The sequence below is a fragment of the Hibiscus syriacus genome, unplaced genomic scaffold, assembly GCF_006381635.1.
Source record: "Hibiscus syriacus cultivar Baekdansim isolate YM2019G1 unplaced genomic scaffold, ASM638163v2 tig00111429_pilon, whole genome shotgun sequence".
Taxonomy (NCBI): Eukaryota; Viridiplantae; Streptophyta; class Magnoliopsida; order Malvales; family Malvaceae; genus Hibiscus; species Hibiscus syriacus.
Genome location: NW_024063089.1, coordinates 4,098 through 76,186, shown reverse-complemented (window position 1 = coordinate 76,186; position 72,089 = coordinate 4,098). Strand labels below are relative to the sequence as shown.

The 72,089-nt window shown below is 30.8% G+C and overlaps 1 protein-coding gene and 1 pseudogene across 2 annotated transcripts; both read right to left on the bottom strand.

Annotated features, from left to right (window-relative positions):
- Positions 1–12,790: 12,790 nt before the first annotated feature.
- Positions 12,791–14,664, bottom strand: LOC120163223 (annotated as a pseudogene).
- Positions 14,665–42,761: 28,097 nt separating this feature from the next.
- LOC120163222 (plant cysteine oxidase 2-like) lies at positions 42,762–66,984 on the bottom strand. Of its 2 annotated transcripts, XM_039173203.1 has the most exons (6): positions 66,717–66,984; positions 65,750–65,871; positions 65,147–65,306; positions 64,872–65,067; positions 44,699–44,704; positions 42,778–43,020 (listed from the first exon to the last, which is right to left on the bottom strand). In XM_039173203.1, the coding sequence occupies exons 1-6, from the start codon at positions 66,982–66,984 to the stop codon at positions 42,915–42,917; spliced, it is 858 nt and encodes a 285-aa protein (XP_039029134.1). In that variant the 3' UTR covers positions 42,778–42,914. The 2 variants fall into 2 exon arrangements, with proteins under 2 accessions (XP_039029133.1, XP_039029134.1); XM_039173202.1 differs by lacking the exons at positions 64,872–65,067; positions 65,147–65,306; positions 65,750–65,871; positions 66,717–66,984 and adding exons at positions 43,320–43,479; positions 43,922–44,043 and having other exon boundaries at positions 42,762–43,240; positions 44,690–45,136.
- Between the last annotated feature and the right edge of the window lie 5,105 nt (positions 66,985–72,089).

The window sequence follows — 72,089 nt, the reverse complement described above, 5'->3', positions numbered from 1 at the left end:
TCTCCGGTGAAAGATTTAGAGAGAGGCGAGAGAGAAGCAAATGAGAAAAATGAAGGATATGGGTCATTTAGGCCGGTTATGGTGTATAAATACCCTCCCCAAACAATGTCATTTTAGGGGGAGGGTTTCTACGTATTCAACTTATGGGTAAATCATTCTCGTCGTCCCTGTACTTTATAATATTTACGATTTAATCACTGTAATTGACTTCCATGTATTTTAATTTGGATTTCAAATTTTATTTTGTTTATATTTTAGTCACCAACCGTATTTATATATATATATATTGGGATAAATATATGATTTAGTCCTTAGATTTTAATAATTTCCATTTCGATCCTTAAGTTTATTTATGGTTAAATTACACTTCCAGTACCTAGTTTTTGTGATGTTTCTGTTTGTGACCATTACTTTTGCTTTCTTTATGATTTAATCCTCAAATTTAATATTTTTAATTCTAAATAATATTATTGGTTTATTTACAATTGTAGTATCTAACATATTAATTATTCACATTGGTTTCCTTAATCTTTTGTTAGTTTTATAATTTGATCTTTAAATTGATTATATTTATTATTTTAATATTTTATTTTTATATATTTATTGTATTTAAAATTTAAAGTAATACTACTTTGTACAAGGAATCTATAAAAATGTCCCCTTAATTGACTAGGGAGATATTTTCGAGGATTATTCGTATAAAATAATATTCCTTTTATTTTTCTAAAAAAATATCATAATTTAAATGTTATTCGAATTTGCTAATTATAATATTGAGATGACGTATAATCGTGTAAGTACCAATTTTGGGCAATGTGGGGGTGTTAATCCTTTCCCACGCGTAACCGACTCTCGAACATGTTTTCAAAAAGAATCTCTGATCAAACGCATATCAAATTTTTATCTTTTCAAATTATTTTTCTTAAAATTATTTTAAAATATATTTTTAGGGATTCGACTTACCTAACCCAAAAGGTCGATGGTGACTCCAAACCCATATATTTATTTTATTTTAAAACCCAACATGTCCTAATATTAAGTTGGATCGATCCTCAAAAAAGTCCTAAAAAGCTGGCGGGGATCGTTTCCATAGCTTGGAGACTCCACTGGGGTTGTTTTTAAGAGAGTCAAGCTGTAATCGACTATACATCATCTTTTTAGTTGAAAATGACAAATATGAATGATTCTTCTTTTTTTTTTTGCATAACATCGTGTTTTTAGTTATACTAATATGATTAGTTTTTGTGTTTCAGATTTTTAATCTTTTTGGGTTGATTATTCGTGGATCGAGGTAAAGAGAGTATAAAGTTAACGCTTACGTGAGAAAAATTATTTTTCTCTGCATGGGCTTTAGCAATTAACCTCTAGGATACATATGCCTCAAGTTTACGAGTGAAACATCGAGTTTCATTGCATGGACATGGGGAAATGAATCCTCTCGAATTGAACTCAATACGTTTAAGACTATAATAGGTAAGGATCGAGGGTCTGACAGACTCAAGGGGGCACCGGCAAAGGACAATTCAAGTACCCTATTAGTAGTACCGAATTTCTACCCATTTTATACTAAATTTTTGTCTGTAAGGGAAACTCATTCTAACATTTTCCTTGAATCTACTTATTTATTTCAACAAGAAGCATGAGAACTAGAAAATCATGCGGTTAGTTTTATATCTCTATATGAAGCCTGCAAACTTGAAAGCATGAGGTTAGGATTGTTTTCTTGTAAATAATAAAGCATGGGGGTAGAAAACATGTATGGAGTGGATTGCTTAGGGTAGATACCATGATGGGTAGGATATTTTCTTTCCATTAATTAGTATTAACCATTCCTTTTTATTTTTTTCTGTCTCTTATTATGTATTTACATTTTTGTTTTGCAGTATATTATTAATTTTGTATTCGTATTAATTTGTTTATATTACTTTCTTTTTTCTTGCATTGCATGATCATAACATAATCAGAACGTGTTGATTTGTGAGTGGTCATCATAGTAAAATGTTTTCATATTGAACAAAGGTTATCATAATGAACAAAGGGTTTCATGATCAAGTAAATTACAATACAGCTAGGGAATGACATCTTGAGGAAACTCCGAGAATAGTAGAGAGCTATACACCCAAAGGTCAATAGCAAAATATGAGAAATGAGAGGGCAAATGTCCCAGATAATGGGTAGAATATCTGCTTTGGCCAAAGGAAAAGAGAAAGAGCTAGATGAAGAGGATCATGTAATATCATATGCACAAGGGATTACTTTAGAACAAGTGGATCCTAGTCAATCTGAGAGATTATACACGATCACCATTCATATCAACGAATTATCTTGAAATACCAAAGAAATGGTAACAACTGTAGAAGTTCCCAGAGATGAAAAGAAGTTATGTGATCAGAAATCGTTAATATTTAAAAGTTTTCTCCCAAAGTTAGAGACTCAAGTTCAATCCAAGCCAAGAGGTGGCTCTCATTTTCATTCTATCCCTATATCATATAAGGAGTTGTATGATAAGCTACTAGAAGCCCGAAAGGTGGCTCCGCAGTATGTGAAACCTTGGCAACCTTCGTATCCAAATTGGTATGATATAAATGTTCGTTGTAAATATCATGCCAAAACTCAAGGACATTACATTGAGAATTGTATCACCTGCAAGTATCGAGTCCAACATATTTTGGATTTTTGAATCTTAGAGTTTGAGATAAAAGATCGACCTAGTTTGGTAACTGATTGTCCTGCTAGATTAATACCAAAAGTATTCAAAGGTAAGAGTATCAGTAGAGGCATCCAGGAAAAAGAATGTTTGCTAAAGTATGAAGCTCAAACACGTTGTTTAGATAGAAGCCATGCGTAATAGTTTTCAAATGATCAGTTTAGCTTTTAAAAATGTTGGTATTGGAAATGCCCTAGAATAATGGACAACAAGGGTCATTAAACTGAAAAACGATGCTGAACATTGGAAGAAGAATTGAAGACACGTGAAAGTTGAGCCAAGAAGTTCTCTGATGATTTACAGATTGCAGAAGAAATACGCAATACTGTCATAAATGATTTAGGAAAATGTCAAGCTAAAAACCAGATGTTGAATATAACTATAACCAATGTGGAAGCCTCATATCAACGCTACAAGCATGAGAATATGCTAAACTAAAAGCCACTAAGGCCAAGAACTATACATTGATAAAGATTGCAGCAGATTATGAAGATCTTGTACAAGGACTTCTTGACCATAAGGATTTTTTACCAGGAAAAATGAACAACATTGTCTACAACTCTGAGAATTAACATGTAAGATGTAGACAAAAGACAATGTCATAAAGGAAGTTGCTACCCAAGCAAACAATGTGGCTCATAAAATGGTTGACTTAGCTGGCTTTGCAAGAGAATTAAGCATATTAACAATTCAACGCCTAAGTATGAGTGGAAGTTAAATTGACTTTTGAGATAAATAAGGAGTGAAATTTATCCCTTATATGTAAAGTTTGTTTTATATACCAAAACATTTTGTGTTCAATGAAAGTTGTTTAAGATGGTCACTCTTGAATGACACCTTTTGCATATATGCATTTGTATTACACATTTTGCATTCTCATTTCTGCATTTTTGCATTTGCATTTTTTGCATCTTTACATTCACATTTATACGTTATACATTGCATAGCATATTAACATGCATCAATCATGAAAACGTGAGAGTAATTTTTAAAGGATATTATGACAGAAGTTCTGAAAGTAAATTAAAATCGCCCGGGAAGTATTTCTGGAAAGATAGAAAGCAATGAATGAGATATTAGCACGTGTTGGTAGGATTAAGAGAATTCAGGAGCAACTCGTAAAGACCCAACAAGAGATAATAGAACAAGAAAAATGTTCCAGAATGAATCAAGAAAACAAATGACATATTAACGGAGATGGTGAATGTTGTAATCCATGGAGAAAAGCCACTAGAGGATCATGTTGTAAAAGATTTGAATGGGATTATGAATGTCAGTGATGGAGCCGAAATAACTGTGACAGTGATCAATGACCTATAAAGGAGCAAGATATCTCAAGCGAGTTCAAAAAATCAGAAATGGTCGTAGAAAGACCCACTGGATCAACATTGAATGAAGAAGTAATGAGAGATAAAGGTTCCCCTATAAAAGATAAGCATTACTCAAAGAGGAGGGGCATAGAAGATGATTGAATGTTAATCAAGAAAACTAAGAATGATCAATCTCTCATGATTAGATGTTTTAATCCTTCACAATCATTCAATCAAGATAACCAAGTTCTAATTAGTCTTCATCAGGGGGATTAAATGAGAAGAAAAAAAGTGCAGGCTTTTCAATTTCCTCCCTTCCACTTTTCGTGTGAAAAATTGCATTCAAAAATACTCACAGCCAAATTAATTACATCGCGATATGTCCAACCATAGTGGCCTCCAATGAGAAGTGGACCTATAAGGAGTTTCCTTGGATAAACCAAAATGGAACTCCAGATTGTTCAGCTAAGGTTCCTAGCAACCTTGAGCGAAAGTTCTAGGATTCTTTAGAGCATGCAATTCAAAGGTGTAAGGTAGAAGAGAAAGGGGTTAAGGTTCAATGCTCGGAAATCATTGCCTCAAAAGAGATTAATATAGTTAAATCCTATGAAGAATATAAGGTACAAAAATGGAAAAGAAAATCCAAGCAAAAGGGCTCTCATTGATGTAATCCGAGACTAGCCCATAGGTTTAAAAATAAATTGGCCAGATGCCACCATGAAAATACCTCAAACACCTATATCAGATTTTCTAAGGGCAAGTGGGGCTTTGGGCAGTTTAGAGATCCTGACGAATACTACGCCAATCATAGCTACAATATGCATTCAGAACCAGGACAAACTATCATCACCAATGATAATTATTTTGGATTTAAATTTGGGCCCAACTTCCAACCATGGAAAAAATGATGATAGATCACAAGGAAGTGGGATTTTGCCAAAAAGCTGCTAAGGAAGAAATAGAGATTTGTGCGTCCGAGGAGCCCTGATAAGAGAAATGATCAGAAGTGGGGAGCAAGTGAGGATAAAAACCCTAACCCAATTGGACACCCATCATTCTAATAGGGCATTTTTGTTGAACAAGTGAAGGTCGTGCTCCACTACAGTCGCACTTTATATATGCAACATCTTGTTTGAATTTGTTTTGTGTCCTTTCTCATCCTTTTTGTAAGGATATTTAAATGAACTTATGTTACTTTTTAAGGTCATGAGCAATGAATCAAATTTTTAATATTTAAGTTTTTTAGTACCAAGTGAATTAAATATTCTTTTAACTTTTCAAAAGTTATAGATCTTTGGCAAGTGGTAAAATTAGACCTTTCATGTCCTCCAAAGCCAAAAATACAATTACTCGATTTATCTAAGATTCTAAAGTTATGCCTTTATCTTTTTTCAAGACATCAAATATTATCTTTTTTTCAAGGCATCAAATCCATACTTTTACCTTCTTGGGTAGAGTTGATCTGTTTATAACACTACCTTCCCCATATATATGACTTTAAAGTCACATTTATTTGTCTTTTCGGATATAAAACCATCATTTTCCTTTATACCAGTGAAATCAAAAGACCTCAAAATACAAAACTTTCATTTGTTTGTGAATCTTTCCCCAAGAAGAGATGAGATGGGGCATCATTATTGAGGAAAAGCTCAAGTAATTGAGACATATTCGAGACAAGAAGAAGAAAAAATAAAGATATTGATTTAAATAATTATATCATGCATTAATTACATTATTTTCATGAATATTCATCCCACTGAAGATACCTCTTTTTACAAAGACTTCTGTGTATGAAATTATGAATGACTTTCTTTCATTTATCCCTTTGCAAAAAGAGAAAAATATATCCCTTGTTGTCCCCATTTGAGCTTAAATTGTTTTCTTCGAATTCAACCCTAACCAAGGATCACCCTCCACATTGGGGGGCAAGGTGAAGGATATCTACTCATAGGAGTAAAGATCCTCAATCCAGTTTTGTTACAGGGGTAGGTCTTTGTGAAATAAAGAGGAATAACAAGGAATCGTAAGGTAGATCAAATGCAAAGTGCTCAGAGATCAAATCCAGTCGAGAACAACGAAAGAAGTTTCAAATACAATAAACCAAGAGGAAAAGAAGTTGCTCAAAGAAATTGGAGTCATATACTCATCCAAAAAGAAAAGAGAAAAAAATATAAGAAGAAAAAAAGAAAAAAGATAAAGAAAGAATAAAGAAAACGAATCAAGTATTTCAAGATGAGTGACTCATTGAGCTTCAAGCCACAAGGTTGATCAAGTGCAATCATGTTAAAGATTCATATTCAGAAAGAAGAGCTGGAAATGTTGGATATAAGAAAGTGAAAATGAACTCTAGGGTAAAAACCGAGAAATGAGCAGTCTAGAGGGATCCAAAAAAAAAAGATGAAAGATAAATAACAAGCAAATCCAAGCAAAGCAAGGCAAGATTGAAGGCATCAGAGCGAATTGAACCTTGGTTAAATTACCCTTAAATAATTGTTTGGGCTTATTTATCACTTTCTTTCGTAACTGTGAGCCCTGACCTATATTATGTCTCTGAAAGATCCATTATAATTATACATGGTTTTCTAAGTGAAAGAGACTATCTTCAGATTTCATTCCGCTTCCTATGATTAATTTCTATTTGCAAAAATTGGTTTTCTAAAATCTTTAGTGTATGATAGAAAAAATAATAAAAGAGGGTTTAAGATGTAAAATTTTGAATAACGTCTTGAAGCCAAAGGAGGATTCGAGTTGAAAACCTGAAAATACAGCTCGAGTATTGAATTGTGCAACAACGACATAAGAGACGATCTTAAGCTCTTGATAAAGTACCATACATCCCAAAGATGTTCTTGAGAATCTAGAACCAAGAAGTATCTCTATGAGATGAGCATAACAATCATTTCTTCTAGTTAGTGGATGCTTAAATAGACATATATGATGTAATAAAAGGCCAACCTGAGAGACCTTACCTTTTCAGAGTTAACCTAGACCTTAAATTTATCAGTAATTTTGACACTTGCCAATGGGTCATGATTTTTTTTGAAAGATTAAAAGAGTATTTGACTTGTTTGATATTCATTAAACTCATGTTTATGATTTGATTCAATTGTGAATCTGAATTAAGGAGTAATACTTTACAAAATTCTTTCATTCTTTGATTTTTTTAATAAGAGGAGAAAAGAATTTTTGAACAAGACAATCTTTTGGAGAAAATCTTGATAGATGATGCACATCTATTAGACATAGAGCTTATGTTTAGATTTAGTGTTGAAGCAAGAAATGATGAATGTTGGGGCATTTTGAAGGTCTGTATCAGCAAGAAATAATAAATGTCGGGGTATTTTTGAAGGTCCCTATCATCCAAAAGTATAAATGTTGGGTCATTTTTTTGAAAGCTCATATCATCCAAGAATATAAGATTATTGAATTGAGCAAATATTTATTAAGACACAAGGTTGTGAAGAATGAAAATGGTAAAACATGGATAGTGGAGCTTACTATATATGATTATGTGGTCTGTCATCACATCATACAGTTGCATTATTCTGGTGATTTGGCATGCATCTATATTGGTAAGACAAAGTGTCCCACTTGTATTCCCACTAAGTTTTGGTGTCCTTCTAAAGCCATATAAAAGCTCTGAACACCCTGCAAAGAGCTTCTCTGATTGAAAATCTAGGCATAAACCACAGGAAATTATGAATGTGTTGTCAAATGTTTACGAACCAGTAACTATGGTGTTGAACTAATGTTTGCGATCATGTGGTGTTTCCATTTTTTACCTAAGATGAAGGTTGTCTTCTACAACTCTAGGGTTAAAAGTAAGAAATTGTGAATATTTCTTTCCACGGAAGGGGAGCTGGAATTTTAACAGCAAGAAACTAGTAGAGCCAACTAAGAATGAATGATGGGCTATTGTTAAACCTCTCGGCATGATGTGATACAAATAGCCTTGTTTGAGATTCGATTAGATGTGGAGACATGAAAGGAATTAGGATAGAGCTTCCTTGTGATGTGTTTTAAGAGTCAAATTAGAACAAAAGTTGCTCTCCCATTGATCTTTGCCAAGTTTGGCATAGTCACGGCAAGAAAAAATTGACACAATTCAAGACTTGCAAGGATACACGCTTGTACGAACAAAAGTGAGGATAACTTAATCAAGAAGAGAATGAAGATCGCTTTTGCAACCATCCCTTTCATGAATCAAGAAAACATGCATTTATACATGATTCATGAATTTGTGGCATTGCATCATACATGATAAATTTTGATATTCCTCATGATAATGTATCCAAGATCAGTTTTGAGAAATTTTTGTCTCTTAAGATAATTTCCCTAGAACTTTCAATCATGGCTTTCCTAGAACATGTTTCCTAAAAGACTCAATCTTGTCTCATTAAAAGCTTCAATTTGACTCCATCACGAAAGGAGTCAATCTCTAACTTCCTCGTGATCACGTTAGGAGAGGTAAGACCTGAAGAATCCACAGAAGAAGAATTATTTTGAAGTGAGGCATGTTACCCAACCATTAAGTTGTTGTGAAATTAAGAAAATGATTTATAAAGTTTCTCATTTAATATTTTTTGTACAATGAAATTTTTGAAAAGTAAGAAAACGATCTCTAAAGTTAATTACTTAGTAAGTCCTTCGGGTTATCAGTAAGTCTTTCGAGCATGATGCTTAAATCCTTTGGATCATCTGTCAGTCTTTCAAGTAAGATGATAAGTCCTTCGGGCCATCTATAAAACCTTCAGGCAAGATGTTTTCACGTGATTTTCTAAAAAATGAGAAAGCGATTTCCAAAGTTTCTCATGTAAATCTTTTCTGAAAATGAAATTTTTGAAAAGTAAGAAAGCGATTACCAAAGTTTCTTACCCAGTAAACTATTTCCAAAATTGGTAAGTCCTTCGGGCCATCAGTAAGTCTTTTGAGAATGATGATTAAATCATTCGGGTCATTTGTAAGTCTTTCGAGCAAGATGATAAGTCATTCGGGTCATCCGTAAGACCTTAGGGTAGGATGTTTTCACATGAAAATGAGAAAGTGATTACCAAAGTTTCCCATTTAATCTTGATTAAAAATGGAATTTTTGAAAAGTAAGAAAGTGATTTCCAAAGTTTCTTACCTAGTAAACTATTTCCAAAATTTGTAAGTCTTTCGGGCCATCAGTAAGTCTTTTGAGCATGATAATTAAATCCTTCGGGTCATCTGTAAGTCTTTCGAACAAAATGATAAGTCATTTGGGCCATCCGTAAGACCTTCGGGTAGGATGTTTTCACATGAAAATGAGAAAACGACTACCAGATTTTCTCATTTAATCTTTTATGAAAAATGAAATATTGAAAAGTAAGAAAGCGATTACCAAAGTTTCTTACCCAGTAAATTATTTCCAAAGTTTCTCATTAATGTTTTCACATGAAAATGAGAAAGCGATTACCAAAGTTTCTCATTTAATCTTTTATGAAAATGAAATTTTTGAAAACTAAGAAAGTGATTACTAAAGTTTCTTACCCATTAAATTATTTTCAAAATTTGTAAGTCATTCGGGCCATCAGTAAGTCTTTTGAGCATGATGATTAAATCCTTCGGGTCATCTGTCTGTCTTTTGAGCAAGATGATAAGTCCTTCGGGCCATCCGTAAAACCTTTGGGTAGGATGTTTTCACTCTTTGTTATTATTGACTTCCTCGTGAAGAGAAGTCAACATTTGTTACTTCTCTGTGAAGAGAAGTCAACCTTTATTATTCTTGACTCCTCAGTAGAGTCAATCCTTGTCTTCCTCGTGAAGAGAAGTTAACCTTTATTATTTCTGACTCCTCAGTAGAGTCAATCCTTGACTTCCTCGAGAAGAGAAGTAAACCTTTGTTATTTCTGACTCCCCAATAAAGTCAATCCTTGACTTCCTCGTGAAGAGAATTCAACCTTTTTTATTTTTGACCCCTCAATAGAGTCAATCCTTGACTTCCTCATGTAGAGAAGTCAACCTTTATTATTCCTGACTCCCCAGTAGAGTCAATTCTTGACTTCCTCGTGAAGAGAAGTTAATATTTCAAATTTGGCCTTCCGAAAGAATATTGAAGCAAATCAATCTTGAGTCTGATCTCCCCGAAAGAGTAGTGGAACAAATTCTTCTTATGTCAGGTTTGGTCTTCCTGAAAGAGTAGCGAAGCAAATCAATCTCGAGTCTGATCTCCCCGTAAGAGTAGAGGAGCAGATTCTTCTTATGTCATATTTGGTCTTCCCAAAAGAGTAGCAAAGCAAATCAATATCGAGTCTGATCTCCCTAGAAGAGTAGAGGAGCAGATTTTTCTTATTTCAGATCTGGTCCTCCTGAAGAAGTAGTGAAGCAAATCAATCTCGAGTCTTATATCCCTGAAAGAAGAGTGGAGCAGACCCGTTTTCAAAAGATTTCTCGAGTCTTTTCTCCCTAAAAGAAGATTGGAACAAACCCGTTTTTCAAAGATTTCTCGAATCTTATCTCCACTGAAAGAATAATGGAGCTGACCCATTTTCAAATTTGATCTGACTACCCAAAAAAGAGGAACAGATCAAGTCTGATCTCCCCTGAAAGAAGAGTGGAGAATATTTCCCATCAAAGCATAAAGTCAACTGGACGAAAACTTATTGTCTCTTTGTATTTGCCCTATCCTTGTTGACACAAGAATGAGCAAAGAGGGGCAGCTGTAGACGGTAGTTTTCGTCCTAGTTAAAATATATTATACTATTATTATTATTTAATATTATTACAAGCCCAAATATTAACCAGGGCCCAATACAACAAACCCAACTGGGCCCCAAAATATACAAACTTGACCCAAAATACAAAGTAGATCCAGAATCGGTCTAAGCCCAGGACCCAATCTAACCCAGCAAGCCCAAAAAGCAGCTAGGGTTTCCCATCTAATGATACATTCAGCCGCTGCCTCCAGAAGTTCCACTTATCCATTACCACGCAGCTACCGCCGCATCGGCCAAATCGAAGAAGATCTGGGTGCATTTAATGCACCTAGCCAACTCACCATCTAGAAATCGACGCCGCCCTAGTTACCGCCATAGACCGGTGACTCAGAGGGAACCCATCCCTCTAACCAGTCCAAAAGGCACACCCCATGGCTTTTAAAAGGGCCAAATCTACAAGATGAAGAAAGAAAAAACAGACAGCAATAGAGGACAAAAGAACAGGGGAGAAACAAAACCAAACAAAAGATAGAGAGAGAAACAACAACCAAACTATTCAAAAGCAGCAGAAAAAATATAAAAGAAAGGAAAAGAGAGAGAAGTGAAGGTTACCCTCGTCGAGCCTTAACGCGTCGTCGAACCGCCGTATAATTTAAAAGTAAAAATGTAGATCTAGCCGATTGACTAGTTTTAGGATAATGAAAGGTCGGATTTGAGTTTAGGGACTAAAAAGCTTCGATTTGGGTTCATTTTCCAAATTTCAGCCACCATACACGATGGCCGACAGAGGTCGCCGACGCCAATATACAGCGGGTGGCCTGATAGTCGGTTTCACTCCGATGAAAGCTTTAGAGAGAGGCGAGAGAGAAATAAACTTTTCTCTTTTGGAGAAAGAAGCAAATGAGAAAAACGAAGGACGAGTGATCATTTAGGCCAGTTATGGAGTATAAATACCTTCCCCAAACGATGACTTTTTAGGGGAAGAGTTTCTGGGTATTCAACTTATGGGTAAATCATTCTCGTCGTCCCTGTACTTTGTAATCTTTACGATTAAGTCACTGTAATTGACTTCCATGTATTTTAATTTAGATTTCAAATTTTATTTTATTTATATTTTAGTCATCAACCGTATTCATATATATATTGGGGTAAATATCTGATTTAATCCTTAGATTTTAATAATTTCCATTTTGATCCTGAAATTTATTTATGGTTAAATTACACTTCCAGTACCTAGTTTTTGTGATGTTTCTGTTTGTGACCATTACTTTTGCTTTCTTTATGATTTAATCCTCAAATTTAATATTTTTAGTTCTGAATAATATTATTGGTTTATTTACAATTATAATATCTAATATATTAATTATTTACATTTGTTTCCTTAATCTTTTGTTTGTTTTATAATTTGATCTTTAAATTTATTATATTTATTATTTTAATATTTTATTTTTATATATTTATTGCATTTAAAATTTAAGGTAATACTACTTTGTACGAGGAATCTATAAAAATATTCCCTTAATTGACTAGGGAGATATTTTCAAGAATTATTCGTATAAAATAATCTCTCTTTTATTTTTCTAAAAAAGTATCATAATTTAAATGTTATTCTAATTTTCCAATTTTAATATGAGATGATGTATAATCGTATAAGTACTAATTTTTTGGCGTTGTGGGAGTGTTAACCCTTCCCCATACGTAACCGGCTCACAAACCGATTTTCAAAGAGAATATCTGATCAAACGGAGATCAAATTTTTATCTTTTAAAATTATTTTTCTTAAAATTATTTTAAAAAATATTTGTAAGTATTCGATTTACCTAACTCAAAATATCGATGACGACTCCAAACTCATATATTTGTTTTATTTTAAAACCCAACACGTCCCAATATTAAATTGAATTAACCCTAAAAAAAGCCCTAAAAAGCCGACGGAACCGCTTTGACACAACTATTATAAAAAAATGTTTTAATTATATATTTAGTTTATATTTATAATTTTAAACAGTATTATAATTTCAAATATTTCTTTATTATATAGTTTGTGAAGGAACAGTGTGGTGATTGTATAAAAAGCCTTGATATTTTCCCCCACTATCTACAAGATATTTATGAATCTAAAAGGTGGTTTGTCTAATCTGTGGACCCAAATACTCAATTCTATCCATCTCTGCACCCTCTGGAGCTTCAATTTCTTGCAACCATCCATAACATCTCTCTCTTCTTCACTCACTCTTCTTGTTCTTCCATCTTCATGATCCCAGTAGGGGAAATCTTTGTAAAAGGAGCAATCGCGGCCGTCGTCTTTGGAATACGGAGGTCCCATGACATCGAGCACCGCGCATGGCGTTACGGCCGTGAATTCATGGATGTTGCCTCCGGTTGTCGGATACAACACCGACGTGTCGCACGGCGCCGTGTACGCACTGTTGGCTTTCAACCTTGCCAATCTCACTGAAGAAATGGAAAAACTTGAATCATAATCATATTGATGAAGATCATGAATGAAAGACGGAAATCTTACATTGGGGGGATGGTGTTGTGTCGTTCTTCGTATAGATCGGATCGACCCAATCTTATGATTTTATGTGCATTGTTCCGAGTAAAAGCTTGCTGAAAACAGTCATCCCCGGATGATTATGCAGCGGGATGACCGCCGCCTCTGGTAGAAAGAAAATGCACAACTGCGCAATACAAATCCAAGTATGAATGTTGATGGTTCCTTGTGCAAGCATTGCTACATTAAACTTATAGAATAGACCAACCCAGTTAAGCTACAGGTTTAACTAGGGATGGACTAAGAGGTTAAACGGAGCCATCACTCCCAATAAAATTTAAATTTTAATATAATTTAGATAATTTTTTTATATTTTCTATTCATAATTTAATTTTATCCGTCTAAACTTTTATATTAATTTTCTAAAATTTTATAAATTCGACCCTTAATATAAAATCTAAAATCTATCTTTGATTGAACTATTACACAAGTGTGATACACATAATGACCTCAACAATATTAATTCAGTAATAATAATAAACATATCGCAACTGAAAACACAATCGAAATACATGAAAGATGGCGAAGTTAGGTCTTACCGAGAACTCATCACACTGGTAAATGGTAGTACAGGTGACTCTTGGAGTGCCTTTGACCGCACCCCTTGCCTTGAAGAAGTGCAGATTTTTGCTAAGTCCAACATCTTCTGCCTTCATCTTATCTAAAAAAAATGAAAACAAAAGTTATTACAATTTAATATTTAGGACCCAAAACCAGTACGAGCACATAGAAATAAGAAAACCCTTTGTTTATATATATAATATGAAAAGGCACGTCCGACAACAGAGACGTGGGATCCACAAACACCACCACTTTCGTGCTGTTGCAAAAAGCGAGTCAATTTCCAAATTCCTATATATAAAAATCACCTAATATATAATCAAACCATCTATTTAGTTAACCCATGCATGCATCAACCATCGATTTTCACAGAATTAAACCGATATGAAGGTGAAGTGATTACACTAAATGACAGAAACTGAACTTTCTTTTAAATATTCAAATCTAACGAATTCCTAAACACCACATGATCCATACGTTACCATTAATAAACAATGAAAAAGATTCAGAAAAAGCTGGAAATATCTTCAATAAAACAGTTGAATTTTGGCGATGATAAAATTTTTAAATGAGAGGAGTATAAATAAAATTTTAACTTGGAGACTGTAATCAAAATAATGAGTAACTAATAAATAACTCAGATTTCACGGTAGATATATGCCAACCCTTACTAATACGTGGCTCCGCCACTGCTTATTACTTACCCAGAATAATGCGAAGCTTGTTTACATCAGAAGCAGGAGGAACAGTACCGGGGCCTTTGAAGATTTCTCTGCAGGAAACGAAGAGTTGTTGCAGAACTTCCGGGACCCATGGAAACACAGCCGCTCTTCTCATCTTCTTACACGACGACGATGATCTGTTTTCCTTATCGGAAAACACTATTTTTCGTGCAAAACAAAGGTTGAACCAAGAAACCCGCAGGAATAAGGTTCGTTTGAATCGAGAAGATAAGAAGGAAGAAAAGTGGAAAATATCAATGGCGAAGGATTGTTTAACTGTTGGGGAAGAAAGGTGCAAAGGTGGTATATAAAGGTGGAGAGGGATCAAAACCAGGGGGAAACCACGAATTCTTTTATTTTATAGTTTTGGATATGAATAAAAATTGGGGTAAATTAAGCATTTAGACGTTCAATTGTCATTTGAATTTAGTTTTATTCACTTAACTATATTTTAAAATTATCGCTAATGTTAATTTTTGATTTTATTTCATTCACATATCGTAAAAAATTAACAAAATTATTGAATGTAATATTTTTTATTAATAATATGATATGGTTTTACGATTATATATCAACACCACTATTAATTTTTTAATGATCATGAATAAAATTAAAATATAATATTAATTATTTTTAAAAAATATTAATATGATTAAAATAGAACCAAATTAATAATTGAATGATTAAATATATAATTTATTTTAAAAAATATTTAGAAAAAGTGGAAAAGATTGGGCTTTTTTTCAGTGTATTTTGCAAATTGCAAAGGCAAGTTGTAAGGATGGCAGTATGACCCGAACTTGACGGGGAAATTCGAAATTCGATTAAGTTCGGGTTGGATCGGGTTAAATGATATCGGGTTCGGGTTTGAGGATTTTTTTTGGGGATTTTTTCGGGTCGGGTTTGGGTTCGGGGAAAGGTATCCCCGCCCCGCCCCGCCTCGATTATATATATATATATAATATTTTATATTTTTTATATTAATTATATATAAAATATTTTCGGGTTAGGATTCGAGTTTAGGTATAATATTTCGGGTCGGGTTCGGGGACGGGGTAAAAAAATTCCCGACGGGACGCCCCGATAAAAATCCGTCGGATTGAGTCGGAGATGAAGATTTATTTCGGGTTTAGAGACGGGACGAACAAAATCCACCCCGAACCCGACCCGTGGCCATTCCTAGCAAGTTGAATAGCGCCCCCAAGATTGAGACTTGAAAACTGCCTGTTAACTTGACCGACCCCTGTTTTCCCCTTTTCTTTCTCATACAAAGAGGTTTGGAATTTTCACCACTGGATCAATTGACCAAACTAGCCCTACTTTCTTCACTTGTTGGCTTCCCTTTTTCCAAACATCTTTTCTCGCCAAATATGGGAGAACAAATTTAGATTCTTTGTATTTACATGTTAATTTGGCATTAAAACGACTCAAGTTTTGAAATATTTTGAATATACAATTTCGTATTTAAATAAATCTCTTTATTAAATTAATAAATAATTATAATCTTATCTCTAATTAGATTATGTTAAATTTCCCCTAAACTCAATCTTATCCGACCTCATCTTTTAAAAATATGATATGATCAAAACTTTCCAAAGTAAAATAAAATCGATCTTATTAAATTAAATCTTATCAATATCCATCGAATTCAAGTGAAATATACATCTCTAAGTAAAGTTGAAGTATCGTTCAAAATTTAGAAAAAAATAGATTATTTCAAAGAAGAAACTAATTTTATTCAAAATAAAAAATACCTCAAATTACAATAAAAATTTACGATCATAATTGTAAATTAAGTACATAATTAGGAAATTTTCCTATAATCAGTGAAACAAAGCTAGCAACTTAAAATTACATAAGGATCATACAAGGAAAGATTAAATCTAGCTAAAAAACTCGAACAAAGATAGATACAAACAGATCTAATTGCATCGACAAACGAACCACAAAAGGAGATCAAGCTATTGAAAGACCATCGATAAACACAAATCAGACTCAAGCGATGTGAAAAGCTATCCACGAACGCAAATCGAATATCCAAATCTAATACGAGGGTCCAAAGCAGGGAATATCAACAAGATATCATAATAAACGTCTTGATCAATCGTGACGATGTCAAATCAACTCATAGAAAAAATAGATAAACGAAAAAACTATCAAAGAATCGAAAAATGCCAAAAATCATAAGAAAATGTGTCATAAAAGGCAAATGAAAACGTACAACACAAATAATTAGTTAAAAAAAAAAGAAAATAAAGATATAATATAAAAAAAGATAATAAAAAATATCGGTGATATCAATCAACATTAAAATTGATGGCGCTATCGATTAGTAAAATCAAAATAAATAAATAAATGAGTGTAGACCAATAAGAGAAACTTAATTTTATTTTATTTTTGAGAAAAGACGGTACGTGTTTTCTTAAAAACAAGAACTAATTAGAACTGAAAAAAAAAATTTAGATACAAATATTATATCATCTAAAATATAAAATAAAGCTACGGTTCTAACATTTAAGATATGTATGGGACTCAATTTTTAAGTTTGTGATATATTATATTATACAATTTTTATAATGTTAAGATTCACTTATTTTCTAGTTTTATACTTTTTTAAGACCATTAGATTAGGAGAAATCAAAAGCTGAGATTAACTCTCTTTTTTCAATGAATATATTTTTATTTTCTACTATTAATCTCAACCTTTGATTTTTTATATCCAATATCTTAAAAATATGTAATTTTTTTTAGTTTTACACTATGTAATTATATCTTATCCCATTTTGATATATTTCTATTTTATATAATATAAAATTTAAATATATAATAATACATGACATTATAAATAAATATATATTATGTTGTTTATATTTAAAAGAGAGAAATGTTCCTTTAAAAAATAACATAAAAATATATAAAATTAATAAATATTAAACAAAATTATATTTTACTTTTTTTAAATATGGGTAGACCTAAAATAAACTTGAATTAAATATTTACAAATGAAAATTTTAGAAAAAAACAAACCTATATTTAAAAAAATTTAAATTGAATAAATATGACGTGGGTTAATGTTGTACATAAATCTGATCTAAATCTAGCTTAATACATTAACACTTTTAATTTATATATGATCAGGGACGAAACTGTTAAGGTAATGGGAGGGTCTGTGCCTCTGTGGGCCCCCTCAAACCAGCAATTCTTTTTTTTTTTACATTTAATTTATATATAAATTTAAATATTTATAGAATAATTATGAAATTGTCCTCTGACTTTAGAAACATTATACTTTGCCCCCTTAAGTTGAAATCATTGTTCCGTTCCTAGATATGATTTAAAAAGAATCTATTATTATTTATAAGACAAAAAATATTTAATTTTAGTTTTCGTTTTAATTTTAATATTCTTATAATTTAATTTAAATATTTTTTATTAAATAGTAATCGGTAATGGTTCAGAAATGAATTAATGGAGTATAAATTTTAGAAATTATTAAGAATAACAAGTATTGTTTTCATGCAATAAAAAATAAATCTTGTACTAAAAATGTATAGTTTTAATTATTATTAAATAACTAAGAAAATAAAGATAGAAATAAAAGAGATTTAGCATTAATAAGAAAAATAATAAAATGATTGGGGGTATTTTTGATAATTCGGAAAAAGATTGAGTAGGAAGAAACATCACGTGGCAATCACATGGAGGAGTTGGGAGGCTGTGTGTTGGGTAAGTGATGTTTCCAGCGTGTTCTATTCTCCATTTTATTTTTAGCCTTAGAAGTCGGGAAATGTATCAGGAAAAGTAGGTTAATATACGGTTAATATACGGCGTTATTAAATATATTAAAATATATTTAATAAATTCGGTTTAGCGCTATCGAAAATGTTGAGTAATAATAATGTAGTAGGTCTAAGTCATGAAGAAATATTAAAAACTTTGGCAACCGGCAAACTTAACTTGTTGGTTTGTATCGATCCAAATTAAAAATATATCGATCCATATCAATATAACATGTAAAAATATCGATAAAACCGGTCACGAAAAGACAATACCGTCAAATCTTTACCGGATTATTGAACATGTCGATACTTTAATATAAGGATCGACACTTTGTGAATTTAAAAGCGAAGCAGTTTTAGTGCTTATAAAGTGTCGATACTTTATAAAAATATATCGATCCACAACGATATAACAGATAAAAATATGATAAAATCGGTATCAAAATGATAAAACCGATAAAACACTACCGGATATATTGAAAGTGTCAATACTTTCATAAGTACGTGTAATAAATTATCGATACTTTCAATGAAATAGGTAATTATCCTATCGAAAGTATCAACACCTGACATAAAAGTATCAACACTTTGGTAGTTGTATCGATTAAATATAAATAACACATCCGATAAAAATATAAAGGCCATAGCTAAATATCCTCTGAAAATAGATAGAACGGACGAGTTTTTGAAATCGAAACGTTATTGTTGCTGCATTTTAGAAGGCATTTCTAAAGCGAAATTTGTTTGTTTGTTGTTACAGTCGAATCGAAAAGTAAGTTGTCAAAACCTTAGTTTTTTATTATTACAGTAATCGCAAATAGAGTTTTTTTGTGTTGTTTGGGGTTTTGGAGTAAAGAAGCATTTGGGACTGATTACAGTTAGAAAGTGATATTCAAGGTAAAATATAAATGTTGATACTTTTATTAAACATTATAAGTAGAAAATGATATTATATGTTTTATAAATGTGCCGACACATTTTGTAGTGGCCATTCAAATTCTTTTGAAGAAAATCGTTTTACCACAAGAGTAGTTATCTATAATTGTATATTGAATAAAATGTATGTAACAAGTATTTGATTTGATTTGCGTAAACTGATATATGAAGGAAAAATGGAGTCAATGGGTGGAAAAATTGTTGATGGCGCAGATGACTTTGAAATTGAGATCGAGACTCGAAAGCAACCAAATGGTGGATATATGTACTTCTAGTATGCATCGATGTCTTTTTGTTATTATTGTTGAAATGGTAATTGGATTAAAGTATTTAAGAACTTTAAATTGATTACAAATTTTAAATGTTGACAGAATGGCCGAATGCAAAAGAATGAAGGAAGATGGCACATAGAGCGGTTCGATATGTAAAATGAAATTGACATTGAGTATTATTTAGTGTTAATGCATTGATTAAGAGACATTTATACTTAATATTAGGTGACAAAAGATGTGAGGTCCAAATGGAATTCGATAAGTGATGCTGAAAAGGAACCTTACATCACACAGTCAAGGAATGATAGTAAAGAATACAAAGAACGAATGAAAGCACATGAAAATAAGGTATTCATTAAACTTGTAAATACGTTGATACAAAATATATAAGAACTATAACATTATATATTATTAAAAAATATAGGAAGTATCGACAAGGTGCAGCATTAAAAGGGTGAATTCATTAATTAAACACCTTAAGGAGAAGGGTCAGTTGAATGTGCTGGAGAAATAGGTTTCGGATCGTTGGTAGGAGTAAGGGATCGACCTATTTGGAGGGAATTATGTCGATCCTTGATGGCGCAATTTGATGTCAAACAATGTATTGCTAAGTATGGTGATTTTTCATTTCCTCTCAGGATCCCATGTGCTGCAGCCGTATTGGGGGTAGAAAATGAAGGCAAAAGTGTTCTAGAAGTCTGTAAGAGTAAGGACTGGAAAGCACTTGCCTCCAAATATAGTTTGAAGCATAAGGTGACATATGTTGAAATTGAAGAGGAAATCAAAAGTGGATCTTACGGGGGGATGAGCTGAAGGCCATAGTTATATTGTACCTTGTCGGTATCTTTCTTTGTCCAACGGGTGATACTTCAACGAACAATGACTATATGAAGCTCATTTGCGATGAAGGCTTAAAGGGTGAATTCAATTGGGCTGAATATGTCCATTCGAGATTGATTGAATCAATAATCACCTTTAAAAAGGGCAGCCAGAGATACCTCAAATGGTGCATAGCAATCTTAAAGGTAAATGAGTTGAATAATTTTTTTGTGTTTTTATATAAAATGATAGTATAGTTATTATATAAAATTATAAATTTTATTATAAATGCAGGTTGCACTGTTCAATTTTTTGGTCGGGCTGTGAGGCAGTGCCGGCTTATGAAAGAACCGGAGTGACACGCATATGTGCATGGGGGAAGGAAGAGGTGGTTAGAGTGATGGCGAAGTTGAAGTTAGATAGACTGAGGAAGCAAGAAAGGGTAATAAATGTAATTAAATAATATTAAGAATATAATCAATGTCTTAATATTGTAATTGAATTTTGAAGGTTATTGGCAATGAGGTAGAGGAGGCAGTGGAGGCAGAGGAGAAGAAAAGAAAGATGGTTGTATTGGGGGATGACGGTGAGGAAAAATAGAGTAACTTCGACATTTTTATGTCTGAATTGGCTGATATAAAAAAAGTCCAATTTGATATCATGCAAAGACAATCAAGAGTCGAAGAGAAACTTGAGAGAGTCGAAGAGAAACTTGAGAGAGTCGAAGATACACTTGAGAGGCATAAGGGGGAAGTGGAAGGAAAAATATATGGAGTGGTGAAAGAAGTAGAGGTGTTGAGGGGTGAAGTGGTGAAAGAAGTTGAGGTGTTAAGGGGTGATCTTAAGATGGTGATGGGTGAAAAATTTGATGGAGTGGTGAAGGAGGTTGTGGAATTGAGGAGTGAACTTACGGGGGTGAAGGGGGTGGTTGATTAATACTTGGATGAAAGAGATCAGTTGAAGGGTGAAATAAAAGAAATGGAGAGCTATGTAGAGCAAAAATACGAGGAACTGAAAAAATATGAAGAAGAAAAGAGGGAGGATGAAGAAGAAAAGATGGAAGAAATGAGGAGGAAGGAAGTCGATGTCATTTATACACCGGAGAGTGTTATAGCAGCAGATTTGGATTCGGAATGTCATGCACCCAAAAGAAGAAGCATAAGGTAAGTTGAATAAAAGAAAACTTAATTTGATCTTTATCATGTTGTTGTGACAAAAATTTGTATGCAAAATTGTAGGTTGAAAAAGCGGATATTCCAAGCGGAATTGATGACATCGAATCTGCAATTTGTGATTATTTATGGAATAGTGAGTTAGAATCGGGGTAAGTGAAATATATTGCTTTGTGAGTGATATTTAAATATTTCATGATAACATATTAATCCTAATGATTCGTACAGATATTCTGTAATCTCAATGGGAAATCAATTCGCTAGTGTATACGACGTTGCAACGTTGAAGCCTACGGAATGGGTTGGCGATGTAGTAAGCAGAAAGTAGAAAATGTTAAAACTTATTGAATATGTTCTGAATGTGTAATTAATTTTGTTAGGTTATTGATTTTCTCGCCTGGACAGTATGCTACGATTCTCAAATGTCACTCCGGAGGATTGGCTACCTTTCATACCTCTTAGCGGTGAGTTAAATTAATAAATGTTGAAAAGTAGTGCTATAGACGGTAAATTAATAATGTTTGTTGCGTAATTGCAGCAACAGGCGTTGTATGCCAACAACAAAGAAAGTGTTGAGAGTATTGCTACCTTTTGGGGTCCCATATTGGATAACTATGTGAAATTCACCGACTGTGAGAAGGTAAGACACCATACCAATTGTAAATGATGTTTTCGGGTATAGAATGTTGAATTTTGTCAAATTGGGTGTGAAATTTGTTGCAGATCATGATCACAATAAACTACCATAATTCACATTGGTATCTATTGGTGTTGGATATGGTAGATCGTGTTGCAACAATATATGATAGTATGTTTACATCTGAAGCAGCTAAACAGAGAGTGAAGGATGCTAAGAGATTGGTATGTATGTATGTATGTATGAAAGGACATTATGTAAATTATAATGCATAATTTTTTTGGATCATAACTTCTTTTTTTAATGCATATTAAAATATTATATTTTTATAATAAGAAACGAATTTGGGTTGAATACTGTGGATCTCTAGGAAAGTTCCCCTTGAAAAATTTCAAATTTGTGGAGCATAAGAAGAATAAGCAATTGAATGAGTATGAGATGTTATCATAAATAGAAAGCTTAATTTATGCAGGATTCATAATTGACATGTGTGGTTTTCAAATTTTGTAACATATATGATTGCGGCATGTATGTGATGATGTGGATGGAATCGATCGATTCTACAGGGGCAACTGGTGATTTTGTAAGTGGAATTAAATATTCGTTTGTGGTAAAATTGTTAAAAGTTGTAGATTGGATGTTGTGGTTTACAATACTTAACGTTCTAACAATTTGAATATAGGTTCTTGGAGAGTGGGATCGATCGCGAATATTAAACGATCTCGTAAGCCACAATCAAAATCAACGAAGACAGGAGATAACAAAAGCTGCAATGAGACACAAGAATAACAAAAGGATGCAATGATGTAAATGTAGGGTTAATTTTGTATAAGATTTATAATTTTGTATAAGATTTATAATTTTGTATGTGAATATAATTATGTATGAGATGAGAAAAGTTAGCAGTAGGTTGTTGTACATTTTCTTATACACATTAAGAGTCATGTTGATACGTACGATATATGGAGATTGTTGTAAAAGGTAAATTTACAATGTAGTTGGTAAAAATAGACTTTTTACTGAAAAATTAATAAACACTGATTTGTTTCCAACATTTTGTCCAGTATGATTCCCAAACGTTAAGTTTCCAAAAAATAAGTCAGCATATGTGTAATGTAATAGGTAAAATTTATCGATCCTAGAAACATATGCATCCATAAGTATAATGTAATAGGTAAATTTTCAATGTAACCGGTATAAATATACCGGTTTTATGAGAAAATAGGTCTACAACATGTATCGACACTATTTTAATTTTTTGGCGATACTTTTGGTCCAGAATGAATGCCAAAAAGGGTGCAACCATAAAGTATCGATACATTTATAAAAGTATCGATCCCAGAAACATATGCATCCATAAGTATAATGTAATAGGTAAATTTTTAATGTAACCGGTATAAATATACCGGTTTTATGAGAGAATATGTCTACAACATGTATCGGCACTTTTTTGATTTTGTGTCGATACTTTTGGTCCAGAATGAATGCCAAAAAGGGTGCAACCATAAAGTGTCGATACATTTATAAAAAGTATCATCCCAGAAACATATGCATCCATAAGTATAATGTAATAGGTAAATTTTCAATGTAACCAGTATAAATATACCGGTTTTATTAGAGAATAGGTCTACAACATGTATCGATACTTTTTTGATTTTGTGTCGAATTTAAATATCGCGTGTTTTCCCCCCTTCATTATTTATTCGATACAAACTCTAAATCGATAAACCCTAAACCTAAAGGCTTCTGAACTCTTTCTCTCCGATGAATATTAGCGTTATCATAACAGTGACGATCAGATATTCAGGTAAATTTATCGATATTTTATGAGTTTAATTGATTTGTATATTGGAGTTTTTTTCTTGAATGTGTTTGTGTTCCATTGTAATAGCATCCACACCCAAAATGGCTCCAAAACGTCAGCTTCAGAAGCGCGGTCTTTCTCAAAGCTCTTCTCAACCCAGTTCTTCTTAACCACAACCTCCTTCTCAAACAAACAATTCTTCTAAGGAAATCAGGTCCTTCGAAACTCTGAACTTTATATCTGATATGGAGAAACAAAGATGGCAGACGAGTTTTAAAGTAAAGAAGATTCGTCCCGAACGTGTCATTGACCTAGGTTTCTTGTTTGATGATAAATATGCATTTAGTTTTAAATCCATATTTAAATCTTGGGGTTGGCTTGAATTCCTTGGTGTAAAACCAAAATATTACCCCAACCTAGTTAGAGTCTTCTACAACAATGCTTCCTTACAGCACGAGCCTAATAAGACTAATATAATATGAATTAATACCCATGTCATGGTGAATGAAATATATATATCTCCGGAAACTATTACGGAGGGTCTAGGTGTCGAGAATAAAGGGGATTCAAATGAAAATAATTTAGATACTACAATTCAACGGGTTGCTAGAAATAGCCTAATTCACCTAGATGTAGAGTCGAGAGTGTTTCACAAAATGCTCACATGGTATATCCGGCCTAGTGGGGGAAAACATTCAACGCTTCGAGACAGCGATTATTGGTGGATAGCAAAGTATAAATCCAAATCCAAAATGGCTCCAAACATTGCTAAACTGATATTTAATACAATTGTATATATGGTCACAAAGGGAACAACAATTTCAACTTCACTACTATATGGATGTGTCATCACCAATCTGTTGAAGAAGAAAGAAGTTGATTTTTTGCATGACGCCCCTGTTCGATTAACCAGCAAGATTGACATGTTATTTATTAAAAAAGCGGGATATGATTTTGTTGAAAAACTCGGTTGGAAGCGTGTCAAGGAGGTCGAATTAGATCAAGAGAGGGAGGAAATGGACCCCATTGGTCATGAAGACGAGCAATCAATTGGAGACACAATGATGTAAGAAGCTCCAGTTGGAGAGGATGTCACAATTAAGACCGTGATGGAATACATGTTCAATTTTTGGGAGCATATTGATTCCCTTGTGAGTGAAATGTGAGCCGATATTTCATCATTGCGTGATGAAGTCTCCATGTTGCGTGACGAATTATGTCAACGACATCAAACGAGTTAGATAATTCATTATTTATGTTTTTAAACATTTATACGTTCTGAAATGTATTTTATTTTCTTTTAACAGATGTGGACAACCAAGCGGTCAATGAAGATGAAGATGATGATGATGAAGATGACGACGATGATGATGATCCAAACAAGTATATCGTGTCTGCAACGCCGCCTTCAAGAAAACTTTTAATTTTTTATCTCAAAATGTGTCCTTGCCTACATCCCAAGACTGCCTGCAGGTTTTAATTCTATTCTTTTGTATTCATTATTTTAACATATAACCGTAAAACTTTAATCTCATTTTCTTCATGTTGCAGATGTTGTCCTCAGAACATGATTATTTGAATTTATGCAATTTTGTGTAGACAATTTTGTTGTTGCCATTTGGTCTTCCAAGATGAGGTTAGAACTGTTGAGCAATTGAATTACTGTAGCCAAAATCGTTAATATACAATTGAATGTTAACATTCAAACTTTATTACAATCTCAGGCATAACGTCGACCGTGTACTTGAGAAACTACCTTTATTTTCTGAGCATTTTCTATTCTTTTGGGTATGCTGACTTTTCTTTGTCTATGATTCCTACATATTTATGTTCGACTGTTTGTGAACAAGATCAAGCAAAATGCAAAACATACGATAATGTTACCTACTGTAAAGATCTCAATGATGTTTGGAACGTGTGTCCTGATTTTAACGACCTAAATACACTTTTGGTCGATGATTCAGCGGAAAAAATGATTTATAATCTGGTAAGTTGCATTTATCCAATATGTTTTTCCAGTTAAACAGGTGTTCATACATTGATTATTTTAACAATTTATGTGTTTATATAGAAATACAATTACATATGTCCACATACCTTTGACACTACTTCCCATTCGAACGACAGTGCTCTAGGTATGACACAAATTTATTCATGCTTATGTGAATTTAGTTTATTGTTAGTAAAATTGCACCTCATTAGTTTGATAATTGAAATTATTTATGTATGTCCTCAGAAAAAGGCGGAAACATACGAGAGTATTTGGAAAATTTGTTGAAGGCGCCTAATGTTCCGAACTTCGTTAGAAATAACCCTTTTTCATCGGATTAATTTCGTTGTCTGTACATTATTTGAACATTGTTGTGTATGTATCTTTTGGTTTGATTATATTGTGTGTATATTTTCATTAATTATTCCATATTTGCTTCTCTGTATACAGATACATTTGAGGATTCTTGAAATATCAATACTAGTTATTAATGTATTTTACATCTGCGTGCAAATGTATCGAAACACATTATTAAAGAAATGTTTTCTATGATCTCCACAAGAAAGTTTTCAGAAATATCGGTATATTTATAATCGTTTTCTATAATGTATCCAAACTTAAAGTTTCCCATAAATTGTCGATCCATATATAAAAAGTAACGACTCAAAAAAATTGAAACCCATAATTATAATGTAATGGGTAATTTTTCAATGTAACCGGTATAAATATACCACTTTTATGAAAAATATGTCTACAACATTTATCGACACTTATTAGTATTGTGTCGATACTTTTTGTCCAGAATGGATGCCAAAAAGGGTTAACCTACAAAGTGTCGATACATTTTCATAGAGTGTCGATCCAAAAGGGTTACACGCATAAAGTGTCGATACATTTATTAAAAGTATCGATCCCAAAAACATCGAAACTCATAATTATAATGTAATAGGTAATTTTGTAATATAACCGGTATACATATACCGATTTTATGAGAGAATATGTCTATAATATGTATCGACACTTCTTAATATTGTGTCGATAATTTATGTCCAGAATGGATACCAAAAAGGGTGAACGCATAAAGTGTAGATACATTTTAAAAAAGTGTCGAAGCCAAAAAGCATCGAAACCCATAATTATAATGTAATAGGTAAATTTACAATGTAATCGGTATAAATATACCGGTTTTATGAGAGAATAGGTCTATAACATGTAGCGACACTTGTTAAATTTGTGCCGATACTTTTTTCCGAATGGATGCCAAAAAGGATGAACGCACAAAGTGTCGATACATTTATTAAAAGTGTCGATACCGAAAACATCGAAACCCATAATTATAATGTAATAGGTAATTTTGTAATATAACCGGTATAAATATACCGGTTTTATGAGAGAATAGGTTTACAACATGTATCGGCACTTTGTAAATAAACCCCAGGTTTTATTGGTTATATTGTCAACATGATTAACCTGGATAATCCCAGTTACAGAACTGATTCCGGTCATGATTACAGGAGACTATACTTTACAGATTGTTTGGCATTTATGTGATGATGCATATGAAATATTAAACGGTCTCGTAATCCACAATAAAAATAGACTAAGAGAGTAAATTTTATAAATATAGAGGGTTAATGTTGAAAACATTTTGATATTTCGATATAACAAATTAAGTTAAATGAATTTTAAGATTTTCCAAAATGATTTTCTAAAGTATGTTCGATAAATTTATTCGAATATAAAAACATTACTCCAAATATTTCAAAAATCATTTTTAATCCTTACTTAAGTGTAAAATTAAGTTTTAATCTTAAAACAATTTCAAAATAATCTTTCAAAGTATTTCGAACCATTTCAAACCCAAAATTTCCAGATTGCTCAGAGGGAACCGATTCCCTCCCATAGGGGGTACCGATTCCCCCCTGAATGGTTTGACTCCGAGATTTCCAGAATGCTCGGAGGGAACCGATTCCCCCATAGGGGGTACCGATTCCCCCCTGTTCAACGGTCGAAATATTTGAATTTTACACTTAGGGAACCGATTCCCTATAAGGAGGAATCGATTCCCCCCACGCTCCAAGCTGTTTTATTAATTATTTTCACACTAAAACGGTTATATTATCTTCATTAATTATCCCCAACTTTCAGAAGTGATTCAATGTGTATTTAAACAAGTTCTGAAGCCCTTGATCAGCAAGAAATCATAGAGAAACAAGAGAGAAAGCATCAAACACAAAGTTTGTGCAATTCAAGCCAATTTTCATTCAATATTCATTTTGCTTTCAAAGAACACTTATTGTGCTCATTTGTAATTTTCTTTGAGTGTTCTTTTCTTGTTCTAGAATTGTGCAAACATCTTACCTTGTGAGGTTTTCTTGTAAGTTTGCAAATTTGTAATCTTCTCTTTGGGAAAAAGAGTGTTCTCAAGAGTTGGGGTATACTCTTGAGGGAATTGTAAGGTTATCTCTTTGGCCTCAAAAGAAAGAACAAATTAGTGAATTTGTTGGAAAATCCTTAGTGTGGATAGCTAAGGTAGTGGACGTAGACTTTATTTGAGAAAGTCGAACCACTGTAAATCGCTGTGCAATTACTTTCAATTTTCTGCAAAAGCTTCCACAAAAATTTTAATTGCCAATTCACCCCCCTCTTGGCCGATTCCGTCAATCGATTAACTCAATAATTGGTATCAGAGCCTAACTCATTTGAAGGTTTTATCTCTTCTTGAGTCGATTCGGGAAGAGTTATATCGATTATTAAAGTCATCAATGGCCTCCGCTTCAAACTTCGACTCCGGTCTCGATTCGATGCCCGTCAACAAGCCTCTTTTCTTCAATGGAGCTAACTATGCCTATTGAAAGAATAGAATGATGTACTTCATTCAAGCAAGTGAAATGGGAGCATGGAATGCTGTAGAAGAAGGATACATCAAACCTCTCACTCATCCAAGGTTGTGGAGTGAAGGAGAGACAAGAATGTTCCAGCTCAACTCCAAAGCCATCCATATTATTTTTTGTGCTCTTGGACCAGATGAATACGGAAGAGTTTCATCGTGTACAACCGCCAAAGAAATATGGGACAAACTTCAAGTCACACATGAAGGTACAGATGAGGTAAAGAAATCAAAAATTAGTATTCTAACGCATAGCTATGGAAATTTCAGGATGAAACCAAATGAAGACATCAAAGCTATGACGGATAGATTTTCAACGATTGTCAATGGTCTCAAATCATATGGAGAGATCATCTCAAATGAAAAGCTTGTGAGGAAGTTAGTCTACTCCCTCCCAAAATCATGGCAATCAAAGAAGACGCAATCATCGAGTCTAAGGACCTATCGTCCTTACTCTTGAAGAACTTATCGGTTCACTCCTCACTCATAGATGATGCTCGAAGATGAGGTGGATCTTGATAAAGTTGAAGAGACACCAAAGGAAAATGAGAAGAAGAAAAATATTGGAGTTGCTCTCAAATCCACAAAAGATGAGAGTGATTCTAATAATGATGATGATGACGAGGAAATGGCATTGTTTTCCAAACGGTTCAGAAAAATGATGAACCTTACCAAGGAAGAAAATTCAAACGAAACGAAGGCCTCAAAAATGAACCAAAAGAGAAGGACCCAATCATTTGCTATGAATGCAAAAAGCCGGGGCATGTCAAATATGATTGCCCACAATTGAAGAAAAAGGGTCAATCAAAGAATAAGCACAAGGCTCATGTGGCTACATGGAGCGATGAAGAAAGTTCCGATGAAGAGGAATAAGAAGTAGCAAACTTGTGCTTGATGGCATTCGGGGAAGATTCTAAGGTAACCTCTAACTCATCCGATTTTGATGATTTATCTTATGATGAGTTATTTGAGGAGTACAATGGGTTGGCTTCGGATTATGAGAAATTGTTTTTAAAATATAAAAATGATGTTTCAAAATTGAAAAATGAAAACAAACTCATATCCAAAACCAACAACGATCTTGAAAGTAAAATCAAAGATTTGCAAATCAAACTAGAAGAGTTTGAAAAGAAAAATTTAGATTTGCAAAATTTACTTTCAAAGATCAATGATGATCATCAAAAGAAAATTGATGATCTTAAAACTTCTTTTGATAAAGTTGGAACAAAACATTTTGAAAGAGGTGTAAATTCAAAATCCAACTTTGTTAGAAAAAGTTTTAGAAACTACAATCATAGAGGTCCCCAAAGAACCTCTAATGGAAAAATCATTAGAAGTATGTGGGTTCCTAAAGAACTCATTACTACTAAAGATAAAAATATCCTACACAAATGGATACCTAAGGGGACTAGGATTTTGGAAACTAATGAATATGGACCCAAAAGAATTTGGGTACCAAAAATAAAAATTAATCTATGTTTGTAGGGAAAGAGCATTGCTACAAGGCACGGGAAACAAATTCAAACTCATGGTACCTTGATAGTGGATGCTCAAGACATATGACCGGAGACAAAAGCCGGTTCATTGAGCTTAACGCCAAAAATGGAGGAGAAGTGACTTTTGGAGACAATTCAAAAGGTCACATTGAAGGTATTGGTACAATAGGTAATACCTCTTCCATACAAATTAAGAATGTTTTATATGTGAATGGATTAAAGCATAATCTTTTGAGTATTAGTCAATTATGCGATAAAGGATTCAATGTCTTATTTGGTTGTAAAGTTATTGACATTGCATCTAATCGGATTATGCTTATTGGTCATAGAATAGGAAACATTTACATGGTGCATTTAGATTCTATTGATATGACTAATTTATGCCTAGTTGCTAAGGATGAGCATGATAGTTGGTTATGGCATAGGAGACTAGGTCATGCTAGTATGAGTGTTTTGCAACGGTTAATTCAAGGAGACTTAGTAAGAGGGTTGCCTAAGCTTAAATTTGATAATGATAAAATCTGTGATGCTTGTGCTAAAGGAAAAAAAAACGAGTTTCTTTTAAATCTATTAATGATGTATCAACTAGTAGAGTATTACAATTGATCCATTTAGATCTTTTTGGGCCAACTAGAACTACTAGCTTGGGAGGAAAACAATATGCTTTTGTCTTGGTAGATGACTATTCTAGATACACTTGGGTTCTATTCTTAAGTACTAAAGATGAAGCATTAGAAAATTTCATCACATTTTCAAAAATAATCCAAAATGAAAAAGGTTACTCTATCACTAGTGTTAGAAGTGATCATGGAACTGAATTTGAAAATCTTGGATTCATTGAGTTTTGTAATTCTAATGGTATTAGCCATAATTTTTCAGCACCTAGAACCCCTCAACAAAATGGAGTTGTTGAGAGGAAAAATCGAACTTTAGAAGAAATGGCTAGAACCATGCTTTGTGAAAATAATTTGCCAAAATATTTTTGGGCGGAAGCCACAAATACCGCTTGTTATGTTGTAAATCGAGTAATGATTAGGCCAATTTTAAAGAAAACTCCATATGAAATTCTCAAAAATAAAAAGCCTAACATTAGCTATTTTCATCCTTTTGGATGTAAATGTTTTGTTTTAAACAACGGTAAAGAAAATCTTGGCAAATTTGATGCTAAAAGTGATGAAGGAATTTTTTCTGGGTTATTCCTTAAATTCTAAAGCTTATCGTGTATTTAATAAAAGAACTTTAGTTGTAGAAGAGTCTATACATGTTGTTTTCGATGATAATCCCCTTCCGAGGAGGATACTTCTGTTAATGATGATGTAGGTATTGTACAAGCAAATGACGTTAGACATGACGTTGGAGAATCATCATCAAAGGAATAAACAAAAGATGGGGGAAACTCATTATCCCCTCGAGAATCCAACCATTGAAGAAAAGGGAAGTATCTTTTCCAAGAGAGTACAACTATGTCAAGGATGGTGAAATTATAGGTGATCCATCAAAAGGGGTAACTACTCGATCTTCTCTTAGAAATATATGTAATTATGTTACATTTATTTCATGCATAGAGCCTAAGAACATCAAAGAAGCATTAAAAGATGAACATTGGATTATGGCTATGCAAGAAGAATTAAATCAATTTGAGAGAAGTAAAGTATGGACATTAGTTGAAAGGCCTAGTAATAAATCTACTGTAGGTACTAGATGGGTTTTTAGAAATAAACTTGATGAAAGTGGTATTATAGTGAGGAACAAGGCTAGACTTGTTGCTCAAGGCTATACTCAAGAAGAAGGCATAGACTATGATGAAACATACGCTCCCGTAGCTAGGATGGAAGCAATTAGAATGTTATTAGCATTTGCATGTTTCAATGAATTTAAATTATATCAAATGGATGTTAAAAGTGCATTTTTAAATGGTTTTATAAAAGAAGAAGTGTACGTGGAACAACCTCCAGGTTTTGAAGATTCAAATTTTTCGGATCATGTTTTAAAATTGACAAAAGCTCTTTATGGTTTAAAACAAGCTCCTAGAGCTTGGTATGAAAGATTGTCAAATTTTTTAATTGAAAAAGGTTTTTTAAAAGGAAATGTTGACACTACATTGTTTTTAAAGAGAAAAGGTAAAGATTTATTAGTAGTTCAAATTTATGTTGATGATATAATATTTGGTTCTACTAATGATGTTCTTTGCCAAGAATTTTCTAAGCTAATGCAAAGTGAGTTTGAGATGAGCATGATGGGGGAGCTCTCATTTTTCTTGGGACTCCAAATCAAGCAAAGAAAAGATGGCATCTTCATTAATCAAGCTAAGTATGTCAAAGATATGCTGAAGAAGTTTGGACTGGAAAATGGGAAACCTCATAACACTCCAATGAGCTCTTCAACAAAGCTTGACTTAGATGAAGGAGGTAAATGTGTGGATGTTAAATTATATAGATCCATGATTGGCTCATTGCTTTATCTAACCGCAAGTAGACCGGATATTATGTTTAGTGTTTGCTTGTGTGCTAGGTTTCAATCATGTCCTAAAGAATCACATTTACTAGCTGTTAAGAGAATCTTTAGATACCTTAAGAACACTCCTAGTTTAGGACTTTGGTATCCTAGAGACTCTAGCTTTAGCTTGCATGCCTTTTCTGATGCGGATTATGGAGGATGCAAATTAGATAGGAAAAGCACCTCCGGTACTTGCCAATTCCTTGGAAATATGCTAATTTCTTGGTTTTCAAAGAAACAAAATTGTGTTGCATTATCTACCACTGAAGCGGAATACATTTCAGTCGGTAGTTGTTGTGCACAAGTTTTATGGATGAAACAACAACTTTTTGATTATGGAATTGAAGTAGGTACCATTCCTATCAAGTGTGACAATACTAGTGCTATTTGTCTCACTAAAAATCCCATCCAACACTCTAGAACTAAGCACATTGAAATAAGACATCACTTCATTAGAGACCATGTCACTAAGGAAGATATAGTTTTAGAATATGTTGATACTTTGCATCAATTAGCGGATATCTTTACAAAACCCTTAGACAAGGAAAGGTTTTGGACACTTAGAAGAGAATTAGGTTTAACTAACCTATCTTTACTTAGTGTTTAAAATAATTTAGCACTTTTAATAAATACTGAAAAATGCTTATAATAATAATTTTTTTATTGCATTCTTGCTATTAGTTAGGGGGAGTTTATGATTCTTAATGAAAATTAATTTTATGTTCAAATAATGTTTAAAGATTAATTTAATTGTTTGAACATAATTATTTTTCAATATATGAGTTGCCTATACCACTAGAGAAGATTAATTTAGCATTTTATGTGCTTAAAAGTCGGATTTTAGCATTTTTGTGCAGAGGGAATCGATCCCCCCATGAGGGAACCGATTCCCCCTTTGAAGGGGAACCGATTCCCCCCACAGGGGAATCGATACCCCCTGGGGTTCTGTTAAATCGGGCAGAACACCCCAAAAACCCCAAAACCCTCATTTTTCTTCTTCTTCCGCCGTTTCTCACCCTCTAAGCACTCAAATCTCCATTCTTGCCTCAAATCATTGATTTTAATCGGAAATCACTTCAAATATTATCTCCTAAACTTGCAATCATCATTAAAATCGTGCAAACAACATCTAAATCCCCTCAATCTTCATCTTTCAAGGTAAATTTTTCTAAACTCTCTATTTCATTGATTTTGAACATAGGATTAGTTTTAATTAGTTCTAGGTTGAAATAGTGATCGGGCATTGATTATTTAGTGATTAGAAACTAGATGTTACAACTAATTTCATCAAAAACACAAGAATTTTCCAAAAATTTTTAATTTTTCGAAATAAAAAAATGTTAATTTTTAAATTATTGTGTTTTGATTAAATTATGTTGTTGTTATAAAAACTATACATATATTGTTTCTCAAAACCATATTTTTCAAAAGTTTTTCAAAAACTTTGCCCATTAGGATTGATTTAGAGAACCTTGAAATATTGAGGACTCATTTGAGTTTTGGGATTAATTGAATTGCATACATTTGTTTTTAAAATTGCAGGTTATCAATTCTATTCCGATTTCCTAAACCATGTCCAATCCTAAACGTGCTAGGTCTTCATCTAGTCGTCAAACAAATCCTCCTCCTATTCCTCAAAATCCTATTCCAAATCTTGATCCTAACTTGACTATCCAAAATTCTTGTTTCAATCAACCGGGTCCTAAAGATTATCGTTATTGGTTTTACCAATATTTTGACTCATATAAGATTAGGGAAGAACGTATCCCATCTCTTCAAACTATGGTTGATATTAACTTTAAATATCTCCCTATCTTGCACGAATGGAAATTTGATAAACTTTTCGAACTTGAACCCATTGTCTATCATCAACTTGTTCGTATCTTCTACTGTAATGCCGTTTGTATCAAAAATCGTGACAAAACCAAAACCATAGGAGTGCGTTCCTACCTCCTAGGTCAATATTTCCATCTTGATCCTGATTACATAGCCAATGCCTTAGGCTTGGATAATGAAGGTTTATCAAACGAAAAACAAGTTTTAGGCTCACGATATAAACGGAATAATAGTGCAAGTGTTTTAGATCTCCATGAGCATTTTCTTCATCTTATGATCACTTGGTGGTTTCGACCATCCGGGGGTCGTTATTCTACTCTTAGAGCTTTAGACCTTTGGTGGTTGCATTGTTTTGAAAACAATAAAAATAAACCTTTCCGAGATTATCTTTGCTGAGATCATTGAAACCGTTAACTTAGTGCCAAATAAGAAACTCTGTTCTTCACTAGTTTACGGTTGTATCCTTAGTAATCTCTTTTCTAAAGCCGAACTCCGAGTTGGTCTAGATGCCTCATTTCCTCTTAAGAAACAAATCAATCTTCTTTCTTTAACAAGAGCGGGATGGGTCAAAAATAAGGAAACCGGTGCATGGGTTCGATCTTCTACTCCGGGAGCTAGTTCTTCACAAGCTCCACCCGAAGCTGACGAAGATCCCGAGTTTGAACAATTAATGAGGGATATCGATGAAGTGAAGAAAACCTGAACAACCCAGGAGCACGCACAACAATCGACTCAAATGCCTCCATATTTTCAATCCTTTATGGAGACATTTGATTTCCGTTATGCGACAATGGATTCGCGCTTTTCCTCTATAGAGTCTCATTTATCCACAATGGGAGCTCAACAATTAGAGATTCTTCAGGAGATGCGTGCAAACAATGAAGCAACCAATGCTCGTATTAATGAACTAACTCATGAAATGGCTGCTATGCGAGCCCGTTTTCCTCCTACCGATCCGGATGCTTGATTTTGTGTTTAGCTTTACAACTTTGAACAAAATGAATATTGTTTCAACATTTTGAATTGTTTGATTTTGTGGATTGTTGGATTTTGGATTTATGGATAGTGTGAACTTATATGTTTGGTGTGTTTTATTCGTTATTGCATCATTTACATCATTATTAGCAATATGACCAATTTTGCCATATCACATTATTTATGAATATTGATTACGGAACTAATGGCTAACGTTTCTCTTAATTGTGATCTTATCAGCTTATGCATACATATACCTAATCAAATGGCTTAATATTTTTCACGTTTATTTGAATCTTTTTGATTTAACAAAAAGGGGGAGAAGAAGTGTGTTTAAGTGTGTGTTTTTAAAATGATAAATGGGAGAAGTGTTTAAAGTAAGGGGGAGTAATTTCAAAACTTGATTTCAAAATCTTAAAATTACTAAAATGTTTTGTTATATCAAAAAGGGGGAGATTGTTGAAAACATTTTGATATTTCGATATAACAAATTAAGTTAAATGAATTTTAAGATTTTCCAAAATGATTTTCTAAAGTATGTTCGATAAATTTATTCGAATATAAAAACATTACTCCAAATATTTCAAAAATCATTTTTAATCCTTACTTAAGTGTAAAATTAAGTTTTAATCTTAAAACAATTTCAAAATAATCTTTCAAAGTATTTCGAACCATTTCAAACTCAAAATTTCCAGATTGCTCAGAGGGAACCGACTCCCTTCCATAGGGGGTACCGATTCCCCCTGAATGGTTTGACTCCGAGATTTCCAGAATGCTCGGAGGGAACCGATTCCCCCATAGGGGGTACCGATTCCCCCCTGTTCAACAGTCGAAATATTTGAATTTTACACTTAGGGAACCGATTCCCTATAAGGAGGAACCGATTCCCCCCACGCTCCAAGCTGTTTTATTAATTGTTTTCATACTAAAACGGCTATATTATCTTCATTAATTATCCCCAACGTTCAGAAGTGATTCAATGTATATTTAAACAAGTTCTGAAGCCCTTGATCAGCAAGAAATCATAGAGAAACAAGAGAGAAAGCATCAAACACAAAGTTTGTGCAATTCAAGCCAATTTCATTCAATTCATTTTGCTTTCAAAGAACACTTATTGTGCTCATTTGTAATTTTCTTTGAGTGTTCTTTTCTTGTTCTAGAATTGTGCAAACATCTTACCTTGTGAGGTTTTCTTGTAAGTTTGCAAATTTGTAATCTTCTCTTTGGGAAAAAGAGTGTTCTCAAGAGTTGGGGTATACTCTTGAGGGAATTGTAAGGTTATCTCTTTGGCCTCAAAAGAAAGAACAAATTAGTGAATTTGTTGGAAAATCCTTAGTGTGGATAGCTAAGGTAGTGGACGTAGACTTTATTTGAGAAAGTCGAACCACTGTAAATCGTTGTGCAATTACTTTCAATTTTCTGCAAAAGCTTCCACAAAAATTTTAATTGCCAATTCACCCCCTATTGGCCGATTCCGTCAATCGATTAACTCAACAGTTAATTTTGTATAATTTACATTATACTCAAACTGAGCTTGCCTTGAGGACATGCTATTTTGTTATGTCCCTCACCGTTGCAGTACCCACATCGCCTAATTATCTTCTCGACCTTGTTCTTCGGTACTTCTTTTCGCTTGCGTTGTTTTCGTTGAGGGCCATGAACGTTGTTTACTACAATGCTCTGGTTGACTGAATCATTCAAACCAAACGAGTTTTCTAATTCTTCTATTAGTCTTTTTATCTCATCTCTTGCGGTTTTGAAAGACTCGTCTGTCTTTGATGCAATGTAGCATAACCTACTTGATGTTGAACATAGAGCAGCGAACCGTGTCATTTGCATCACTTCTGGAGACACATTCAAGTCAACATAACTGGGTGCAGAAGCCTTCGCATCATTAGTCCACCTACTTTGAATCAAAGTACCGGGCAAATATGTGTAATCTAAGTGCTTCAAAATGTGAAGTTGATGGCGACACGGAAGTCCAACGGTCTCGAATATTTTGCATGAGCAAATTAGGGTTTTCGTACGAGAATCAAAACTAATTTCAAATTTCCTTTTTTTTTCTTTGTACTTTGACAAAATATAACATTCATCTGATAAGGACTGAATCTCTGCCTCAATCTGGTATAATGTCTCCCGTAGAAGTTCATCTTGGAACGCACGAAAAGATTCGCAGGTAAAAATTTCAGCAGCATAGCTTTCAAGGTAGAACAGTTTTGTGATCTGGAAGGGCTTCGTATGGGAACTTAAGTAATCTACTTTCAACTCGTTCATACGCATTCTACTAATTCCATCTTCAATTGCACGAACAACATCTAAATATGTCTTCTTGCGTTTGAGTGCAATCGCTAGTGAAGCATTCATAGACTCGCACCTTTGTGTTGAGCGAATATTGGCAAAGAAATGACCGGTTAGATATACTTGTGCCCATAAGTGTCGTGTATTTCCCTTCTCAATCACCCATGGATGCTTTTCGACGTTGAATTATGAAACAACCGAACGCCATTGAATATCAAATTCCTCGGTTGTCCACCAAGAAGCCATGCATTTTGAGAATGCTGCTGTAAATTTTGGGTCACCAATGTTAGCTTGTGCATTGCGAGAAAGATGCCAAGAACATAATTTGTGCTTAGCATAAGGGATAACAGATTTGATAGCCCTCTGCATTACCCTATCCCCATCGGTGACAACTGAAATAGGTGATTTATTCATCATGGCTTCTAAAAAATTCTGTAGCACCCACTCGAAAGATTGAGATGTCTCGTCAACGATTATGGCAGTGGCAAACACAATTGTGTTATGGTGATGATTGACACCGACAATAGGCATAATTGGTTGACCATACAAATTATTTTTGTACGTTGTGTCGAACGTAATTACATCACCGAAGCATGTGTAATTCGATCTCGATGTAGAATCCGACCAAATAAGATTATACAATGCCCCTGATTTGTCTACCGAGTATGTCATAAAAAACTCGGGATCATCATGTTTCTTATAATCAAAGTAGGCAATAAGCGCATTCACATCCCCATCGACGATTTCCTTTGATTTACCTCTTTGAAGTGCATTGTAGAGGTCTTTATGTGTAAATCCAACATTATGATAGCCCCCTGCCTGCTGCGTTAAATAGTTCATTACTTGTGACGTGCCAACACCGACCTCTTTCAATGTTGTTGCCTCATCGATATCAGCCTTAATTGCAGCTCTATTAGAACACATAAATTGTGTCATAGCAGGTGTGCATAATGCATGATTATGTTCCTGATAAGACTTACTTATAACCCACTGATCGTTTGTATTTGTTGCTATAACTACGACTCTAGCCTTACATCTTGTTCTTGTGACTGGCATATGAGCACGTTGACGATTAACAGTATTGACTTTTGATGCTCAAAACCCTTCTTTGGAACAACAAAATTCTTGTGTCTTCACATTCCCTTCCACGTCAAGCCGTGTTGTTCCCTTACATGCACTAAACTCATGTTCCCATACGAATCCCTTGTAAAAGTACCAAGCTTGGTCACGTGAATAAAAGAGCTGACCAACCAATCTGTCATATTCATTAACATTATGTAATTCATGGCATTCCTCGGTTGGCTTAACATTGTCTGCATCAGTATGATCCATGACAAAAATTTTGTTGTGCAAGTTCAGTGGTCCCGGAGTTGATGGAGATGTAAGCAAAGGTTCATTGAACATGTTTCAGTCGTGTTGCTTTCAATAGGATGTGGTATTGGTAGTGATAGTTAAAGGGTGAGTACAACATTAAATTCGCAGTACATATTTAGGTATGTACAATAACTACCTAAATATGTGTCGATACATTTTATACAAGTATAAATATACTGGTTAATTAGAAAACAGGTCAACATAATGTATCGACACTTGTGTAATTTGTGTCGATACTTATTATTCAGGATGAATGCACAAACGAGGTGCACACATAAAGTGTCGATATATTTATTAAAAGTATCGATCCCAAAAACATCGAAACCGATAATTATAATGTATTAGGTTAATTTAAAATGTAACCGATATAAATATATCGGTTTTATGATAAAATAGGTCAGCATCAAGTGTCGACACTTGCTAATTTTTTGTCGATACTTTTGGTCCAAAATGAATACCAAAAAGGGTGCAACCATAAAGTGTCGATACATTTATAAAAAGTATCGATCCCGGAAACATCGAAACCCATAAGTATAATGTAATAGGTAAATGTTCAATGTAATCGATATAAATATACCAGTTTTATGAGATAATAGGTCTAAATAATGTATCGACACGTTGTTAGTTTGTGTCGATATTTTTTTCCAGAATGAAATATGAATGCCCAACCAGGTACAAGCATAAAGTGTCGATCTAAAAAATTGTATCGATCTAAAAAATATCGTAACCGATAATAATATTGTAATAGGTAAATTTGCAATGTTACCGATATAAAATAGGTCAATATAAGTGTTACCTATTACATTATATAAGAGCTATCTAATATGTTATTGTACTTGATAATATTTTCGGTTAAATGCCTATTTTATTATATAAGTGTTACCTAATATGTTATTGTACTTGATAATATTTCCGGTTAAATGATATAACATTACCGGTTAAAATTTTAACCGGTCACTTGTTTAACAGGTCACGCCATTTTTTAACCGTCGCACAACAACATTTTTCACTATATAAATATTTTTGTAAATTAAGTATTTAGTATTTAAACTATTAGTTTTAATTTGTTTTAATACTTAAATTTTTAATTTTTTTAGAATCATATCTAATGTTTAGTTTTTGTTTCATTTTAATATTATGCTGTTAAAACTTAATGCATTTAGACCTAAACTATAAGATTTGTCCGTTTTAGTGCATAAACTTTCAATTTCTTCTGAAGCTTAATGTTAACTTTTGAACAGAAGTATTTAAAATAAAAACTAAACTTTAGGTATTTTTTTTTTGAAGTTTAGATATTAAAATGATTTAAAATTGATAGTTCAAGTATTAAACGCATAATTTACCTTAAATGTTAATTCTTAATTAAAAAAATTAAATACCGAGCCAAAGTTTAAATACCGTCGCCAGCAAAGTTAAAAGGAAAAAAAGAAAAAGAAACTTGGGGCTGAAAGAGTAAAAAGAAAGGGTAAAAAATTAAGATTTTTAACTTATATGATATAAGGTTATGAGAATTTTTTTATACTTATTTTGAATCTTATTATATGCTATTTTTATGTAAATATAAGTCGTCAGTTTTATTCAAAAATATATCTAAAATTTATAATGGAGAATTATAATTTTTGTATTAATTTGAGATAAGTATAAAACGATATATGTTCAAAAGATAAATCTCTTAACAATTTGACATTAAATGCTCACACACCTGTTATTCTTGATGCTCGAACTTGAGGCATCAAAAAATAATAACAATTTATTTACCACTAAGGTCACTTAATTCTTGCAAGATTATATATGAAAATTTTAAATATATAATTAAGACATTTCCTGTAGTCATTGAGACAAGTAATTAGCAACATTTCTTGTAGTAATTGAGACAATTAATTAGTAACTTGATCATACAAAAATCATATATGAAAATTGTTAAATATTCGTTAAAAAACCTAAACCAAATATACATACGAACACATTTGACTCTATCAGAACTATTGATATCATCGCTAGCCAATAATGGTAAAAGAAAAAAATAACAGAGTAAGAAAAAGAGAGAGAAATAGGACTGTACACAATCATATTATAGAATAAAACCTCTATCAATTAGTAATATCGGGACCATACGATTTTATTAATTTAAAGATGTATTAATTAATTAATAATTTATTAATTTGAAGATATTTTTTTCGATTCAACGAACTTACATTATTTTTCATGAATAAAAACACATTTTTATTTACTAATTGAATGATGTTCATATTTTAAGAAAAGTTATAGATGAAATGGTATTAAATTTAAATTTTAAGAAAAACAAACAAAAAAATCATATTTTACTAAATTGTCCTAGTTAGATCTGTAATTTTATAGCATTATTAATTTATAATATTGAAGGGACCATAAATTTATATGAAGGTCTTCTGAAAAATTATTATCTTATTAATTTATCGAAATTATTAATTTAGACCTTGAATTCAAATCGAAACTGAAAAATTATTATTTTAGAGAGATTATTAATTTATCGAATATTAAATTTAAGCGTATACTTTCATTATTAATTTAGTTTGATTATATATTATAAATGTAATGATTAATTCTTATAATATTTATTTGAATAAATATTATTCATAACTATTTTATAATTTTAAAATATGAAAACAAAATCGCAAGTAACAAAGTAGAGTAAAGTTGAACTTATACGAAGAAATCTCAATATCCAATTTCCCTTTTTCTTAAAAGTTTAAAAAGGTTTATAAAAAGAAGGAAAATGAAGAAATGTTTTTGAAGGTTTCAGTGGACTGTTCGTTGGGATTTGATTATGGCCTTTGTATGCGTATATGCGTATGCGTATGCGTATGCGTATGCGTATATGCGTATGCATGCATATGCATATACATATACGTATATATATATATGTATATGTGTATGTGTAGAAAGGAAATAGCTTGGGAATAAAACACTTACTCACATTCATCATTCATAAAATATGCTTATGACATGATTTCATCTCATATTTTTCGTACTTTTCATTCTTTTATTTTTATTCTTATTATTATCAATGAATCAAGAGAGAATATATGAGATTAGGGGTGATTATCGAGTGGGCCGATCGTGAGTTGGACAGTGCCTGATTAGTGTTTATTAAAAAAATTTATTACTCGACTCGTGCTAGTTCAGAAAATTTATTGCTTGACTCTTTGCTCATTAAACTCGACGTTCATTGCTTACCTCGTTGAATGTTAAACTCACTGAAATTTTTACGTTATTTTCTTAATTATAGGTAAATTTACTAATATTATATAGAATTTCATATAAAGATAAATTAAAAAATTTAACCAAATTTAAAAAAAAAGAGTGTATGAAGTAATTTTAAAATATAAAATTAAAGTAATAATTCACATATACATTGAAATAATAAAAAAAGTTTGATTTTTAAGTTTAAGAAATAATTTTTAAGCCCTCGTAATTAACATAAAAGTATTTCACAAACCATTAGCCCACCTTGTTTAAAACCAATAAAAATTGTATAGTCTGTGAAGGAACAGTGTGCTGATCGTATTAAAAGCCTTGATATTTTCCCCCACTATCTACAAGATATTTATGAATCTAAAAGGTGGTTTATTTAATCTGAGGACCCAAATACTCAATTCTATCCATCTCTGCACCCTTCGGCGCTTCAATTTCTTGCAACCATCCATAACATTCTCCCTCTTCTTCACTCACTCTTCTTGTTCCTCCATCTTCATGATCCCAGTAGGGGAAATCTTTGTAAAAGGAGCAATCGCGGCCGTCGTCTTTGGAATACGGAGGTCCCATGACATCGAGCACCGCGCATGGCGTTACGGCCGTGAATTCATGGATGTTGCCTCCGGTTGTCGGATATAACACTGACGTGTCGCACGGCGCCGTGTACGCACTGTTGGCTTTCAACCTTGCCAATCTCACTGAAGAAATGGAAAAACTTGGATCATAATCATATTGACGAAGATCATGAATGAATTCGTCGAAAGACAGAAATCTTACATTGGGGGGATGGTGTCGTGTCGTTCTTCGTATCGATCGGATCGACCCAATCGTATGATTTTATGTGCATTGTTCCGAGTAAAAGCTTGCTGAAAACAGTCATCCCCGGATGATTATGCAGCGGTATGACCGCCGCCTCTGGTAGAAAGAAAATGCACAACTGCACAATATAAATCCAACTATGAATGTTGATGGTTCCTTGTGCAAGCATTGCTACATTAAACTTATAGAATATACCAACTCAGTTAAGCTATAGGTTTAACTAGGGATGGACTAAGGGGTTAAATGGAGCCATCACTTTCTGAAAAATTTAAAATTATATAATTTAGATTATATTTTATTAATAATCTAATTTTATGAGTTTAAACTTTTATATATTGATCCTCTAAAATTTTATAAATTATTCTTAACATAAAATTTTAAATCCATCTTTGATTAAACTATTACAAAAGTTAATAATAGTAGTAATAATATTGTCTAAAACCATTATTACACGATTGTGATACCCGTGATGACCTCAATAATAATTATTATGTCAGTAATAATAATAAAGATAAGTGAAAACATCGCAATACATGAAAGATGGCAAAGTTAGGTCTAACCGAGAACTCATCACACTGGTAAATGGTAGTACAGGTGACTCTTGGAGTGCCTTTGACCGCACCCCTTGCCTTGAAGAAGTGCAGATTTTTGCTAAGTCCAACATCTCCTGCCTTCATCTTATCTAAAAAAAATGAAAACAAAAGTTATTACAAATTTAATATTTAGGACCCAAAACCAGTACGAGCACATAGAAATAAGAAAACCCATTGTTTATATATATAATATGAAAATACACTGCCGACAACAGAGACGTGGGATCCACAAACACCACCACTTTCCTGGTGTTGCTAAAAGTGAGTCAATTTCCAAATTCCTATATATAAAAATCACCTAATATGTATAATCAAAACATCTATTTAGTTAACCCATGCATGCATTAGCCATCGATTTTCACATAATTAAACCGATATGAAGGTGAAGTGATTACACTAAATGACAGAAACTGAACTTTCTTTTAACTATGCAAATCTAACGAATTCCTAAATATTACATGATCCATACGTTACCATTTATAAACAATGAAAAAGATTCAGACAAAACTGGAAATTTCTTCAATAAAACAGTTGAATTTTGGTGATGAACACTCCAAAAATATATTTTTAGGCACCTATTCGTTAATGATATAAAATTTTTAAATGAGACGAGTATAAATAAAATTTCAACTCCAAGAATTTACGCAAAATAATAAGTAATTAATAGAAAAAACCCAGATTTCACGGTAGAAACGTGCCAACCCTTACGTGGCTCCGCCACTGCTTATTACTTACCCAGAATACCGCGAAGCTTGTTTACATCAGAAGCAGGAGGAACAGTGCCGGGGCCTTTGAAGATTTCTCTGCAGGAAACGAAGAGTTGTTGCAGAACTTCCGGGACCCGTGGAAACACAGCCTCTCTTCTCATCTTCTTACACGACGACGATGATCTGTTGTTCTTCTTGATTGTCTTGTTGGCGTATCTGACCCTGTTGTTTACGTGCTTCGCTGCCGTTATAATGTTTTTGCCTTGCTCCACGCATCCACCTGCATCCATCATCATCAAAAACCTCCTCTCCTCTGTTTTCCTTATCGGAAAACACTATTTTTCGTGCAAAACAAAGGTTGAACAAGAAACCCGCAGGAATAAAAAGGGGGTTCGTTTGAATCGAGAAGATAAAAAGGAAGAAAAGTGGAAAAATATCAATGGCGAGGGGTTGTTTATCGGTTGGGGAAGAAAGGTGCAAAGGTGGTATATAAAGGTGGAGAGGGAGCAAAACCAGGGGCCCTGAAAAACTGGGAAATCTTTTATTTTATAGTTTTGGATATGAATAAAAATTGGGGTAAATTAACCATTTAGTCGTTCAATTGTCATTTGAATTTAGTTTTGATCAATTAACTATATTTTAAAAGTATCATTAATGTTATGTTTTGGTTTTATTTCGATCACATATAGTAAATAAATTAATAAAATTAGTGAATGTAATATTTTTTAATAAAAATGTGATATGATTTTACGATAATATACAATTATTTATTAATGATAATGAATAAAATAAAAATATAATATAATATTAATTATGTTTTAAAAAATATTAAGATGATTAAAATAGAACTAAATTAATAATTGATTGATTAAATATATAATTTATTTTAAAAAATATTTAGAAAAAGTGGAAAAGATTGGTTTTTTTTCCAGTGTGTTTTGCAAATTGCAAAGGCAAGTTGAATAGCGCCCCCAAGATTGAGACTTGAAAACTGCCTGTTAACTTGACCGACCCCTGTTTTCCCCTTTTCTTTCTCATACAAAGAGGTTTGGAATTTTCACCACCGGATCAATTGACCAAACTAGCCCTACTTTCTTCTCTTGTTGACTTCCCTTTTTCCAAACATCTTTTTTCGCCAAATATGGGAGAACAAATTTAGATTCTTTGTATTTACATGTTAATTTGGTATTAAAACGACCAAGTGTTGACATATTTTGAATATACAATTTCGTATTTAAATAAATCTCTTTATTAAATTAATAAATAATTATAATCTTATCTCTAATTAAATCATGCTAAATTTCCCCTGAACTCAAATCTTATCCGACCTCATCTTTTAAAAATATGATATGATCAAAACTTTCCAAAGTAAAATAAAATCCATCTTATTAAATTAAATCGATATCCATCGAATTCTAAATATACATCTCTAAGTAAAATTGAAGTATCGATCAAAATTTAGAAAAAAATAGATTTTTTAAAATAAGAAACTAATTTTATTCAAAATAAAAAAATACCTCAAATTACAATAAAGATTTACAATTATAACCATAAATTAAGCACATAATTAGGAAATTTTCCTATAATCAATGAAACAAAACTAGCAACTTAAAATCACATAAGGATCATACAAGGAAAGATTAAATCTAACCAAAAAAACTCGAACAAAGATAGATACAAACAGATCTGATCGCATTGACAAACGAACCACAAAAAGGGATCAGGCTATTGAAAGACTATCAGCAAACCGCAAATACGACTCGAGCGATGTGAAAAGCTATCCGCAAACGAAAATCAAGTATCCAAATCTAATTCGAGGATCCAAAGCAGGAAAGATTAACAAGATATCAGAATAAGTGTCATCTTGATCAATTGTGGCAATGCCAAATCAACCCTTAAAAAATAAACGAAAAACGATCAAAGAGCAAAAAAATGCCAAAAAAACATAGGAAAATGTGTCATAAAGGTAAATGAATACGTGCAACACATGCATGTTTTTTGAAAAAAAATAAAGATACAATGTAGAAAAGAAAAAGACAATAAAAAATATCGACGGTCAATAACCAATATTAAAATTGGTGTCGTTGTCGATTAACAAAATCGAAAAAATGGATAAACGTCACACCAATAAGAGAAACTTTTATTTATTTATTTTATAGAAAAGACGATAGTATTTTCTTAAAAATAAGAACTAATTATAATTGAAAAAAAAAGATTTAGATACAAATATTATATAATCTAAAATATAAAAGAAATCTAGGATTCTAACATTTAGGATTTGTATTGGACTCAATTTTTAAGTTTGTGATATATTATATTATACAATTTTTATAAGGTTAAATTCACTTAGTGTAAAATTCCTTGTTTTACACTTTTTTTAAGACTGTTAGATAGGAGAAATCAAAAGTTGAGATTAATTTTTCCCTCTAATGAATATATTATTATTTCTTAATGTTAATATCAGCCTTTGATTTCTTATATCCAACGATGTTAAAAATGTGTAAAATTTTTTAGTTTTACATTGTGTAATTAGAACCTAGCCTTTTTTATATATTTCTATTTTATATAATATAAAAATTAAATATATAATAATACGTGGCATTATAAATAAATATATATTATGTTGTTTGTATTTAAAAGAGAGAAACGCTCCTTTAAAAAATAACATAATATATATATATATATATATATATAATTAATAAATATTAAACAAAATTATATTTTACTTTTTTTAAAATATGGGTAGACCTAAAATAAACTTGAATTAAATATTTACAAATAAAAATTTTAGAAAAAACAAACCTATATTTAAAATAAATTTAAATTGAATAAATATGAAGTGGGATAATATTGTACATAAATCTGATCTATATCTAGCTTAATACATTAACACTTTTAATTTAGATATGATTTGAGACGAATCTATTAAGGTAATGGGAGGGGCTGTATGCCCCCCTCAAACCAGCAAATCTTTTTTTTTTTACATTTAATTTATATATAAAATTTAAATATTTATAGTATAATTATGAAATTACCCTCTGACTTTAGAAAAAATTATATTTTGCCTCCCTTAAGTTGAAATCATGGGCACGTTCCTAGATATGATTTAAAAAGAATCTATTATCATTTATAAAAAAATATTTAATTTTATTTTTAGTTTTAGTTTTAATTTTAATATTATTATAATTTAATTTAAATATTTTTTATTAAATAGTAATCGGTAATGGCTCAGAAATGAATTAATGGAGTATAAATTTTATAAATTATTAAGAATAACAAGTATTGTTTTCATGCAATAAAAAATAATAAAACGATTGGGGGTATTTTTGATAATTCGAAAAAGATTGAGTAGGAAGAAACATCACGTGGCAATCACATGGAGGAGTAGGGAGGCCGTGTGTTGGGCAAGTGATGTTTCCAGCGTGTTCTATTCTCCATTTTATATTTACCCTTAGAAGTCGAAGGTATTGACATTTTTCACTATATAAATATTAGGTTAAACTACGTATTTAATATTTAAACTAACAGTTTTAATTTGTTTTAATACTTAAACTTTTAAATTTTTTAAAATCATATTTAACGTTTAGTTTTTCATTTTATTATTTAGCCGTTAAAAATTTAACACATTTAGACCTAAACTATAAGATTTGGCCCTTTTTAGTACCTAAATTTTTAATTTTTTTTCAAAACTTAACGATAAATTTTGAACTGAGGTACTAAAATGAAATAAAAACTAAATTGTAGGTATAATTTTAAATATTTTGAAATTTTATGTATTAAAATAGTTCAAAATTAAAAGTTTAAGTATTAAACGCATATTTTACCCTAAATATTAATTCTTAATTAAAAAATTAAATACCGAGCCAAAGTCTAAATACCGTTGCCAGCAAAGTTAAAAGGGAAAAAAAAATTTGCGGCTGAAGGAGTTAAAAAGAAAGAAAAAAATTAGGATTTTTAACATTTTTTTTATAATCTTAAATATAACTTTTATGATAATTTTTTATACTTATTTTGAATCCTATTATCTATGTTATTTTTATGAAAATATAAGTCATCAGTTTTATTAAAAATATATCTAAAATTTATAATGGAGATTTATAATTTTTTTTATTAATTTGAGATACGTATAAAATAATATTTGTTCAAAAGATAAATCTCAACCATTTAACATTAAATGCTTACACACCTGATATTCTTGGTGCTCAAACTCGGGACATCAAAAAATAATAGCAATTCCTTTACCACTAATGTCACTTGATTATTGCAAGATTATATATGAAAATTTTAAATATATAATTAAGACATTTCCTGTAGTCATTGAGACAAGTAATTAGTAACTTGTGATCATACAAAAACCATATATGAAATTTGTTAAATATTCATTAAAAACCTAAACCAAATATAGATATGAACACATTTAACTCCATTCGATAAACGAACTACAACATGAAATTAAACTATTGAGAGATTATCGACAATCACAAATCAGAGTCGAGTGTTATGAGAAAACTATCTCTGAATGCAAACCGCGTATCCAAATCTAATATGAGGTCCAAAGCAAGAAATATTAAAATGTAACAAATAAGTGACATATTGATCAGTTGAGACGATGTCAAATACAACTCTAAAAAAATTAAACAAAAATAATGTCCAAAAAGATCAATAACATGTCAAAAGACAAAAAAACGTATTATAAAAACAAAGAAAACATGTCATAAGATAAAAGTTATTAAAACTTTAAAAGAATAAGAGAAAAATAAAGATGTGATATAAGAAAATAAAAAATATCAACGATTACCAACCAACACTACAATTGATATCATCGCTAGCCAATAATGGTAAAAGAAAAAAAAATATCAGAGTAAGAAAAAGAGAAAATTAGGACTGCACACAATCTTTGTATGTGTATGTGTGGAAAGGGAATAGTTTGGGAATAAAATACTCACTCACATTCATCATTCATAAAATATGCTTATGACATGATTTCATTTTCATCTCATATTTTTCATACTTTTCATTCTTTTATTATTATTCTTATTATTATCGATGAATCAAGAGATAATATATGAGATTAGGGGTGATTATCAAGTGAGTCGATCGTTAGTTGGGCAGTACCTGATTAGTGCTCGTTAAAAAATTTTGTTGCTCGACTCGACTCTTTGCTCGTTAAAATTTTGTTCGACTCGTGCTCGTTAAGAAAATTTGTTGCTTGACTCGTTGCACATTAAGCTCGATGTTCATTGCTCGCCTCGTTATTTGTTTAGCTCACTGAAAATTTTACCTTATTTTCTTAAATATAGGTAAAATCTACTAACACTATATATAACTTAATATAAAGATAAATTAAAAAATTTAACCAATTTTTTTTTTCAAAAAGTGTATGAAGTAATTTTAGGTGGTGTTTGTTTTTACTGTGTAAGGTCTGCAAAGCTCTTATGTCTGCGTCGCGCAGACCACGCGCAGACATTAGGCTTCGCAGACCGTTTGTTTTTAGAAGACAGAAGCCCTTCTAACGTCTGCGCGTGGTCTGCGCGGCGCAGACGTGGTCTTATGTCTTCAGACGTCTTCTAACCTCTTCAAAGAGGTTTTATTTAATTTTATTATATTTTATTTTAATTTTAATATTAATTTTTTAAATAAATTAAATATTAATATTTATATTATATATAGATATTAATTTTAATATTAATTTTTTAAATAAATTAAATATTAATTTTTTATATATTATAGATATTAATTTTATATCATATAATTTTTTATATATTATTAAAATTTTATATTTATTTTAATTATTTTGATTTAAGTTTAAATATAATATTTTTTAGATTTGTTATTTTTAAATATATTTAAACTTTTTATACAAAATGTAAGTATTTAAACCACATTGCTTAATAAAAAATGATTTCATTGTTTGATAATTAAGATTTTAAAATAAAAATTATAAATTATGTTTTTAAAATTTTAAAATATAATCACAATTAAATAAAAAATAATCATAAATAATTTGATAAATTAAAAAATATTTTCTAAAATATCATATAATTATAAAAAAAATTATGAATATATATTTAAAAAAAATTAAAAGTATTACAAAATTACTATTTAAAAAAAATCATATAATTTAATGATCATTTATAAATTTTATTCTATAAAACTTATAAAACTAATAATACATGTGATTATGTGCGACGTATAATAGAATTAATAAGGTAGTGTTTGTTTTTTTAAAAAAATTATTATTGTAGTTGTATAAATTATTTAAATTTTAGTATTGTAAAACTAAAATTATTTAAATATCAGTATTACAAAACTCTTTTAAGTTTAAAAAATCAGTTTATTTATATTTCAGTTTATTTTAGCAGTTTGCATACGTTAAAAAACAAACAGTCTTTTTCTTGTAGACTGCAGACTTTTGGTCCACCTCTTCTGCTGCAGATGCCTGCAGATGTGGTCCGCAGACTGCAGACATTTTACCTCTTCAAAAACAAACACCACCTTAAAGTCTAAACCAAAATAACAATCCACAAATATATTAAAATAATAAATAAGGTTTATTTTTTAGTGTAATAAATATTTTTTTAAGATAACTACTAAAAATTATATAAAAAATTAAAGAGTTGCTTGCGTACTTATTTAGTCGATTTAGACTTTGTTCGACTCAACTCATTAAGGTCTCGAATCAAGTCAACCTAAGTCGAGTTTTTACCGAACTTTGACCAAATTAAGTTATTGCTGCTATGATTATGACATTATTTCATCTCATGTTTTTCATGATTTCATCTCATATCTTCATTCTTTTATAATTATTATCATCAATGAATCAAGAGAGAATATATGATATAATCGTTTTTAAAAAAATTCAAATCATATGCTTTAGATTTATTTTTATTTTTTATTAATAATTTATTTTTATTCTTTAAGATTTTATAAATTCTTTATTTTCTAAATTTCAAAATTAATTACCAACATACTTTTATGTGTCCATCCGTAATTATTATTATTATACAAAAGTTCTAATCTTGAGCTAAACAACATCATAGGAAATCAGTAAAAAGAATAAAACGAATTTAAATTTTTATTCAAATTTATTATTTATGACTATTTAAAAAAAGAATTTACTTTCATTTTATTGAATTTTTATTTTCAAATGAATAAATTATTGGAAAAAAAAGTTTCATTTAGAATATTTTATAAAGTATATTTTCTTAATATAAGAGGTAGATTTTGTTTTGTATTTATAATGTCACAGATTTGAGTTAACAAACAAGTTCAATCAACCTTTACCATACCTTGTACCTATCCTACTAGAGTTTCATAATATTTTTAGACATATATTTATATTTGTCACATATTAAATGGTTGATTTTTTTGCAATAATGCAGTCGAATAGAACACTATTGGAATTATATCTTCAAATAAGGTAATTGCTACAGTACACCCCAAAGACGAATTGCAATCCATGCGACTCTAATATAAATTTGAGGGAGATGCCTCCCAATTTGTTTTCATATTTCATTTTTTATTTAAGTTTTAATCATTAGATAAAAAATTGAGAATGTTAAAATTGGGGGTAGAGAGACACATTGTGATAAGGGGAGGGAGAGTCACATGGTGTTCCATGCGACCTTGAGGAGACGCGGGGAGCCTAGTGCGAGTTCGATATGTATTGTAGCATTCACCCCATTTGAATAAATAATCTCTCGGGTGCCCTATCGGAACAAATTTTTTTCGACTGTATTATTGAAAAAAATCACCCCATATTAAATATAAAAAATATAAAATATATGATTATTTAAATTATATATATATATATATATATATATATATATATATATATATATATATATATATATATATATATATATATGATTCGCTTACACTCTCAGGCAAAATTCAACAAGGACTCTGGGACCATAGCCCCCAAAATTTAAAAAATTATAATTTAGACTCTTAATTTTTGTAAAAAAATTAATTTGCCCCCCCCCCCAAAATTTATAGAAATTCATATTAAACTTTATAACTTTTAGTGTTCTTAATTAATCCCCTCCCATAATATTTAAAAATTCTCATTAAGCCTCTCAAATTTTCAAAAATTTTTAATTAGACCCTAATTTTTTAAAAAAAAAAGTATAAACTAAACCCTTCACAATTTTTTAAAAATTTTAATTTAAACCTTTGAATTTATTTTTAAAATTTTAAATTGGCCCCCTCAAACTTTTTCGTCAAGTTCCACCACTGCTTACACTATATTAATTAATAATTTTACGCTAATTTGTAGCCATTAGATTTAAATACATAAATGAATTAGATTTAGTTAAAATTTATAACTCATACAAATATATTTTAACTGACATTAAAACAATATCTCTTTTTACCAAATCCTAAATCTAAAACCTCAAACCCCAAATTCTCAAACTCTAAAAACCTATATCAAAAACCCAAATATTAAACTTTAAACCCTAAATTCTAATCCCAAAAAGAAAAAAATATTTTATTGTGATTTAAATAAATATTTATTTATGAGTTATAAATTTTAATAAAATTTAAGATAATTATTTATTTAAATCTAATGACTAAAAATTAGTGTAAAACTTATTAGTTTTACGTAGTGTAAGTGGATCATAACCCACATATATGACTTTTTAGTTTTACACATATTTAGGATCATTTGATGAGTAAAAACATATGACTGAGAGATTAAAAGTAAGAAATGTGAAGACAGGGCCGGCCCTGGGCCAGGACAGGAGGGGCGCCCACCCAGGGACAACAAATTAAAAAAAACTAGTATAATATTTTTCTTTATTTTTATAATAAAATTTTTAAAAAAATTAAAATAATAGGCCCATGAGTTTTTTAAGTGTCAATTGTTATTAATGAACTTTTATTAATATTAATAAATTGTTCAACTTCTCATAAAATTCTAATTTAATATTTCTTTCCCAAAATTTTAAAAAAAATCCAATTAAATCTTTTTAATTTGAGTCTTTCCAAATTTCCACCATCAATTCACCAAATCTATTTTTCGATTTTTCATATCAATCTAAAATTTTATTAATGTTTTGTTCCTTTTCAAAACTCAATGGGAGAAAAAATTAAGTATAATTAGCATGTTTCTTTTCCCCTCCTCATTTAACATGTAACACCCTTAACTCACATTAATTTATGAATACAAATTAAGGATGTCACATTTTTTGTTTAACAATTACTGTTCGAAAGAGGGAAAAATTTTGTTTCTTTTAAAATCTCCTAGTTTAACATTTATTATCAAACTATTTAACCGCGTAAAATCATGATGTAATATTTTTAATATATTTGATTCCAATATATTATTTAAAATCTTTTTTTAATAATTATACAATTGTCATTTAAGTCTTCAATCTCTTTCCATTTTGCGATTTAACTCTTATACTATTACAACTTTCCAAATTCAATTATAAATCCATTATACTATAATTCTAATCATAGGATATATTTTTTTAGAATTTCATCTCAACTTTTCTATTTTAATTATATATTGGATTAATTTTTGGTTTAATTTATAATTATTAACTTATACCAATTTCCATTTCATACCCATAACTTATAAAATATGTAATTTAGTCCTCAATCAACCAAAAATTTCCAGCATTTAATTAAAACATATTACCTCAAAGATTACAAAATTTTCACTTAAGTCCATATATTTTTTGTGTTTATGATTTAATCCCCAAACTTTACTAATTTTCCAAATTAATCCAATTTCATATTTTAACATTAATTCAACATTCTAACATCTAATTTCCAGCATATTACTTTAACTATTAAAGGCTAATTGGGCCCAAAACCAACCCAATTAAACACAACTCAAATAAAGAAATATACAGGGTCCACTTATCTCCTAGGTAAACCCGAAACTACTAGCCTATAAATTGAGGTGTTAAAACTCTCCATTCCTTAAAAGAAATTTCGTCCTCAAAATTTACTCGATCCAAACGACGACTTATCCTTAAGTCAAACACTTAGGAATATTGAAGTACATAAACTTATATAAAAACTGATTCTAAAGGAAGAAGTCCTTACAGCTGACATAGGGCTTAGAAATCGTAAAATTGATCAACAATTTTCTGAGGGTGCTACCAATGCCAAACTTCAAGTGTAAACCTTTAAAAAGCACGGAGCTAAAGAAATCACATTCTTACAATCTGACACTATACGCTTGGAACGTACCACAAGGATGACACTTCTATGAGATTCACTGTTATTGCTAAATTCCTTTTTTTGGTTAACCTTACTCAATCGAGTTAACTCACTGCATAAACTGATAGCCTTTTTTACTTGTTGAACACATGTAACTCATCATACCACATCCTGAGATGTTACAACACTTGTCAACATTGTCTCAATATTAACTACTAGAGAAGCGACGATAATTCTCGACCAACGTAAATCACTATGCTTTTGCTGCGCAACTCTAATTCAATACTCATCCATAGAACTTGACTGTTTCTTATATACCTTACAGCCTACATATGCTTTGATCACCTGATCGCGTATTTAAGGTATTCACAACTAAAAATGGACCACTCATTTAATGCTTTTGCTGCGCAACTCTAATTCAATACTCATCCATAGAACTTGACATATATTATTTTTATGAAATATAAGTCATCAGTCTTATTAAAAATATATCTAAAATTTATAATGGAGATTTATAATTTTTTTATTAATTTGAGATACGTATAAAATAATATTTGTTCAAAAGATAAATCTCAACCATTTAACATTAAATGCTTACACACCTGGTATTCTTGGTGCTCAAACTCGGGACATCAAAAAATAATAGCAATTCCTTTACCATTAATGTCACTTGATTATTGCAAGATTATATATGAAAATTTTAAATATATAATTAAGACATTTCTTGTAGTCATTGAGACAAGTAATTAGTAACTTGTGATCATACAAAATCCATATATGAAAATTGTTAAATATTCATTAAAAACCTAAACCAAATATAGATATGAACACATTTAACTCCATTCGATAAACGAACTACAACATGAAATTAAACTATTGAGAGATCATCGACAATCACAAATCAGAGTCGAGTGTTGTGAGAAACTATTTCTGAATGCAAACGCGTATCCAAATCTAATCTGAGGTCCAAGCAAGAAATATTAAAATGTAATAAATAAGTGACATTTTGATCAGTTGAGACGATGTCAAATACAACTCTAAAAAAATTAAACAAAAATAATGTCCAAAAAGATCAATAACATGTCAAAAGACAAAAAAAACGTATTTTAAAAACAAAGAAAACATGTCATAAAATAAAAGTTATTAAAACTTTAAAAGAATAAGAGAAAAATAAAGATGTGATATAAGAAAATAAAAAATAAAAAATATCGACGATTATCAACCAACACTACAATTGATATCATCGCTAGCCAATAATGGTAAAAGAAAAAAAAAATAACAGAGTAAGAAAAAGAGAAAATTAGGACTGCACACAATCTTATTATACAATAAAACCTCTATCAATTAGAAATATCAGGACCATACAATTTTATTAATTTAAAGATGTATTAATTAATCAATAAATTAATAATTTATTAATTTGAAGATATTTTTTTCGATTCAACGAACTTACATTGTTTTTCATGAATAAAACACAAATTTTTATTTATTAATTGAATGATGTTCATATTTTAAGAAAAGTTATAGATGAAATGCTATTAGATTTAAATTTTAAGAAAAACAAACACAACATAATCATATTTTACTAAATTGTCCTATTTAGATTTGTAATTTTATAGTATTATTAATTTATAATATTGAAAGGACCATAAATTTATATGAAGGTCTTCTGAAAAATTATTATCTTATTAATTTATCGAAATTATTAATTTAGATCTTGAACTCAAATCGAAACTGAAAAATTATTATTTTAGAGAGATTATTAATTTATCGAATATTAAATTTAAGCGTATACTTTCATTATTAATTTAGTTTGATTATATATTATAAATGTAATGATTAATTCTTCTAATATTTATTTGAATAAATATTATTCATAACTATTTTATAATTTTAAAATATGAAAACAAAATCGCAAGTAACAAAGTAGAGTAAAGTTGAACTTATACGAAGAAATCTCAATATCCAATTTCCCTTTTTCTTAAAAGTTTAAAAAGGTTTATAAAAAGAAGGAAAATGAAGAAATGTTTTTGAAGGTTTCAGTGGACTGTTCGTTGGGATTTGATTACAGCCTTTGTATGTGTATGTGTATGTGTATGTGTATGTGTATGTGTATGTGTATGTGTATGTGTATGTGTATGTGTATGTGTATGTGTATGTGTATGTGTATGTGTATGTGTATGTGTATGTGTATGTGTGTATGTGTATGTGTATGTGTATGTGTATGTGTATGTGTATGTGTATGTGTATGTGTATGTGTATGTGTATGTATGTGTATGTGTATGTGTATGTGTATGTGTATGTGTATGTGTATGTGTATGTGTATGTGTATGTGTATGTGTATGTGTATGTGTATGTGTATGTGTATGTGTATGTGTATGTGTATGTGTATTGTATGTGTATGTGTATGTGTATGTGTATGTGTATGTGTATGTGTATGTGTATGTATGTGTATGTGTATGTGTATGTGTATGTGTATGTGTATGTGTATGTGTATGTGTATGTGTATGTGTATGTGTATGTGTATGTGTATGTGTATGTGTATGTGTATGTGTATGTGTATGTGTATGTGTATGTGTATGTGTATGTGTATGTGTATGTGTATGTGTATGTGTATGTGTATGTGTATGTGTATGTGTATGTATGTGTATGTGTATGTGTATGTGTATGTGTATGTGTATGTGTATGTGTATGTGTGTGTATGTGTATGTGTATGTGTATGTGTATGTGTATGTGTATGTGTATGTGTATGTGTGTGTGTATGTGTATGTGTATGTATGTGTATGTGTATGTGTATGTATGTGTATGTGTATGTGTGTATGTGTATGTGTATGTGTATGTGTATGTGTATGTGTATGTGTATGTGTATGTGTATGTATGTGTATGTGTATGGTATGTGTATGTGTATGTGTATGTGTATGTGTATGTGTATGTGTGTATGTGTATGTGTATGTGTATGTGTATGTGTATGTGTATGTGTATGTGTATGTGTATGTGTATGTGTATGTGTATGTGTATGTGTATGTGTATGTGTATGTGTATGTGTATGTGTATGTGTATGTGTATGTGTATGTGTATGTGTATGTGTATGTGTATGTGTTTGTTGTATGTGTATGTGTATGTGTATGTGTATGTGTATGTGTATGTGTGTATGTGTATGTGTATGTGTATGTGTATGTGTATGTGTTGTGTATGTGTATGTGTATGTGTATGTGTATGTGTATGTGTATGTGTATGTGTATGTGTATGTGTATGTGTATGTGTATGTGTATGTGTATGTGTATGTGTATGTGTATGGTATGTGTATGTGTGTGTATGTGTATGTGTATGTGTATGTGTATGTGTATGTGTATGTGTATGTTATGTGTATGTGTGTATGTGTATGTGTATGTGTATGTATGTGTATGTGTATGTGTATGTTGTATGTGTATGTGTATGTGTATGTGTATGTGTATGTGTATGTGTATGTGTATGTGTAGTGTATGTGTATGGTATGTGTATGTGTATGTGTATGTGTATGTGTATGTGTGTATGTGTATGTGTATGTGTATGTGTATGTGTCTGTGTATGTGTATGTGTATGTGTATGTGTATGTGTATGTGTATGTGTATGTGTATGTTGTGTATGTGTATGTGTATGTGTATGTGTATGTGTATGGTCTGTGTATGTGTGTGTATGTGTATGTGTCTGTATGTGTATGTGTGGTATGTGTATGTGTATGTGTATGTGTATGTGTATGTGTATGTGTATGTGTATGTGTATGTGTATGGTATGTGTATGGTATGTGTATGTGTATGTGTATGTGTGTGTATGTGTATGTGTATGTGTATGTGTATGGTATGTGTATGTGTTGTGTATGTGTATGTGTATGGTATGTGTATGTGTTGTGTATGTGTATGTGTATGTGTATGTATGTGTATGTGTATGTGTATGTGTATGTGTATGTGTATGTGTATGTGTATGTGTATGTGTATGTGTATGTGTATGTGTATGTATATGTGTATGTGTATGTGTGGAAAGGGAATAGTTTGGGAATAAAACACTCACTCACATTCATCATTCATAAAATATGCTTATGACATGAGTTCATCTCATATTTTCCATACTCTTATTATTATTCTTATTATTATCAATGAATCAAAAGATAATATATGAGATTAGGGGTGATTATCGAGTGAGTCGATCGTTAGTTGGGCAGTACCTGATTAGTGCTCGTTAAAAATTTTTGTTGCTCGACTAAACTCTTTGCTCGTTAAAATTTTGCTTGACTCGTGCTCGTTAAGAAAACTTGTTGCTTGACTCGTTGCTCATTAAGCTCAATATTCATTGCTCGCCTCATTGTTTGTTTAGTTCACTGAAAATTTTATCTTATTTTCTTAAATATAGGTAAAATCTACTAACACTATATATAACTTAATATAAAGATAAATTAAAAAATTTAACCAATTTTTTTTCAAAAAGTGTATGAAGTAATTTTAAAGTCTAAACTAAAATAACAATCCACAAATATATTAAAATAATAAATAAGGTTTATTTTTTAGTGTAATAAATATTTTTTTTAAGATAACTACTAAAAATTATATAAAAAATTAAAGAGTTGCTTGCGTACTTATTTAGTTGATTTAAACTTTGTTCGACTCAACTCGTTAAGGTCTCGAATCAAGTCAACCTAAGTCGAATTTTTACCGAACTTTGACCATGTTGAGTTATTGCTGCTATGATTATGACATTATTTCATCTCATGTTTTTCATGATTTCATCTCATATCTTCATTCTTTTATAATTATTATCATCAATGAATCAAGAGAGAATATATGATATAATCGTTTTTAAAAAAAAATTCAAATCATATGCTTTAGATTTATTTTAATTTTTTATTAATAATTTATTTTTATTCTTTAAGATTTTATAAATTCTTTATTTTCTAAATTTCAAAATTAATTACCAAACATACTTTTATGTGTCCATCCGTAATTATTATTATTATACAAAAGTTCTAATCTTGAGCTAAACAACATCATAGGAAATCAGTAAAAAGAATAAAACGAATTTAAATTTTTATTCAAATTTATTATTTAAGTTTTAATCATTAGATAAAAAATTGAGAATGCTAAAATTGGGGGAGAGAGAGGCATTGTGATCAGGGGCGGGGAGTCACATGGTGTTCCATGCGACCTTGGGGATGCAGAGAGCCTAGTGCGACTTCGATGTGTACTGTAACATTCACCCCATTTGAACAAATAATCTCTCGAGTGCCCTATCAGAACAATTTTTTCGACTGTATTATTGAAAAAACTCACCCCATATTAAATATAAAAAATAAAAAATATATGATTATATATATATATATATATATATATATATATGTATGATTCGCTTACACTCTCGGGCAAAATTCAACAAGGACTACTGGGGCCATGGCCCCCCAAAATTTAAAAAATTATAATTTAGACTCATAATTTTGTAAAAAATTATTCCCCCCCTCAAAATTTATAGAAATCATATTAAACTTTATAACTTTAGTGTTCTTAACTAATCCCCTCCCATAACATTTAAAAATTCTCATTAAGCCTCTCAAATTTCAAATTTTTTTAATTAGACCCTAATTTTTTAAAAATTTTAATTTAAACCTTTGAATTTATTTTTTAAAATTTTAAATTGGCCCCTTCAAACTTTTTCGTCAAGTTCCACCACTGGTTACACTTTATTAAATTAGTAATTTTTACGCTAATTTGTAGCCATTAGATTTAAATACATAAATGAATTAGATTTAGTTAAAATTTATAACTCATAAATAAATATTTTAACTGACATTAAAACAATCTCTTTTACCAAATCCTAAATCTAAAACCTCAAACACCAAATTCTCAAACTCTAGAAACCTATATCAAAAACCCAAATCTTACACTTTAAACCCTAAATTCTAATCCCAAAAAGAAAAAAATATTTTATTGTGATTTAAATAATTATTTATTTATGAGTTATAAATTTTAATAAAATTTAATATAATTATTTATTTAAATCTAATGACTAAAAATTAGTGTAAAACTTATTAGTTTTACACATATTTAGGATCATTTGATGAGTAAAAACATATGACTGAGATTAAAAGTAAGAAATGTGCAGACAGGGCCGGCCCTGGGCCAGGACAGGAGGGGCGCCCACCTAGGGCCAACAAATTAAAAAAACTAGTATAATATTTTTCTTTATTTTTATAATAAAATTTTTAAAAAAAAATTAAAATAATAGGCCCATGAGTTTTTTAAAGTGTCAATTGTTATTAATGAACTTTTGTATTAATATTAATAAATTGTTCAACTTCTCATAAAATTCTAATTTGATATTTCTTTCCCAAAATTTAAAAAAAATCCAATTAAATCTTTTTAATTTGAGTCTTTCCAAATTTCCACCATCAATTCACCAAATCTATTTTCGATTTTCCATATCAATCTAAAATTTTATTAATGTTTTTTCCTCTTCAAAACTTAATGGAGAACAAATTAAGTATAATTAGCATGTTTCTTTTCCCTCCTCATTTAACATGTAACACCCTTAACTCACATTAATTTATGAATACAAATTAAGGATGTCACATTTTTTGTTTAACAATTACTGTTTGAAGGAGGGGGAAATTTTGTTTCTTTTAAAATCTCCTAGTTTAACATTTATTACCAAACTATTTAACCGCATAAAATCATAATGTAATATTTTTAATATATTTGATTCCAATATATTATTTAAAATCTTTTTTAATAATTATACAATTGTCATTTAAGTCTTCAATCTCTTTCCATTTTGCGATTTAACTCTTATACTGTTACAACTTTCCAAATTCAATTATAAATCCATTATACTATAATTCTAATCATAGGATATTTTTTTTTAGAATTTCATCTCAACTTTTCTATTTTATTCAATATAGTCCTCTTTGCTATCTAATCTTAAATTTAAGCATCATAAAATAAATTCGAACATTCTAATAACATGTTTAATTTATAATTATTAACTTATACCAATTTCCATTTCATACCCATAACTTATACAAATATGTAATTTAGTCATCGATCAACCAAAAATTTCCAGCATTTAATTAAAACATATTACCTCAAAGATTACAAAATTTTCACTTAAGTCCATATTTTTCGTGTTTATGATTTAATCCCCAAACTTTACTAATTTTCCAAATTAATCCAATTTCATATTTTAACATTAATTCAACATTCTAACATCTAATTTCCAGCATATACTTTAACTATTAAAGGCTAAATAAATAAATCTACGGGGTCCACTTACCTCCTAGGTAAACCCGAAACTACTAGTCTATAAATTGAGGTGTTAAAACTCGATCCAAACGACGACTTATCCTTAAGTCAAACACTTAGGAATATTGAAGTACATAAACTTATATCAAAACTGATTCTAAAGGAAGAAGTCCTTACAGCTGACATAGGGCTTAGAAATCGTAAAATTGATCAATGATTTTCTGAGGGTGCTACCAATGCCAAACTTCAAGCGTAAACCTTTAAAAGCACGGAGATAAAGAAATCACATTCTTACAATCTGACACTATACGCTTGGAACGGGCCACAAGGATGACGCTTTTGTAAGATTCACTGTTATCGCTAAATTCCTTTTTTGGTTAACCTTACTCAATCGAGTTAACTCACTGCAAAACTGATAACCTTTTTTACTTGTTGAACACATGTAACTCATCATACCATATCCTGAGATGTTACAACACTTGTCAACATTGTCTCAATTGACTACTAGAGAAGCGACGATAATTCTCGACCAACGTAAATCTCTATGCTTTTGTTGCGCAACTCTAATTCAATACTCATTCATAGAACTTGACTGTTTCTTATATACCTTACGGCCTACATATGCTTTGATCACCTGATCGTGTATTTAAGGTACTCACAACTAAAATGGACCACTCATCTAGCGATACTTGTAACATTTGACTCTTGAAGAGTACGCAACACAAAACAAACTCTAACTTAGCGGTTCTAAGACTCTACATCTTGCACTCGCTAATGCTTACCATCCTTAAGTTATTCGATGACAACTATCATTAGTCATACGATGCTTAACGAACTTAATTTTCTTTAATATGAAGCACCCAAAGTCTACGATACTATATAACGCTGCATACTTCTATGTGTTGTATATAGCTCCCGTTCATATACCAACACGAAGACATAACTAACGAGGCTTGGCTCACTTAGTTGATTCCTTACTGACGCATGACTACATATTGACAAAATTAGAGGAATCTCTGCACTTCGAGACTAGCAACTCACTCCTGACCTTTAGCGCTCTTAGTATATATGGTGGATTTCAGAACTACTGAATCAGAATAATATTATGCTAACTTACTCATCAGAGTACTTGGGTCATCTGCGTCCAGTTAGCAACTGAAGTGTCGTGGCACTGACTGAGGTATATTATGACGTTTCTAGCAAATAGAGTGATTGACATACTGATTAAAGCTACTTGGTATTCTTAACTCTCATGGAGATCTTCATCTCCTACGCTGAACTGGATTTTAAAATTTTCTAAGGTTTGATCACACAAACCCTCGAAGAAAATCTAAAACATCTTTGCTTATTCTGCTAGGGTCTACCAACTAGACACTTGATCCTCACATGATGGTTCTCCTTATCTAGTTCATTTAACACCACAAAAGAATGCATGCACTCATGCCTACAAAAGTAACATGAAAATTGAGACATCTGAAAACATACCTGGCATCTCATCTATGTCATAGATTCCTTATAAACTAACATTCAACGATGAGTTTCAAGCTGAAGATAACAATCAAAACTTTCCCCTAAATTTATGCAATTTTAGTGATTTCTTTGTAAACTAACCTTGAATTCATATTCATAGAGGTAATTGATTTTCTTTTACAAAATTATAAATTATGAAACTTCCTAGATACTCTGAAGGCCTCAACATATCAGTGATTAACAACGAAATTATAATTTACAAAAAAATACATTAAAAATATTTTTATTTTTAAATTGTATAAATAGATTTTACTCTCATTTGTTAATCATATTCCTAAAACTTAATTAAAAAAATCCAATACACCATATTAGTTAACTATTATTCTATAACTTCAAATTTATAATAATTTGAAGAAACGATACAAGAGACTCTTTTGGAAGGAAATTATAATTCTCTCGATTTAGATTTGCGATTGTTGATGATCTTTCAATAGTTAAATCTTATATTATAATTTGTTATCCGATACAATCAAATCTAATCTTATCTATATTTTATTTTAGTTTTTAGGATGAATTTTATCTTCTTTCTTATATAGTCTTTCTATAATTTTAAGTGATTAATTTCTCGTATCAACTTATAAGAAATGTTCTAATTATGTATTTAGTTTATATTTATAATTTTAAACATTGTTATAATTTCAAATATTTCTTTATTTTCAATAAAAGTTAACCGTTTCTATTTGCAAAAAAAATTAAACCTCACAATTGATAAATTCTCAAAAAGTCAATGCACTTTTATTATCAAATAATATATTTTACTTGATATATTATCAAATAAAAGTAGATGGTACTTGATGCATACACGTTGCATGATTCAAGTACATGCGTAGAAGCCATAACTTAAACTACCAATGGATTACACATTCTTTGTTTTTCATTTAATGGTATAAACTACTTTCTATGTTTTTTATTTAATGGTACAAACTTTTTAACTAAAACAACAATGCTCGTCAAAGTTCATTCAACATTTTAAGCCCTCGTAATTAACATAAAAGTATTTCACAAACCATTAGCCCACCTTGTTTAAAACCAATAAAAATTGTATAGTCTGTGAAGGAACAGTGCGGTGATCGTATAAAAAGCCTTGATATTTTTCCCACTATCTAAAAGGTGGTTTGTTTAATCTGAGGACCAAAGTACTCCATTCTATCCATCTCTGCACCCTCCGGCGCTTCAATTTCTTGCAACCATCCATAACATTCTCTCTTCTTCACTCACTCCTCTTGTTCCTCCATCTTCATGATCCCTATAGGGAAATCTTTGTAATAGGAGCAATCGCGGCCTTCGTCTTTGGAATACGGAGGTCCCATGACATCGAGCACCGCGCATGGCGTTACGGCCGTGAATTCATGGATGTTGCCTCCGGTTGTCGGATACAACACCGACGTGTCGCACGGCGCCGTGTATGCACTGTTGGCTTTCAACCTTGCCAATCTCACTGAAGAAATGGAAAAACTTGGATCATAATCATATTGACGAAGATCATGAATGAATTCGTCGAAAGACAGAAGTCTTACATTGGGGGGATGGTGTCGTGTCGTTCTTTGTATCGATCGGATCAACCCAATCGTATGATTTTATGTGCATTGTTCCGAGTAAGAGCTTGCTGAAAACAGTCATCCCCGGATGATTATGCAGCGGGATGACCGCCGCCTCTGGTATAAAGAAAATGCACAACTGCACAATACAAATCCAAGTATGAATGTTGATGGTTCCTTGTGCAAGCATTGCTATATTAAACTTATAGAATATACCAATCCAGTTATGCTACAGGTTTAACTAGGATGGACTAAGGTGTTAAATGGAGTCATCACTATCCGGAAAATTTAAATTTTTAAATAATTTAAATAATTTTTTATATTTTTTATTGATAATCTAATTTTATCCGTCTAAACTTTAATATGTTGATCCTCTAAAACTTTATAAATTCGACCCTTAATATAAAATTTTAAATCCATTTTTAATTAAATTATTACAAAAGTTAATAATAATAATAATAACATTATCTAAAACTGTTATTATATGATTGCGATATGTATCAACGACCTCAATAATAATTATTATGTCAGTAATAATAATAAACATCGCAATACATGAAAGATGGCAAAGTTAGGTCTTACCGAGAACTCATCACACTGGTAAATGGTAGTACAGGTGACTCTTGGAGTGCCTTTGACCGCACCCCTTGCCTTGAAGAAGTGCAGATTTTTGCTAAGTCCAACATCTTCTGCCTTCATCTTATCTAAAAAAAAATGAAAACAAAAGTTATTACAAATTTAATATTTAGGACCCAAAAACAGTACGAGCACAAAGAAATAAGAAAACCCATTGTTTATATATAGTATGAAAAGAATTGTCCAATCAGCTCGATAGAACGCAAGACTTTTAATCTTGTGATTGTGGGATCGAGTCTCACGGTGGATAATTTATAATTACCGGAGGTCTTCCACGAAAATTACTCTCAATTTATAATTAAGGACAACCTACTACCTTACCTCTCCTTATTTCATTACACGAATAAGGTCAGTTAATATATATAATATGAAAAGACACGGCCGACAACGGAGATGTGGGATCCACAAACACCACCACTTTCCTGTGCTAAAAGTGAGTCAATTTCCAAATTCCTATATATAAAAATCACCTAATATATAATCAAAACATCTATTTAGTTAACCCATGCATGCATCAACCATCGATTTTCACAGAATTAAACCGATATGAAGGTGAAGTGATTACACTAAATGACAGAAACTGAACTTTCTTTTAACTATACAAATCTAACGAATTCCTAAACAATACATGATCCATAAGTTACCATTAATAAACAATGAAAAAGATTTAGACAAAGCTGGAAATTTCTTCAACAAAACAGTTGAATTTTGGTGATGAACACTTATTTTCAATAGTGTATCTAAAAGCCATTCGTGAAAGATATAAAATTTTTAAATGAGATGAATATAAATAAAATTTTAGCTTGGAGATTGTACCCAAAATAATAAGTAACTAATAAAAAAAATTCTAATTTCATGGTCGAAACGTGTCAACCCTTACTAATACGTGGCTCCGCCACTGCTTATTACTTACCCAGAATACTGCGAAGCTTGTTTACATCAGAAGCAGGAGGAACAGTGCCGGGGCCTTTGAAGATTTCTCTGCAGGAAACGAAGAGTTGTTGCAGAACTTCCGGGACCCGTGGAAACACAGCCTCTCTTCTCATCTTCTTACACGACGACGATGATCTGTTGTTCTTCTTGATTGTCTTGTTGGCGTATCTGACCCTTTTGTTTACGTGCTTCGCCGCCGTGATGATGTTTTTCCCTTGCTCCACGCATCCACCTGCATCCATCATCATCAAAAACCTCCTCTCGATCTTATTTAAATTTAAATTTAAAGTTTTAATAGAATATACCAAACCAGGATATTGCACGGAAAACACTATTTTTCGTGCAAAACAAAGGTTGAACCAAGAAACCTGCAGGAATAAAAAGGGGGTTCGTTTGAATCGAGAAGATAAGAAGAAGAAAAGTGGAAAATATCAATGGCGAGGGATTGTTTAACTGTTGGGGAAGAAAGGTGCAAAGGTGGTATAAAGGTGGAGAGGGAGCAAAACCAGGGGCCATGAAAAAACAGGGAAACTTTTTTATAGTTTTGGATATGAATAAAAATTGGGGTAAATTAACCATTTACTCGTTCAATTGTCATTTGAATTTAGTTTTGATCAATGATCACCTAACTACTTTTTAAAATTATTTATGTTTTAGTTTTATTTCGATCATATATTATAAATTAATTAATAAAATTATTGAATGTAATATCTTTTAATAATAATGTGATATGGTTTTACGGTAATATATCAATTCACTATTAATTTTTTAATGATGATGAATAAAATTAAAATATAATATTAATTATGTTTTAAAAAATATTAAGATTAAAATAGAACTAAATTAATAATTGATTGATTAAATATATAATTTATTTTAAAAAATATTTAGAAAAAGTGGAAAAGATTGGGTTTTTTTTCAGTGTGTTTTGCAAATTGCAAAGGCAAGTTGAATAGCACCCCCGAGATTGAGACTTGAAAACTGCCTGTTAACTTGACCGACCCCTGTTTTCCCCTTTTCTTTTCATACAAAGAGGTTTGGAATTGTCACCACTGGATCAATTGACCAAACTAGCCCTACTTTCTTCTCTTGTTGACTTTCCTTTTTCCAAACATCTTTTCTCGCCAAATATAGGATAACAAATTTAGATTCTTTGTATTTACATGTTAATTTGGTATTAAAACGACCCAAGTTTTGAATATACAATTTCGTATTTAAATAAATCTCTTTATTAAATTAATAAATAATTATAATATTATCTCTAATTAAATCATGTTAAATTTCTCCTGAACTCAAATCTTATCCGACCTCATATTTTAAAAATCTGATGTGATCAAAAATTTCGAAAGTAAAATAAAATCCCATCTTATTAAACTAAATCTTATCGATATCCATCGAATTCAAGTTAAATATATCTCTAAGTAAAATTGAAGTATCGATCAAATTTAGAAAAAAATATTTTTAAAATAAGAAACTAATTTATTCAAAATAAAAAATACCTCAAATTACAATAAAGATTTACAATTACAACCATAAATTAAGCACATAATTAGAAAATTTTCTTATAATCAACGAAATAAACTAGCAACTTAAAATCACATAAGTATCACAAGGAAAGATTAAATCTAACCAAAACTCAAACAAAGATAAATATAACAGATCTGATTGTATTGACAAACAAACCACAAAAGGGGATCAACTATTAAAATACTATCGACAAACCACAAATACGACTCAAGCGATGTGAAAAACTATCTACAAACGCAAATTAAATATCCAATATAATTTGAGGGTCTAAAACATGGAAAATCAACAAGATATCAAAATAAGCGTCATCTTGATCAATCGTAATAATGTCAATCAACCCTTTAAAAAAAGGATAAAACGAAAAACGACCAAAGAATCGAAAACCGCCAAAAAACATAAGAAAATGTGTCATAAAGGCAAATGAATATTTACAACACATGCATATTTATTAAAAAATATACAATATAAAAAATAAAAGATAATAAATAATATCGACGGTCAGCAATCAACATTAAAGTTGGTACCTTGCCGATTAACAAAATAAAAAAAAATAGATGAACCCACCAATAAGAGAAACTTATTTTTTTTGAGAAAAGACTACGTATTTTCTAAAATAGAACTAATTATAATTGAAAAAAATAGATTAGATACAATATATATCATCTAAAATAAAAGAAATATAGGATTCTAACATTTAGATTTGTATTGGACTCAATTTTTAAGTTTGTGATTTATTATTATACAATTTTTTAGTTAGTGTAAAATTTCTAATTTTACACTTTTTCAAATCGTTAGATAAGAGAAATCAAAAGCTGAGATTAACTCTTTTTTCCCCATGAATATCTTCTCATTTCTAATGTTAATCTCAACCTTTGATTTCTTATATCCAACAATGTTAAAAATGTAAAAAATATTAGTTTTACACTGTGTAATTAGATCACCCATTTTTATATATTTCTATTTTATATAATCTAAAAATTAATGTATAATAATACATGACATTATAAATAAATATATATTATGTTTTTATATTTAAAAGAGAGAAATGTTCTTTTAAAAAATAACATAAAAAAATAAAATTAATAAATATTAAACAAAATTATATTACTTTTTTTAAATATGGGTAGACCTAAAATAAAACTTGAATTAAATATTTAAAAATGATTTTTTAGAAAACAAACCTATATTAAAATAAATTTAAATTGAATAAATATGACGGGGTTAATAGTGTACATAAATCTGATCTAAATCTATAATACATTAACACTTTTATTTAGATATGATCAGGGACGAAACATTAAGGTAATGGGAGGGGTTCAGCCCCCCCCCCCCCCCTCCTCAAACCACAATTTTTTTTTACATTTAATTTATATATAAAATTTAAATATTTATAGAATAATTATGAAATTACCTATGACTTTAGGAAAATTATATTTTGCCCCTTATGATTTAAAAAGAATCTATTATCATTTATAAAATAAAAAATATTTTTATTTTTATTTTTATTTTAATATTCTTATAATTTAATATAAATGTTTTTTATTAAATAGTAATCGGTAATGGTTCAGAAATGAATTAAGGAGTATAAATTTTAGAATTATTAAGAATAACAAGTATTGTTTTCATGCAATAAAAAATAAATCTTGTATTAAAAATGTATAGTTTTAATTATTATTAAATAACTAAGAAAATAAAGATAGAAATAAAGAGATTTAGCGTTAATAAGAAAAATAATAAATGATTGGGGGTATTTTTGATAATTCGGAAAAAGATTGAGTAGGAAGAAACATCACGTTGCAATCACATGGAGGAGTGGGAGGCTGTGTGTTGGACAAGTGATGTTTCCAGCGTGTTCTATTCTCCATTTATTTTTAGCCTTAGAAGTAGAAGGTATTGACATTTTTCACTATAAATATTAGGGTAAACTACGTATTTAGAATTTTAATAGTTTTAATATTTTAATACTTAACTTTTAAATTTTTTAAAATTATTTAACGTTTAGTTTTTGTTTTATTTTATTATTCCGTCGTTAAAAACTTAACGCATTTAAACCTAAACTATAAGATTTATCTCGTTTTAATGCCTAAACTTTAAAAAAAATCAAAACTTAACGTTAATTTTGATCTGAAGTACTAAAATGAAATAAAAACTAAAGTGTAGGTATACTTTAATTTTTTTTTAAAATTTATGTATTAAAATAATTTAAAATTGATAGTTTAAATATAATGCATAATTTATTCTAAATATTAATTTCTTAATTAAAAATTAAATACCGAGCCAAAGTTTAGATACCGTAGCCAACAAGTTTAAAAGGGGGAAAAAAAGAAAGAAACTTGCGGCTGAAAGAGTTAAAAAAAGAAAGAAATTAGGATTTTTAACTTTTATAATCTTAAAATAACTTTTATGATATAAGGTTATGAGAATTTTTTATACTTATTTGAATCTTATTATATGCTATTTTTTTATGTAAATATAAGTCGTCAGTTTTATTAAAAATATATCTAATATTTATAATGGAGATTTATAATATTTTTATTAATTTGAGATAAGTATAAAACAATATATGTTCAAAAGATAAATCTCAACCATTTAACATTAAATGCTTACACACCTGATATTCTTGGTACTCAAACTCGGGACATCAAAAAATAATAACAATTCTTTTATCACTAAGGTCACTTGATTTTGAAAGATTATATATGAAAATTTTAAATATATAATTAAGACATTTCCTGTCATTGACATGTAATAGTAATTAGTGTAATCATACAAAAACCATATATGAAAATTGTTAAACATTCATTAAAAAAACCTAAACCAAATATAGATATTGTTAACTATAGAGAATCTTAGTGGGAAAAGCAAGAAGAGAGTACGTGACAATGTATTTCATCAATTAGTTACATAGGTTAAGCAACTTTTAAAAGCCTCCAATGAGCTGTTGCATAGTTGGTTAACCGTTTACTCTTAACCAAATATGGTTTAACATTCACCCTGCTTTTTACAAACTTCCTTCAACTAAAAAACACAATTTGCTTCTGAACAAATCAAACTTGACCAAAGGGAGAGGTTTTGTTAAAATATCTACAACTTGGCTATTAGTTGGTACATATTGATTTGAACTTCATGTGCTGCCACCTTTTCTCGCACAAAATGCAATCTAGCTCGATATGCTTGCTTTTTGCATGTAATATGGGGTTTACAATAGCTAACTACAGTGGTATTATCACACACACCTTCAGCTCTTCAGGCAGTGCAACATTCATCTCATGCAGCACAACGTTTATCCATACAACTTCAGAAGTAACATCTGCAAGACTTCTGTACTTAGCTTCTGTAGTGGATCTGGATACTGCACGCTATTTTTTCAAGCTCCATGCCAGCAGATGGTTTCCATTGTAAACACAATATCCAAAAATTGATCTTCTGTCATCTACATATTCTCCCAATCAGAATCCGAGAAAGCATTAAGCACTACCAGTTTTTGTGCTTGAGTTGAAAACCAAAGGCCAATTTCTAGTATTCCTCGTAAGTACCTCGGAATACATTTGACAAAAAGCCAGTGTACCTCAGTAGGCTCTTGCAAGAACTGTGCAGCTTTGTTGACTGCTCTGGCCTTGTATGACACTATTCAACACTTCTATGTTGTGGCTTGTACTAAGCTTGGTTGTTGTTGCCATGGGAGTGGAGGCTGAATTCACATTCAACATTTGATTCTTTTGTAGCAACTCAGTAACAAACTTCTTTTGACTGAGAAACAAGCCACTATCTGATCGATGCACCTCTATACTAAGAAAGTACTTTAGCTGCCCAAGGTCCTTTAAAG

What these genes read in the sequence shown, in the direction of transcription:
- LOC120163222 (XM_039173202.1), bottom strand. Translation starts at nt 44,957, where the DNA reads ATGATGATGGATGCAGGTGGATGCGTGGAGCAAGGCAAAAACATTATA. An exon ending in ACCAGTGTGATGAGTTCTCG is followed by an intron (nt 43,480 to 43,921) that starts GTTAGACCTAAC and finishes TATATTGTGCAG; the next exon opens with TTGTGCATTTTCTTTCTACC. An exon ending in CACGACACCATCCCCCCAAT is followed by an intron (nt 43,241 to 43,319) that starts GTAAGATTTCTG and finishes CCATTTCTTCAG; the next exon opens with TGAGATTGGCAAGGTTGAAA.